Here is a 72,089-nt window from a genome sequence, read left to right on the forward strand (position 1 = left end):
CGCCCCTGAATTTAAAAGAACATTAGTCAAGGAACCAGTTCCGGGCCCAATTTCCAACACCACATCACCTTGTTCAACACCAGCCGCACCAGCAAGTTGCTCATTTATGTCGGAATTCAACATATAATGCTACAAATCACATCAACACCCAGATCAGCAAAAATTTCAGCAGCAGATTCATTTCACACCAAGCCCAAAAAAACAATTTCTACCTCCAAAGAAGAAAACAAAAACATAAAAATCAGATTTTGAAGTACTAAAACACAAACCCAAGATCATAGCAAAGCACCCTCTCACACACACGCACACACACCATCTTTTCGATAATAAGCCTCAACGAAGCACTGAAACAACTTGCTCCAAAATCACTCCAAATAACTTAACATATAGACAAAATTGGATTTTGTAGAGCTACAACACAAAATTCGGGTCAAACCAAGCACCCCATCAACACACCCACCCTCTGTTTGATGAAACACGCCAACAATTTTCTGAAAGTACCTCAGAAAAAAAAGAAAAAAAAAAAGAATTTTGGAGCATTACAACACAATGGGTCATCACAAATTATGTGGGGAAAAGAGGGAAACCTGGCCAAGTGATTTTCTAGGGAATCTGCCTTTGGAATTGAGAGCTTTGAGAGTGGCATGGTAATCATCTGTGCTTCGCGTGGAAGCTTTGCTGCTTCTTTCAGCGCAAACTACATACGGAGTTCTCCGCCGTACGCCGGCGGTGCTATCTTGCGCCGCTTTGTGGCGCTGAGCGTTAGATATTGGCGGGAACGTTTGAAGAGAGCATAGCGATGAAGGAGACATGTTTGGTTGTTCGTTACTTGCGTAGCTATCTGTTTTGAAACTTCCCACATAATATACTACACTGTTGTCTTCTTATCCTATGTTGTTTTATTGCATTTTTGTTTGTTTGTTGCTATTTCAACATACAACTTATGAAAAGACCTAACTCTCTTGTCAAAGTTTATAGCTTGGTAAAACAAAAAAAAAATTAAAATGATAATTATGTGATTCGAACGATGACATCATTATAAGTTAAATTTGAAATTACAGTCTAATTATCTTTTTAAAGGTTCGATTGATTTAAATTTGTATATTTTCTTAAATTCAACTCAACTTAATTCGATTATGAACTAGTTTAATTAAATTGGATTAATCGAATTAAATATAATTAAATTTATTTATTTATTGTAAAAATTTAAATATCTCATAATAGATGTAAATCATTTGATATTTGTTGTAAATACAATGTTATTAATTCATAAAGTAAATAATAGCATTAATTAAATTTTAAAATAAATGTTAATTTTTTATGTTGTTATTCGCTTAAATAATTTAATATAAAATAAAATTTAAAATAAATATGTTATATTGTTATAATACTATCAATTAAAAAATTTATTACTGACCAAGAATGACAAGAAGTATTATCCTAAGTAAGTGATCATTCAAACACTAACTTATTATTATTATTATTATTATATGATTGGATTGGATTTGATCACATGTCAAAAAACACAAAGTCTATTATGCAATCCTATAGTGTCGAGTTTTGATCAGGTTAAATTGAGTCTAATCCGAATACTAAAAAATTTTATCGAACTCATTGGGTCGATTTGGATTAGTTTAAGTTCGTGGATTACACGTACCCACTTACATTCCTATCTCTTCCTATAAATTTTGCCAGGTGTTTTATGATATTATTATTATTAATGTTTTTATCCATTTATGATATTATTAATTAAATATTATTGTATGGCACTGTTATTTTTTTTATACTCTTGCTCACTAATACTAGATGATGTTTTATATATTTAACATAATGGGGGAGATCTTTCGCAAGAACAAAATTATACATTCTAAGATAGAAATTTGGAAAAGAAGTATAGATGTACATCTTCACAACTAGCTCTTGCATGGATTCTTCATCAAGGAGGCGATGTGGCTCGTCTCATCATTAGTGAGATATATGAGTTAGGTTGGAGGAGTTTAGCATGTTGTGAGTTATGTTGTTGGCAGTGTAATTTGATATTACTTTTTATGGTAGTTTTGTTATGTTATTTTACTAGTAACTTAGGTTATAAGCTTTCATATTTTGACTTATTTTAATAAAAATTCAATTATCTTCCTTATAAGGTAAGTCCAAATATTAAACTATAATAAATTAATTATAAAAAGAATAAATGAGAAGGTAATAATAAAAGTGTTATAATTTCCTTGAAGAAAAAATATTTTTATAATTTTTTTTGTTTGATTCAAGTTTTAAAAAGGGAAAGATATGGATGAAAACAAAATCTCTCTCCAATATTGAAAGAATTGGAAAAGGGGAAGAATTTTAATATATATTTAATATAATATTCAAAATATTCTTATTTATATTTCTAAATTTAAAATTATAAGAATACAAGGATAAATTGCTTTCTAAAATATCTCTCATTTTCTTATGAATCAAACAAAAAAAGAGGCACCTCCCCTTTCCTTCCATTCCCTATTTCCAATTGAATAAAATTTTTATCTTTTTCCCTTTTCACTCCCTTCTACTTCCCTTTTTTTGAACCAAATAGATCTAAGGTAGATTAGGTTCAAGTGACCAAGAAATTGCAATATCAATCCTCTTATAAAGTTTTTATCACATATCTCAACAAAAATGTACAACATTTTGGAGAAAATGTGGGTTGAATCAAGTTAACAAGTTAAGAAACCACCAACAAATTATAGTGATCCATTTTCTTTTTTATTAACACACAAATGTCAATGGAGTAGTAAAATTATTGTTATCATATTTGACTCAAACCGACTAATTTGACTAATTGACTTGCATATTAAGTCACCTACTATGTTTGAGCTACCTATTGGTTTGGACATGTTTCGTAACTGGTTCGACTTAGACAAATTAATGAAAATTGGTGACTCAATGGAAGTAGAACCCAATGACTGTACTTTAAAGGTAAGTGTAATCACTAAGCCTTTTAGATACTTAAAAGAGAATTAAACCACGTCAATGACACCAATGTATCTTTTATAAACAACATATAACAAAATATATTTTTATACTATATCAATTATATAAAATATATTAAATAATATATTAGTTTTTGTGATTCAAATAATGATTTATTGATTCAATAACTGACCTAATAACTTGTACATTAATTGAGTTGATACCAATCAAATTCTAATAATGTAACAATTTGATAGGTTACCACACTTAGTAAAATACAACAACTGGACAATGAAAACAATAAAGAATTCAACTGTATTATAGTCATCATGCATCAATATCTAGACATACATGCAACAAATATATGTATAGGGTGCAAAAAACATAAAACTATCCCTACCAATTTTAACTTGAAAACATAAAGTCCCTCATGGAGTTACAATAAAACCTTGTACATATATACAAATATATATCTAGTAAGCATACTAAAAACACAAAAGAACTCTAGCATCGATCAAACGTCTCTATACAACTGCTATATCAAAATAGCACAACAAAAATTAAGCCATTTCCAGAATGGTCATCCATCTAGCATGCCCTACAACCTAATCTTGTTGTGCTCTCACACCAAGTATAATCATTGTAGAACAATAACATGGAAAAATAGGGGTAAACTTGTGAAAGAAAACTACATATACCAAATAAGGAAGTAATAACTTCTTCAACATAAACAACTTTAAGTAATGGATTAGATTTTCAATTGAAAAGCATAACATAACTTCAACATCATCTCACAACATAACAATTGAAAATAAACAAGGCAACTGAATAAACAACTTATATTCAATTGATAAACAACTGAACAACTTCAAACATAGTTGAGCAACATAAACAATTGATGCTCTGTTACACATATCAACTTATAGAGATCTCCTACAATTGTGGTGAGTAGTCTAAGTGACTTGACCCCTATCAAATCACAATGTCTTACCTGTCTTCTATAGGTCAAATGTTGGAAACTTCAAGTATGATAACTTGTTTAACAACTTATTTTGGTTTCTCAAGTTTTACCACTTACATTAGGAAAGTCTAGTATTATTGTTAAGGATAAAACAACTTAGACGTGAGTCTACCACGACCTTAACATGTATAACTAAGCCTATGTGAAATTAGCCCACTAATTACTTTCCAAATATTGTGCACCTTTCTAGCAAGTAGTTAGATATTTTGGCCACTGACCTTGTACCATACTTAATGACCACTTATGACAAGTACGGTTTGGCCCCCACCATACTGTTTCAACTAAAAAACCTAGAGGAGACAACTTAAAACAACTTCCTAATTAGAAGACAACATAATAACTAAAGGGCTTTCAATTATGGCTTCTTTGAGCACCATAACTAATATACACACAATAAGATATTTTTTGAAAACAAATTTTCTCTTCTCTAGTTTTTATGCAACTTCAACTTTAAAACATGCATCATGTGTCTATACAACTTACAACATACAACTTTACTTCATACAACTTCAAACAATATACAACTTTCAACTTAAATCATCATTATACATCATAGATCAACATATAATGAACTAAATTCAATCATCATTATACATCATGCAAACAACCAACTCAACAAGATATGTTGGGAATATTACAATAAGTTTTAGAACTCAAAAGGTTACAAGTTTTGAAGGAAACATGCACTCCAAGCCTTAAGAAGCATGCTCTGAGCGAGCTCGAACAGAAAGCACCCCTAAAAGGAGTGCTTAACTCACTTAAGTGACTGATGTTTCACTCTAAGCCACCAAAATTCGCTTTGAGCACACACAAAATGCTTTGAGTGAGGCAAGTTAAAGGGCACCTATAAAATGGTCACACCAATTTGCTCTAAATGAGTGAGTTCTCGCTCTGAGCCATTGAAATTATCTCAAAGCACCCACACCAAGTGCTTTAAGCGAGCCAAGTCAGAGACTACTCTTGAAATGGTCTCAATTCCTCTCATCCAAAAACCACAAATCATGCATGCAACTCATAATCTACCAACTATAGCAACATATAACTCAAAAATGGAAAGAAAGGCAACATGCACAACAATGTACAACAAGAATCATCAATTCCTTAATTCCACACCAAGAACAAAGAACATTAGGTTTTCACCTTCAATTCCAACTTAAATGCTTATCAAAGCATGAATCAACAAAATAAAATCAACATATACAACATGAAATATCAAACAACGAGCTTCTCTTAACTCGAATCATTTTTGAAACAAGAAAGGGAAGGGAGAATGGAGAAGAACAATGGCTTCCTTGGAGTTTGTTATACGACAACTTTGATCTTGATTTTCAGCTCATAAGTTTTGAATCTCCAATCAAACACCCGAATTCTACTACAGGGAAGGATTTAAAGACTTCTATGGAGTAAGAAGAAGAAACAAACTTTCTTTGACTCTAAAACCTACCTCTCTAACTTTTTTCTAAGTTTTTTTTTAAAATCTAAATTTATGAAGTTCAAGCTTTTAAAAAAACCTTAAATACTTTCTTATAAACTTAATTAACTATAACTTCGATGAAAATAACTCGACAATAACTTAACTCTTATCTCTAAAAAAATTCCTTAACTCTTAAAGTTCTAAAACAAACAATTACAATATAATAACATTTAAAACATAACATCATATATTTAATTAATAAATCATATAAAACATCCGTGTTAGTGTTATAACACTAATGAGAACTACCGATGTTAATTCTACCGATGGTCTTCAAAATTAAAGCAGATTGAGGACAATAATTATTTTGCATTAATATGGGTTGGAATAAATTTTGCTAATTGTAAAATCAGGAACTAATTCGGTCAATTTTTATTTATTTATTTATTAATTATTATTATTATTATTATTATTATTATTATTTCAGAAAATTTTAACTCAAACATATAACGTGAAACCTGGATTGAGAAGCTCACTAGAGAACACTTTTTTTTTCCCAAAGAACGAGTAAGTTCTAAAATAAAGAATTAAAAATGATTTCTTTTTTTTATTAAAAAGGGGTTAACAATACACTTCAATCATGATTTACATTGCATCCCAACGTACTTTTTAATTAAAAATTCTATTTATTATTTTCTTAAACATTGGTAAGTAAGACCTCATAAAAGATTCCTAAGTAAATGGAATTTTATTAGTAAAATATTGAAAAATAATAACTTTTTAGGTGGAGACATGCTCTATAAAAGGATGACGAAAATTTGAAAAATGTTTACAACAAGAGTTAATTTGTGTATGTATGACAATTCTTTTATCTCTGAACAGAATTATCTCAGAATTTATCTGAAATTTATTTGAGATAGAGTAGTAAGATCTTTTGACAGAATTATTTCAAAATTTATTCAGAATGATACAATTATATTATATAATTTAAAATTTAAAATATATATTAAATATTAAGAATCTATAAATGACGTTTTATTCTAATTTTTAGTGATATAAATTATAATATTATATTTATTTAACAATAATAGTTATTATTATTATTATTTTACTAATAATATTTTGATCATAATTTAATTAAGAATAAAAAATTAAACCTTGAATTAATACTTAAATCGATTTAATGATATTTTTAAAAATATCGATAAACATAAACTATTAATTATCATGAAAAAAGTTATTAACAATTTGAGAAATAAAATTGATAGTAGGGTTATAATTTGTGATTGCTTTCAATAAAATCGCAATCCTAGAGTTCGTAATCTTTAATCCTAATCAATCTATTTTTTTACTTTAATTTCCCATTTGCATTATTACTATTGCTGTTTTAACGTACTTTATATGTTACATATACGTAACAATGACAGAGATATAAAGTTTTTACTGTTTGAATAGCAAACTAATAAATAATATTGGGAGAAATTTTTTTTACTTTGTATGCACAAATTAATCATTATATCCGACGACAAATTCTTCATATTTATCTATATCATGATTAAAAAAAAAAAAACTAATAGTGAACTCGTTCTTTCCGTTGCAGGACACATATTTTCGATTGTTTTCATTACTTATGTTACAATCTGCATGTTTTAAAACTTTCCAAGATATTATTTATTTTATTTTTTCTTGTATGTTGTTTTACTATACTTTTATTTTGATATCTCAACATGCAAAAATTATGAGACTCTCCAGTCAAAGTTGATAGTTAGGTAATTTTCTTAAAACGACGATTGTATTTTTTTTCTTCTTAAAATGATGATGGTATGACTCTACATTTTAAGTTTACTTAAAATTTAGTCTATTTATTATCTAAAATCCATAATTAATTGTTTATAATATATTTCTTATCTACAAACTTCTTCTATTTAATTTTAATACTGTATTATTATAAATAAAAAAAAGAAACAATTACCAGCATAAAATATGAATCCAATAACAATATTACAAACTAATATTTGATTAAATATGTATACTCCCTATAAGCATTAACATTTTTTTTAATGTTCTCCACATATTTATGGTTGGATAAGTCAAAAATATATGAACTCAAAAAAGAGAACTATATACTAACTAGAATAGTTCTAAGATAGAAAAGTGTATAAGTAGATTGTAACCAGCTGATTAATATATATATAAAGATAAATATGGTATATTATGGGAATGTTATTTTTTTTTTTATGTGAGGTGAGAATGTCTAATATTTTAATTTTTAAATTAAAATAAATAGTTTAAATTAAAAAATTGTAAATAAAATTATTGTATACCATATCATTACTACCGTTAATACCTTCTATAATAATGACGGGGTGATAAAACCATGCTTGTGAAGGTGATGATGATATAACAATGATTTTAGTAGTTTAATGAGTGTAATGATGGAGGTAATAATAACAATAACAATAATAATAATAATAATAATAATAATAATAATAATAATAATAATACTAATAATAATAATTATTAATAATAATAATAATATTATTATTATAATGGTGAAAATATTTAATTTTATTTGTAGTCTTTTAATTTATATTGTTTATTTTAATTTAAAGGGATGATTAGTAAGAAATTTTTAATTTTTTACGTTTATTATTTATTTAAAATATTAAAAACATATAGTTGGAATTCATCTTCTTTAAAAGTTTCTCTCTCCTTTTTTTTCATGTGTCAGATCTTGTCTAACTTAATAATATTATTACTAGTTATATTTAAGATTTATAATAAATAATTTATATTGTAACAAAAGTTATTTTTATTTATTGATAACTTATTTTAAAAATATTAAAATTTTACTGTAAATAAATATGAAAAATAAAGCTTGAATTAGATATAAAGTTAAAAAAATCTCTAAAATTCTTTCGTCGTCCAAAGAATGTTCTCGTGAAAGAAAAATCTTTAAAGACACTTAAGATAAATGTTTGTATTTAATTACTAGAGTTTGTTTTGTTTTACATTTTAATAACATTTAATAATATTTTTTTATTTATTTTTGAATGAAATAAAATAGTATAATTTTATCCCTCTTACAAGGTAACATGTTTTTTGTTTATTTCTTTTGTTAAAACTTTTTGAAAAGAAAAAAAAAATCATATATCTATTCTAATTTTAACTATATTAAGAATTAAACATCGTTGAAAGTATTAATAATAAAATAAGTTAGAGAAGTTCCTATTTTCCAAGTTTATATATATATATATATATATTAAGTCTATATAAATTTATTTAATTCAATAATTCATGTTTTATATAAATTTTAATGATCCAACTATTAAATTAAAAATTCTTAATGTATGGATCTAGTATGCAAAGTTTTAAAAAATTTAATTATTTGATATTTCATTTCATTATTTCAAATCAATATATAAAATATTTTTATGATTATCCATCAATTAAATTACTGAAATGAAATATTAAATAAATTTTTTTAAATTTTTAAAATTTACAAACTTGATCTATATATTAAAAACTTTTAACTTAACAATCAAATTATAATAAAATTTGCCATATAATAAATTATTGAATGTAATTAATTTAAGTAGACTTATTATAAATAAACTCTTCCTTATATATATATATATATATATATATATATATATATATATTCAAAGTTAAGCACACAAATGCATGTCAATTTCTTATTTTTTTAATATCAACAAAATTTAATCTTGTTGAAAGTTAAAAGTGACTATAGCTCTAAATCAATTCAATTAAAAGAATATGAGTTAGTTCAGATTATCAAATTAATTCAGACTAAATAAATATTTATTATTATTGTCATTATTTTTAATAATTTATTAACATATTTGAGTTATTAGTGTGAGATAAATGGATAAAGTTCAATATTTGAGATTCCTCAATTTCAATTACTTGTCCAAAAATACTTTGAAAAATGCTTTTAATAAATTGGTCTATTTCAACATCAAATGACAAATGATTTAAGTTTGTAATTTTTAATATATTAAGTAATATTTTTAGTTCTTAATATTGACAATAAGATATATAATATTATATTTTATCTATCATAACATATTAAACTATTTTATATATATGTTATCTAATGTAATTATTCATTTATTTAATATTTTAAAGATAAATCTAGTAAAAGTTGATAATTGAATAAAATAAAAATTCATTGTCTATCCAAATCAATTGAAATCGATTAGATAGAATCAAAATATATTCCATTTTTTTTTGTCTATCCTTCTTCGAGAATTGTAATAATTGATATAATGTATGAAAAGAGATAATATTTTAAGATTTGCTCTAGAGAAAATTGCTACATTGAGCTGCCCTGTCTAAAAATCTTATCAAAAAGAAAAGTGAATAGCTAGAGGTGGGCCCAATATCCAAATATATTGAGGATATAATTTAATTCAAAAGTTAGGGTTTTGATCCCCTCATGTTGAATGGAGGAAATCATGATAGATGATGTTATGACTGCTCCAGTGATTCCAAGGTTTTTTTTTTTTTTTTTCCAAGAACAATCATATTCTCCAAAGCCACAATATTCACCCATATTGCTATTCTATATGTATTTGTGCTTGTTGTCAACTTTGAATCTTTAAATTTAACTGATCAAGTTTTGTTGCTGTATATTGATTAACTAATAACATTGGTTATTTTAGACTTTGTTGAAGTATTAAATTGTTAGGATAGGTTAAGCTCAGTTTTTTTTTGGCTTAAAAAGCAACATTTAAGTTAAAGTTAAAAATAGAAACTTAAAAAAAATAAGTAAAAGTTATTTGTTAAATTTTATTTTATAATATATATGTAATATACATAATAGTGAAAAAAAGATGAATACATAATGAAGAGGTTAAATGTCTAAAACATATAAAAATTAAAAAATATATCTCTAGTATAGATATTTTATATTTTACTCTTAAGAGATATGATGTTGAGAAAAATAGATTAATATATAATAAAGAGATATAAATGTCTAAAAAATGTAAAAATTAGAGGAATATCCTCTTTATATATAATATAAATATATATTATAAATTTTAATTGTATGATAAATATTTAATTTGTGTATTGCACAAGTTATGTAACGTAATTAGTAGATTGGAATAGGGCGTTCCCAAATTGGAACGGGTTGTTCCAAACTACTAAATAGGCCTATAAATCCTAGTTGAGAATGAGCCGTTCCAAACATAGTCGTTGTGAGTTAAACTCAACTCTAGAACGGGCCGTTCTGCCACTCCAGACTTCAATAAATAGGCCACATGCATGTAGTTGAGAAGAAAAAAAAGGGAACTTAGAGAGAGATTTTATAGAGAAGTTTTAGAGAGAAGGACTCTGGGTCTATGAGCTCCTTTCTCTCCCAAATTTCTTTATATGATTCTTCTTCTCCTCTAGATCACTAATATCTTTTGTCTTCTCTTGAATTTCATACTAGAAAGTTTGTTTTTGGAGGATTAAAGTCCAGGAGTCAAGCTTTGGAGGATACTTCTTCTTCTTCTTCTCAATTCTGGGCTATTTTGAGCCAATTTTCAGGTGAGGGAAGCTAGAATGTTTGTTGTTTAGGTTGCATGTGAGTTTAGAAACTTAATTGATGCATGAATGTTGAGAATCCATGGTTGGATTGGAGAAATTGTTCATTTTGGGGTTTTGGGGAAAATAGGAATTTTGGTGATTTTGATGCATCAGATGAATGCATACTAATTTTTGAATTTGTTTTTGAACTGTATGGAGCCTATGCATTGTGTTTTTTTTTTTTGTGTTTGCATGTGACTGAATTTGCTGATTTTCAGGTGTATGATTCATATGTATGCTTAATAATGATATGTATGAATGTTTAAATATGATATGACATGTGTATATGTTCATATGAGAATGATATTGATCATGATGGTGGATTGATCATGTATGATGTATGATGCATTATTGCATGTGGTACCTTATGGCATGTGTTTAGCCTAGGACTTGAGGAGATGGAAAATATTTTCGAACTGGAAGAGCTCACATAGAGTCTCTTGAGAGTGGTTCTTGGATAAGCTACTGATATAAATGAGAGTGGTGCTTAGATAGGCCACTGGATTTGGGTGAGAGTGGTGCTCAGGTAGGCCACTGGGTTGGGTGAGTCTCCTCTAAGTCCTTAGCTAGTGTTAGAGCGAAGTATGAGGTCGAGGGTTATTCCCTTAACCAAGTACTAGGGAAGGTGCGTGGATCGTTGTGGATAGTCTGTGGGCGAACTCCACAAGTGACTTGGTAGTGCATGTCAAGGTCGTGGTAAGCCTGTACCCAACTGTGTTATACCTAACGGTAGATCTGGACTTCCAATTGTGTAAGTGACATCATCCGAGTAAACACAAGTGAGGATTATATCCTGTTTAGCTGTGACCGAGCAGGCGCATTGGGCGTGAAAACGATTGGGGTGGTTTCGATAGGATGGGATGTCACTTATACTGCTCTACTGTTAGGGAGATCTCCTAGGTGTATGCGTGACGACGCATTAGATGATTGATATGTATTGATATCTATCATGAGTTGCATGTTATTGCATGATTGTTATGATGATGAAGTGTATGGTGTTTGACTTCATGTTTGATGAAATGGATGATTGATTGATATGGAAGTTCCTTTCGGACTTGATTTGGATGCATGTGTAGTATATATTTTATTCTGTACTTGTATGATTGCTTTTTGAACTCTAGCTTACCCTTCTGTTTCCATGTGGATGGATTGCGATGATCATACTTGTATGGGAGCAGGTCAGGGCTAGCTTGGAGTTGAGGTGACCGCTGCGAGTAGAGGAATTTGGTCCCAGTGTCAAAGTTACCTTCTTAGGTAGCTGTTGGTTGTGCTTGACCGGCACTAGGGTGATGTTATTTTGGAATGACTGTACATATATGATGTTATATTTTGTACATAGAAAATCGGTTATTTTACTTACATATATATGTGTATGTATGTATGAGTTGTCCAATTTTAATATTTCTCTTAGTTTACTAGTAGTAGTGCGATTCCACTAAGTGTAGAGACCATGGAGGGTCGTTACAAATTAAAATATTAGTAAAAAAAATTTAAACAACAAAATATTGAAAGTTTAATTTTAAAACTTTCAAAGATAATTAATTAATAAATTTTCATTTGTATGATGATTTGTAAATAATATATATAATACTAATTAAGAAAGTTTAAATTTAAAATATAAATGACAGAATATTTAAATTATTATATATTTTTCAATAATATTTTTGAAGAAATAAAAACTTATTAAGGTAAAATTCAATAATATTAAATTACATTAAAAATGTTAAAATGTATTTTACATATCAAAACACTGAATAAAATAATAAACATTTCATGCGGATGTATTAATGTATATTATCATTTCTCAAAAAAAAAAAAGTAATTAAAAGAAGTGAAAAAATAAATAAATAAATTGTAAAAGGAAAAATAACTAATAAGAGTTTTTAGAGAACATGAGTTTCAATAAATAAAAAAAAAAATAGAGAGCATGAGTAACCAACAACTGTAAAAAAAAAAAATAAAGAACATAAGAAACACACAACAAAATAAAATAAAATAAAGAAGAATAATAATCTACAACCAAATAAAAGAAAATACACATAAATAGTAACTAGTAGGACTCGAACTACAGTGCTAACAAAGGAAAAAAAAAACTTCACTTAAGTTCGTTCTGTTAGTTTTTCCAAAAACTCCTTTTTTTCATTATTTATTCACTAATTGTAAGCTACTTAGTTTTTAGAAACTTTTAACAAATGTGTTTGGCTCTGCTTTTATTTATAAGTAAAAATTTAAGCTGAAAATAAGTTAGGCCAAACACATTCTTAGTATATGTAATATTATGTATATATGTAGTTGACTTTACCTTGCTTTTGTAATTTTCTGTTTTTTTTTTTACGGATAGTTGCAATTTGTGTTTTTGAAACTTAAAATGTTTTAAAGAAAAGAGAAAAGTGTCACCTTAAGTGATAAAGGAGCTTGATTCAAGTGATTGTGATAGAAAGAGGAGGTTATAGTAGAAATAAGGGAGACCAAGTTCCTCATAAGCAAAGGTATCCCTTTGTTAAAGTTGAAAAAAAAAGTATTTTTGTAATTATTAGTAGAAAAACATAATGAAAAAACAAAAAATTAGCCAAACAGGCCTTTTGTTTCCCAAGATTCAATCTTACCTCTAGTATTACTCACCTAAGCCAAAGCTTAACAATCTTTATCAAGGAATCTCCCAAAAACAAATGAAATTTTTTATTATAAAAATATCTCCATTTTTAGTACATATAAGGATCATAAGGTTAATATAAAAGATAAAGTTTTAATTACATAATAAAAATCAAATTAAATCCATATAATTATTATTATTTTCTCCATGCAAAATTAATGTCTAAAATCAATTTGCAGACAAAGTATTATTCATTTTTTTATTTATTATCTTCTTGCTTAAATAAATTATTAATATTTTATTTTGCATAGACAAATTATAATTTTATTTTATTCATTGACATACATGTGTAAAATTTTCAAAATATAAATTATGTATAAAATGTAACACATGGGATGAACCTTTGTTTTTTTTTATGAAAACAAGTAGCAAAATATGTATTTAATTCACATGGATGAAAAAATTTAACGACATCACATTAACATCTAAAATGTTATGTGAAATTATACCTTTTTAGTTCATTGTTATAATAATTCTAAATAATTGTATTTTTATTGCATTTTTTTACTTAAATAGTTTATTGAATGTCATTAAATTACTTTTACTAGGAATTTCAATTTATTTTCTTATTAACATTATATATATATATATATATATATATATATATATATATATATATATATATATATATATATATATATATATATTCACTTTCTTTCCTAGACTATTAGGGACTTTGCTAACTTCACAATTCTAATCCTTTTTAACTTACAAAAAATTCTTTCGCAACAAGCCTTTAAATATACGACAATCACATACTCTCAATTAACTATAAGCTTTACTTTCTTCCACTATCAATAACTTTTCTAACTTTGCACTTCTAATTTGTATTAACTTGCAGGATATTGTTATACAGCCTGAATGAAGGAACATGACAGTAGATTATTGTACTTAGGATATCATTTTGGGTAGTTATTATTCAGCTTAAAATTTTAAATGTTTGAATGTTTTTTGTGGCTAGATGAAATTCCAATGCTACCTTCACGCTTAACAATTTGATCTTTTAATGAATAAAATGTTACTTTAAACATTTTATTTTGCATGTCACTTCACAACATTAATATTGATGTTAGTATACTTCATCACATTCATTTTAATATCAAATACAATTTATGTCATTAATCATCATTTTCATTTAGCACTCAAGAGTATCTATAATGCAAATTACTTAACTATGTATCTTAATTTACTTTCTTGAATCTCATATTATCATATCAAATTTAAGCAACTCAAACAACTCATTACATTTTACTCTAAAAATTTTAAACAAATCTTAAATTTTGCCTGGATATGATTTACTAGTTTTCCCCTCTCTTTTCTCAGTTTGGTACTGTAAAAACAATTTTTTATTCATTAGCTAACATATCTAATATAACTATACAAGATATGAAACTTTAATTTAAGATATCATGTGGGTCACGTAAACTGACTCCAATGAGTAAAAAAAAAAAAAAAAAAAGACACCTGTAAGTGGATGCTCTAAGTACAATATTGAGATGTTGAATTTCACATATCAATTTAAATAAGAAACATCATAATACACATAAATATCTATTAAAATTTCTGGATGTCCCCGTGGGTTGCACTAGTCTGGTTACATATATACTCACAGGCCTATATTGAACCTAACAAAATTATAAGGTCACCCAATACAACTCTATTTTACTGCTTCAATATCTACTTATTAATGCCAGTAGATCCAAAACTCAAGCATGTATACTAAATATAGACACTAGTCAAATAAAAGGCGACGCCTCACAGATTTTGTAAGCTTAGTAGGACTACTTGACATTTTCCTTTTCATTTTTGAGCCTCCACTGCCTTGGCTATCAATATTCTTGGATGACCCTTCTCCTTGTTTTGCTTGACGATGTTGAACTTTGGTTGATGGGTAGAACTCTGTAATGTTTAGCTGAATACTCCTTGAAATTGGTGACGCTAAGTTTTCATTTTCTTGTAATCTTGACATTGAATTCTTGCTTCTTTTCTGTTCCTGCAAATTTCAAGCACCAAAGTTTCTTGATAATTAATTATATAAATATATGCAAGTTAAAATTATAAAAAGGACATCCCAAAAGTATTTAGAATGTGGCTAATTGAGTCAATAAGAGGCTAATCAATAGATAACCAGCAAAGTGGATGATTAATCCTGAAAGTATTTTACCAAGTACTTTCGTTTTTGGTAATTTCCCTATGATAATCCCCCTAAACCTTTTATGGCCATTATACTTGGATCTCTTCTACCAACTGCCAAAATTATTATACTAAAATCCCTGCATACTTCATTATTACATTACAATTCCTTCCCAATACCTCTTAAGGAAAAATACTGAATTGTATCCCAAATTGATGAGATAGTGTGAGCTTATCTATGTAGTTATGCACACTCCGAATAGGAATCTATTTTTTGAAAGATTCCGACTTCTCAGGCTTAGTTTCAAATTCTTAATAATGACCAAGAGGGTCCAAAAATTAGGATGCTTGGATATATTAAATTGACAAGGCAAAAATACAAGGCATAGGGTAAATGGGAAATAATAAACACCTGTTCCTGCCAAAACCTTTTGACTTCTGCTGGAAAAGCAGCTCCTACAAGGTCCATATTTTCATCTGTGAGCAGAAAACTACAACCATCATCTTCATGAATCACAGGAACATCGCCGTCATCTAGTAGATCCAACGTTTCATCAAGCTCTCTGACATCTTGTTGCACACTGGATTCCTCTGATGGAGCTTTACGGACAGTGCTGCCCCTTGCCTGTTTCCACTTGACCACATAAAACTGATGTCCATATCTTGTCTTCACACGTTCTATGGAATCAAACTCGTATTGCCCAAATAACAAAGTTTCTGCAGTAGTTTTAGTCATATCTCTCAAAAAGATGGTGGACATCATTGGGAACATTGTCCGACGAATGTACGATGGTTCCCAATGCTGATGGAAATTTAAAAAATCAATTAGCATCTCAACATTGGGTTTTCCCCATGTAATGTGAAGGTTATCACTTCCTGCAAAGGGATGTGTATAAATATAGAATAAGTGGCCATACAATAAATAACACACATGAACAACACTAACAGAGTAATCATATTTAAAATATATGATTGAAAAGACTGATCTCGCAGTTCAAATTACCAGAAAAGTAACCATTATCATTGCATAAATACATATCAATGATTTCTTCCTTGGGAAAGTTTGGCTCCTGTGCAATCTTGTGACAAATTTTTGTGTGCCAATTTTCCAGTCTTTTTTGCTCCTTATGTCTCCTATTCTGCCAATCAAATATTAAGTGCTATTGGAAATGTAAATAAAAGTATATTTTGAGCTACAGCATTTAATTCAACTAAATGTAAAATAGCAAATTTAAAATCAAGTGACATGGCTTTTTGAAATACTTCTTAACAGTTAAGACAGTAATCAAACTGATAGTGAGGTCATACCATACCACAGGAGAAGCAATCACATTTAAAACCGTCTGGTTTTTGCTTGCAACCTTCATCATCCTTAGTGACACAATATTCACAGGAAAACTTCACGTGATCTGTTTTGCTGCCTGGATGCCCACAGAATGAGCAATGAGGTTGTTTTCTATTTGGGGAGCTCTCACCCATATCCATATCTTCCTCAACTTTAATGCAGATGGGAATTTGTGAAGTATTCCCTTTGCCTATCTCATGTAATCTGCGTTAATGATAATTGACACATTGTCAAGACCAAAAATATTTATCCAGGTTATCTAAGCCTCACTTTATGACCACTATTTAATTTCTAAACAAAAAGGCCAAAATATAATTAAAATTTAATAAAATGGATAGAAAAAAGGTTTATCACGAGTTCATACCTATTCAATATATCATCTTCACTAAAAGCTTTAACAAAACGAAGTGCATAATCAACCCCAATCCCTCGAACACCATTCATATCATGATCATTTCCAGCCAAAAGAGAGATAGCTATTAAGTGTTTCCTCTTCAATCCAAGCCCAGCTTCAATATCTGACATACTGTAGCATTCAAATGGTTCCTGCATGAAATGAATTTCTCAAACTTACTACAAAAATGAAAGTAACAAGTACGCAGGCTAAGAAAACTAAGAATTAAAGTGATCAGACAATATTAGTATCAAGGTTCATGCTACCACATTTAGTAAAAGCCATCTGGCATATAAACATGTTGACTAAGAAAGCAAACATAAATGCAAGAACTATATTCAAATAGAAAAATCATATTTCATATAATTAATTACCAAGACATTAAATGAAAATATGAAATATAAAGAAAATACAATGAAGATGGTCACTTACTTTGGAATTGGGACAGAAACATTTTATAATGCATTTGGCCCCAAAGAGGAATGCATCACTATCAGCTGTCATGCAAGCATCCACATGACCTTCACTATTTAACTGAGCACAGAGTGCTTCAGCCTCTCCTTTAGCCTTTAGTACAGGCATTCCAAGTAGTTCAACTAGTTCCTATCACCGTAGAATACGTAACTATCAGGAAAAGCCTCCAAAAGAACAGGGCCAGCCCAAAACATTATTAGACCTAAAGCAAATCTTTTGTGAGACTTTTTTTTAAAATTAATAATAATATATTTTGATAAAAAAAATTAAAAAAAAGTAAAAATGCTTTAGAGATGAACCTTTAAAAAAATATATATATTTGTATATCTAGTGGAGATGGACCTTTTAGAATGAGCTTTTAAGAATACAAAAAGTGACTTTTGAAGCATGGACCTTGAAAAAATATATAAGTATTAATGCAAAGTAATTTTTTTTTGAAGGGGCCTAAAGCAAGGGCCTTATTGGCCTCATGTTTGGGCCAAAGCTGCAAAAGAACTAAGAAAACAAATACAAAAAACCTGCATCCATATCTAACAAGTAACTACAGCGTACTTGGTATAAGATATATACAAGTAAACATTAGGAAAGCAAATTTGGACTAGTATAGCTGATGAATGCCAAAATAGTTTCAAGTTTATGGTAATCATCAAGGTAAAGCAAACATCGCACCACACATTCTTGAACACGGCTTGAAAATAAACGGTTCCTCTCAGCTGAAACACCTTCAGGCACCGGCAAGCTAGCCAACTCAATGCCAGAAGACCGGAAATATCTCGCAATCCTGGCCTGTGATTTCAACGGCGATGGAGTCCCATCAACAATGAACACAGGAAACGCTCCAAACTGAAAAAAAACACACCATATCATCGTCATCAAATATCAAGTCCATCCTTTGTGTGACCATTCCATATCCAAGCTAACTTAACATACAATATATAAATAATAAAAGGAACACTAATTCAGATTAACCTCCATCACAATGAATGTCACTCCAATCCAATACCACCAAAAAGTATGTTTAGTCTACATCAAATATAAAAGGAACACCAACTTAGATTACCCCCATCACAATGAATGACACTCTAATCCAATACTACAATCTAAATCATTAAAACTTAATAGGTGTTTTTTTTTATACAGTAGTGGGGACACTAAGGTTTGAACCTGAGACCTCATACAGACTACCTAAATCTCCCACCAATAGGCCAGCCCTGATGGGTTAAACCTTAATTGGTGTTTCTTTCATACAATAACTGGACAATAAGGTTTGCACCTCAGACCTCATACAACTACCTAAATCTTCCACCACTATGCCGGCCCTAAAGGATTAAACCTTAATTAGAGTTTTTTATTTTTTATTTTTATGCAATAACGGGACAATAAGATTTGAACTTAAGACCTCATACAAACTACCTAAATCTCGACACTGGTGGGTTAAAGTTAAACTTTAATTGGTGTTACTCAAGAAAACCATACTCAACACTATGCCAACTCTGCTGGGTTAAACCAATACTACATACTACAATGAATGACACTCCAATTCAATACTAAAATCTGAATCATTAAACCTTAATTGGTGTTCTATTTTATACAATAACACAACAATGAGGTTCAAACACAAGATCTCAAACAAACTAACCAAATCTCCCACCACTAGGCCGAACCTGATCAGTTAAACCAATTAACCTTAATTGGTGTTGCACAAGAGAACCATACTCAACACTAAGCAAAACCAAAAAGGTAATAACACATTTTAACACAATCATGTGATTAAACCAACCAATTAACCTCAAATTTTCCCTTATTCAATCAAAAGGGTCCAACAAAACCCAAAACCTTTCCCCAAAGCCAAAATTCACATTCTAATAAGGTAGAGAACCTTGGAGAAGAGATTGATGGTGCGGAAGAAGGTAAGCCTGAGGTGGGGTTTTCTGACATGTGCCTTGATGGCAGTCTCATGCTGAACAATCCAGAACGAAAGGTCCACAGCAACTCGCTTGTTCTTCAAGAAATCAAAACCTTCGTTGCGCGCATAGGGCTTCAGCAGGTCCCAGAAATTACCACCAACCCCCATCGATTTCAGCCTAATTGCGATAAAGGGTAGGCGAAAACATCGTCAAAATTCAATCTTGCTCTGAAACCCAGTGGACGAGTTGTGTGCTAGGTTTCGTATTTGGAAGAATGCGAAGTGTGTGTTACAGTTTTTTTTTTTTTTTTTTTTTTTTTTTTAGAAAACGAAAGAAAGAAAATATAGCCGTTGGGTTTCTTACCGTTACGGTTCGTTGAAGGTGAAAGTTAAGAAGCCCAATTGGGTTTATTGGGCTCAAGCATTGTGCACTTTTGTGCTGCTGGGGGAAATATTAAATGGTGTATTTAATATAATCTGCTTTTAATTAAGTTATAAATTAATAAAATATGATTTTTAATTAAGGTACGATTTCACTTTTATTTTTTTAATTAAGGTACGATTTCAGTTTTATTTAAAAGTTTTACTTCACTTAAAATAGTTTAACTTCTATGCATTTTGCTATTTTTAGTATAAAAATTGTATATTACTAGTAAATCAAAAAACTTTAATATTATGAATTTTTAACAAATGATGCATTGCATTTAGTTCATATTTTATTATTTTTATGATATTTTATAATAATTTTTAGAAAACTAAATATTTATATATTTTTAAATTATTATACTATTAAGTGATGATTTTTGGACACTCAAGTAAATGAAATACTCTATTAACATTTCTAATTTCACTCTATCACTCTCTTCTTGTCACACTGATACAGTCATAATTAATTATACCAATTACTTATGTAATTGGTTATCTCTTCTTTTATCTTCTAACTCTTAAGGTATAACCGCTTCTTGGTTGTTCATACACGCGCGCACACACACACACAGACACACACAGACACACACACACACAGACACACAAACACAGACACAAATACATACACAGACACACACACACAGACACACACACAGACACACACAGACACACACACAGAGACACACAGACACATACACACAGACACACAGACACAGACACACAGACACGGACACACAGACACAGACACATACAGACACGCACACAGACACAGACACAGACACACACACAGACACAGAGAGACACGGACACACACACACAGACAAAAACACACACAGACACAGACACACACACACACACACATAGACACAGACACACACACACACAGAGAGAGACACACACACAAACACACACACACAGACACACACACACACACATAGAGAGACACAGGCACACAGACACAGACACAGACACACACAGACACAGACACACACAGGCACACAGATAGAGACACACACAGACACACAGACACAGACACAGACATAGACACACAGACACACAGACACAAACACACACAGACACACACACAGACACACACACACAGACACACACACATACACAGACACATAGACACAGACACACAGACACAGACACACAGACATAGACACAGACACACACACAGACACAGACACACAGACACACAGACACAGACACAAACACAGACACAGACACAGACACACACAAACACACACACCCACACACACACCCACACCCACCCACACACACGCATGCACGCGCACACACAAACAAATATATATATATATATATATATATATATACTCTACTTTGTATTTATCACCTTTTGTAAGAAATGAAAATCTCATATTCACGTTGATTAATAACGTATTAAGTTTAATTAATGCCAAGAATCTAAAATTTAAAGATGAAATTAAATATTGCATAATATTTAATGGAGTATAAGAATAATAATTAGGATATTATTAAAATGTTTCCATTTTCCATTTTACTTTATTCTTATATTTTAATTAGGAATATTTTTAATCATGTTATAATTCTTTTTGACTTTAGAAAATATCTTTTCTAGTTTGCATTATGTTTATACCCAAAAAAATCCTATCAATAATGAGACTTAGAACTTTTATATAGTGTTAGGTTGGAAGAGAATCAAAGAATTTTTTAAAAAAAAAAAACTTTTTATTAATTTAATTTTTAGGAGGGGAGAGAAGAGAACCAAAATATCTTCTAATCTAATTTTAAATCTTCTCTAACATTGGGAGCATTTGAGAGAGGAGAAAAGATAGATTTTAAAATATTTTTAACATAATATCCAAAATATTCTTATTTATCTTATTACATTTAAAATTATAAAGATAAATAAGGTAAACTTATAAGCTACCTAGTAGATCCATTAATATCAAGTGTAAGTCTAAAAAATTTGTATGTAATTTTATATCTTTAATAACTTTTGAATAATGCAAATTTAACTAATTTAACTATTGAATTATGTGATATTAAAGATCATGTATATCAAATTTCACATAATTTAAATATTTTAAGATATGTAATCCAAAAATAGATATTTACACATATTTTAAATATCATTTTACTTTAAAATAAAATAATATAATAAAATACTAAATAATTTTGGAATCATTTGAAATTTGATATATATGTTCTTGGGTATTATATCACATAAGATTTAATGTAAATTTTTAAACTTAAATCTGAAGTTAACAATTCTTACTCAAGTTATTTATATATTGGTTAGAATTGAGTATTTTTTTTTTATAGTTTTAAAAATTAGTTAAACGGACCCAAATCTTGTGAAAATTGGTCAAAAATTAATTTGAATTAGTACATAAGAAATATTTTTTTAATTATAAAATTTAATTTAAAATATTTATATCTTAAATAAACAAATTCAAAAGAATAATAAATTTAAATAAATTATTTACGATAATTTTCTTATAAAAATATAATTTAATAATTTACATTAATTTACAATTTTATTATATATTGATTTACAATTAATATTTAATTATAAGGTTAAATTATATTTTTATCCTTTATCTTATTTTTAAGATTCATTTTAGTACTTTATCTTTTAAAATATTCATTTTGATCATTTATTTTCTTGATTTTGGTTTATTTGATTTTTTTAAAACAATTATTGTTGCCAATTTTAAAAAACAATTTTTAATATTTTTCTATTGATTTGAGACTTGAAACTTGTCTTAATAATTTATTTACATGATATTATTAAACACAACTGAAGTTTAAAAAGATCTCATAAACATGCTAAAAATTGTGTTAAAATATATCTAGTAGCATTTAAAAAATAATATGAAATTATATATATATATATATATATATATATATATATATATAATATTTTGATAGTTTTTTTGACTTATTTTTTACAATTTTCATCACATTTATACACTTTTTTTTTGAACTTTTCGATTAAATTCAATAATTTTCATATAAATAAATTTATTGAAACAAGTTCCAAGAATAAAAAAAAATATTAAAAATCATATTTTAAAATGAAAATTTAATATTGTTTCATAAGGAAATCTTTTTTCCAAATTTAGGAGATATATGATTAAAATAAGTCTTAAAAATAAGATAAAGACAATAAGTAAAATTCAGTCTTATAATAATTATATTAATTTTTTAACTAAACTATTAAAAAGAGAAATATAAATAAAAAATTATAAAAGTTTTGATTAGATCCCACCATTAAAATAAAACTTATAAAAATGTATTTGAATTGTTTAAAAATAATGTGACATAATATACAAGATCTATATAAATTAAATAAAAACTTTGTGTAAATTGCTTATAAAAATCACGATCGAAGATATCATCAATTAGTTTTATTATAAGAGCTGTTATAGGTCTATAACAATTTTAATAATCAATTTGTCGGTATATTATCACACATTGCAAGTTTTAATGGGTGCATTAGACCTTAATTTAATTATATAATTATCTGTTTTTTTTAATCAATGTTCAAAAATATAATATACGAGTATATTTCATTAATAATATAATTTAACAAAACTTAATATCTGTTAAAAAAAACTTTTAATTGCCCTGTATAACTAAATTATTGCCCTATGTAACTAATTTTTGTGAGCATTCATGGAATTTCTACCCAAAAGTCATCTTCATTTAGAAGACGTGATTAGCAATATAGATTCATATAATTACATATTATAATATTATAATAAGAACAATTTCATTCTACAGAATAACTGCCAATGGAAAGAAGAAAAAAAATCAAACTGTTGAATTTTTATTTTGTAATCTAAAGTTTTTATTAATTGATAAGAAAGGACTAATCTTCTTCATTACTAAAATCTATTTAAAGATTTAACTTATCTCAACAAAATATACCAAATTATACAATACAAAAAAATTATATACAGTGATATATAAAAAAGTGTTATTATACATACAATAACATATTTGACATATAAAAAGTGTTGTTATAAAAATTGTTACTATAGATACAATAATATAAAAAAGTTTTTGGTTTTTAAGAAATTGGGCAAAATTGGATTCTGCACAACTGCAAAATATGATATTGTGTCGAGTGCGCCTTTAAGGCGTCATGCGTAGTTCTAAAGGAGAGGTCTTTGTCTCACTCACACTAGGCGTATGATTGGTGGCATCAAACTTGAGGAGAGAAACTCGTCTCTGGTTGGAATCTCGTTGGGCTTGGGTTGAATGGCATCGAATGTGAGGAGAAAGATTCGTCTTTGCCTAAGTTCACGTTGGGCACTAAAGCGTGTGGCTTTAGGTGTGACTCAGGCAAAGAGCTCTCTGCCTGATCGAGGCTGGGTGTGGATGTTGCCATGCCAAGCGTGATTGTGGGGCACTCTCTACCTCAACTATGTTGGGTGCACAAGAAGTGTGACATCAGGCGCCTAGTGAGTGACATTAGGTGCTTAGTGAGTGGCATTGAGTGCAAGTTGAATGATTAGAATGATGTTATTTAATGATGTTTTATGGTTCATTAATGGTGAGTAAGTTGTATGATGAAAAGTTGGTTCTAAAGTTGTAAGTTTTTTTACTTATTTAAGTGGATTTATCATGTTGTTTGCTCAAGATGTGAATGTTGTAAAAATATATGTTGTTTACATTGTTTAAGTTGACATGTTGTGAAGTTGAAACCTAAACGTTGCATGTGTTGTATGTTGTTAAAGTTGTTAAGTTGAATGCTGAAAGATGAATAAGTTGTTAAGTTGATAAGTTATATATATGTGGGTTAAATACATATCTTAGCTACGACACATAGAAACTAGAGGGGAGTTAAAGATATTTTCAAACTTAATATCCCATTATATGAATATACGTTGTAATGCTCCAACAGCCTGATTGAACCCTTCAGTAAGTAAGTTGACCTTTGAATGGGTAAGTTATTTTTTAGTTGTCTCATCTAGGTTCTATGTGGTATCTGTGTGTGGGCAAGATCAAGACGCGCATATATAAAGCGACCAACTGAGTAAAGTACGAAGTCAGGGGTTAAAATCCCTAACCTAGTATCGAAAGGTTGCGATATTTAGGGTAGTTGGTGGGCTATTCTCATAGGTGACTTAGTTAAGTTAGCTAATGTCATGATAGATTCATACCCAAACTTTTTTACCTTAACATTGTACCATACTTCCTTGTTTGAGTGGCAAAACCTAAGAAATCAAACTAAGTTGTCTATACCTAGCTCTCTTATGAGGCCTAATGCAGTAATATACCTGACCTGGTTGAGGTAGGCCTAACGTTGTGATTTATTATGGATAAACCACTTAAACTGTTGATCCTAGTTGTAGGAGATCTTCCTAGTTGATATGTGTGAAAACACATCGATTGTATCTATATGTATATAAATTATATTCTTTTATTAAAGTGAATGATAGTCAAATGAGTTTTTGTATTATTCTATGTTGTTTGTGATATATTGATGATAGAAATGTATATGTGCATATACTAAAAGTGGTTAAGTTGAAGGTGTAAAGATTTAGAAGTTGCTACCCGATAAAAGTTGAGTGTGATGATGTTTAGTGACTATGTGTTTGTTAAGTCTCATTTATACATATGTTTAGATAGAAATTATTGAACAATTCCACTCACCCCATGCACCCTTGTAACATAATTGTTCTCTTTTTGATTCATTTTTTGTGCTGATATAGCTAACCCAAAATTTATCTAACAATACCTTGATACACCTCATTTTGTGTGCAGGTATTGAGTTAGAGAATTGAGGATAGAAGACCCATAGGATTAGAAATTTAAGGAGCTAAGGAGCAGGAAAGAGTACCTGTGCCGGGCGCAGACTACCCGTGCCGGGCTTGAGAGGCACAGAGTATTACCTCTGCATTTCAGCATTGCGTCGAGCGCAAAAGCATCTGCGCCGGGCGCAATTCAAAACAGAGAGCACTCAAAAAACTCTCTGGAAGACATTGCGCCGGGCGTAATTGTATCCTCGCCGGGCGTGATTCGAAACAGAGAGTAATTACCTCTCTGGAAGACCTTGCGCCGGGAGCGAAGTATAACGCGTTGGGCGCGTAAACCCTATCCTGCCTCCCCTAGCTCGTATTTGATCAAGTCTTCGAGGATTTTGCCCCTCATTAACACATTGGGCGAGTTCTAGGAGCTGAGGAAGGGATTCCCGGTGCTTGGGACCGTTCGTGTGTGGGTCTTTCCTTCGATTCTTCCATCTCTATTTTTATTTCACCCTCATTGTTTTGAGCGGTTCTACCCATTATTTTGTGAGGTTAGATGTAACCAACGATACTCTTATGTAATCCTTACGTTTTTAATGATATATATACATGTTGTTTCATTTATTGTTGTGTATGTTTCTATTCTTAATGCTTGCTTTGGATTGATTCTCCTTTGCTTGATATAGAGTCCATTGTGTAAAATATCCTTTTGAACTAGCTTTGAAACAAGTACTTAGTGGGAAATGTATATAGGAATGGAGTTTGGCCCATTAGTAGTCTTAAACCCTAACCCGTAATGCGGGTGTAGGTATTGGATACTCAAGGAATTGATATTCATTATCTACACCTAGGCTCTTGCTCCAAGGGATTAGGTTTGAGTAAACTTATGGGTTGACTAAGCAATGAATGTAATAAGAGAAGAAAGATTCATTAATGTGACGTTTGGTGATATCTGACCCCACAATCTTACAAAATCACGATACCATTTCTATCCCTTCCACACACACACAAATAATTTTATAGTTTTAACATTCCATAGGTCATAACCTTTATTTGAATTGCATGACAATCTATGAAAATGGAATTATTCTTTAGTCACGAATAGTCAATAAATGCTTATTTTACCTACTAGTCACTGTGAATACGATATAAATTTACTACTTGTACAGTCGATACACTTGCCGTGTTTGAGTCCGTTGAGAGAATTAAAATGATTTACAATAATAATAAAATTAGTTTCAACGGAAATCTCAAGTGTTATATTGTATCTATAATGAAGTTGCCTAGTTGTATACATTGTTTGAGTGCCTTAAGTTGTTTGATGAGACCTGATATGATGTAATGAATGATGTTCATTTTAAGTTGTTTATGTAGCATGTTATTGTATGAAATTTATTTTGTATCACAAGCTTATTCTGTATTTTACCTTGTGGTTTGGGACTACTATCATCATACTTGATATAAGAGTAAGACATGATTAACATGTTGAGTGATGTTGTTCGATGGTGAGTCACACTGGAGATGACTTTCTTTTGGATGTTGCTACCTTGAGGTAGTTAGGTCTTGTATAAACGCTTGACTGACGACTGGGTTATCATGTATATATTAGTTACTTCTTTTGTAATAAGTATATATGTTCAAGAACAATCGTTTTATTTCTTATATATGACTACTTACATGAGATTTACCTACTTATTGCATGATATACTAGACTCACATTTGACACTAGTGCTTCCACTTAGTTGTCGTTAGATCGTAGTAAACATAGTGATTAGGCAAATTATTACATTATATATCACTATAATTTATACTAACATTTTTTAACAATATATCAATATATATATATATATATATATATATATATATATATATATATATATATCATTAAATAAATGTCCTTATGTAACATCTTCTTAAGTGATAATTGCTTGTAAGTAATGTATTAACCTCAATTAGTAGACATGGAAAAACTCAAATAACTTGATTTTCGAGAAATATAAAAAGAATTGGTTTGTCTTCAATAGCACCTATATGCACATTTTGGCTCTTATTCCAATAAAGAAATTTTTTGACAACATATTAATTTAAGGAAGAATAAGAACTCCTATAACCAAAGGCACTTCCATGTGCTTTGGCAGAGTGGACTCAAAGTTGGCAAGCTCGTACAAAGCACGAGAAGTCGCCATCTTTACATAACGTGTAAAATGCATGCAGTTTTAAAGAGTAATATTTTCCATTCTCAACACATTTGAGAGTCCTATACCATTTCCATTTCACATCTTTCAACATTTTTCTATTTACATTCATATTTTCGTTTTGCTAATTTAAGTTTATGATCAGTTCTTTGTTAGTTATCCTTCTTTTTTCCTTTATTCAAAATAATATATGAAAAATCAAATAAAATTGATTTAACGCGATTTTCGATCGCATTTTGCATGAGGAGTTGGGCGTAATAGTGTTGATTAATCTTTCTTGATTGTCTAATTTAAAAATTGATTAACACTCTATTCGTCTTAATTAATTGACTTTTAAATCTACTTTCTCTCATTAGTAATATTTAATACAATTTATAATTTTAAGAAAACAAATACTGAAGTACTAGCGCGTAGGACTAGGAGCGTTCAATAATTCAATGGATTCAAGTTCCAATTATAAACAACCTCAATTGTTGTCATCCAAATATGTCTTATTTACCTTTTTTTAAGAAAATGTCTATTGTCATTCATTTTAATTTTGTGTGTGTGTAATTTATTTATTATTTATTGGGGCTAATAATTTTAGCATTTTTTATACATATTTAGTAACTATTTATTTCAGAGTTTGATAAAATTGATTTTGACAAAATAATTTTAAATTGTTTAATGTGATTGAGATGGATGTTCAATTTAATATTTGAACTATAGTTCATTTTTCTTTGTGCAAATTGTAATATTGTGAGTTTTAGAAATTTTTGTTGATTTTTATTTAAAATATGTGTTGTTATGTTAATTGTTATTTTACATTAAGAGATCTTGGAATTAAAGGAATTATTTATGAGTTTAGGTAGTTGAGAGTTTCTCTAAATAGAAGTTCAGTTTGATCATAAGGGAAAGTGTATATAAGACTTCTTTTGAATTTTGAGTCTTATAAACTCATTTTTTTTAGGAATTATTGATGCATGCCTCACAGGCATGAGGGGGTGTATTGGGAAAAACCCAAGTCCCGCCAATCCTAGATCATTAAAAAGGGTCACCCACCATTTATCCACGTACCAAGCCCAATAGTGCTGGACGTGAGGGGGTGTATTGGGAAAAACCCAAGTCCCACATCGACTAGAGATTAGGCAATTGAATAATATATAAGTGGAAAGTAACCCTTACCTTACAAGCCGGTTTTGTAGGGTTGAGTTAGGCTTAATCCACTATTCTAACATGGTATCAGAGCCAAGCCGGTTTTATAGGGTTGAGTTAGGCTTAATCCACTATTCTAACATGGTATCAGAGCCATTTAGATCCACTTTAAAAATGGGCCACCCACCATTGATGCATGCCTCACAGGCATGAGGGGGTGTATTGGGAAAAACCCAAGTCCCGCCAATCCTAGATCATTAAAAAGGGTCACCCACCATTTATCCACGTACCAAGCCCAATAGTGCTGGACGTGAGGGGGTGTATTGGGAAAAACCCAAGTCCCACATCGACTAGAGATTAGGCAATTGAATAATATATAAGTGGAAAGTAACCCTTACCTTACAAGCCGGTTTTGTAGGGTTGAGTTAGGCTTAATCCACTATTCTAACATGGTATCAGAGCCAAGCCGGTTTTATAGGGTTGAGTTAGGCTTAATCCACTATTCTAACATGGTATCAGAGCCATTTAGATCCACTTTAAAAATGGGTCACCCACCATTGATGCATGCCTCACAGGCATGAGGGGGTGTATTGGGAAAAACCCAAGTCCCGCCAGTCCTAGATCATTAAAAAAGGTCACCCACCATTTATCCACGTACCAAGCCCAATAGTGCTGGACGTGAGGGGGTGTATTGGGAAAAACCCAAGTCCCACATCGACTAGAGATTAGGCAATTGAATAATATATAAGTGGAAAGTAACTCTTACCTTACAAGCCGGTTTTGTAGGGTTGAGTTAGGCTTAATCCACTATTCTAACAATATAAGGTCAAATTTAATCATTAATCATTTTAAGGTTTCAGTGAAATTATGGATCACTTATTACATCTTCAACACTAGTTTATATGGAAGGATATAAAACATTAAAGAAACTAAATTCGATCTCGAGTCCTAATTAGTTGGAGCAAATGAACTTAATTAAGTGTATCACTCATGTAGAACAAACGAATTTAAATTTTATATATTTTAAATATAATTTCTATACTAAATAATTTTAATTTTAATTTTGATAATAATTATTAAAGCTAATGATTTTAAATTATTTACATTAAGAATACATATTTCAAGCTAAATTCTTATACTATATATACATTTAAATATAACATTTGTCAACTAATAATTTACTTTTAGTATAAGAGACAAAAATATAAATATAATCAATATTTGAGATGATTTATATGAAAAGGAGACGATGAATACAAAAATATGAAAAAGGAGATGAAAAAAAGAGTAAATAGCTCATATAATGAGTGTAACTATCGTTTAATTATAAATTATGATATATGATATATTTGTTAACTTTTATAATAATTATATTAAAATAAATTATCATTTTTAATCGATTGGTATGTCTAAAAACTTGCATTGAAGTTATTTGTAGAATATATGTATCCAAATAAACATATTTAACTTGTATTACTTTCCATCTTTGCGAATTTTCTTTGATAATTTTTGGTTAGAAATGAAACCTATCTCGTGATCTGTTTTACTTTTTGGGATTGAAGGATATTGACACGAACGAGGGCGTGACTGAAACGGAACACCACATGTTGTATAATATATATGGTTTACAACTCATTTGAAATTTGAAGCTTTAGCATTTGGTTATGTCTCAATCACTTCTCCACGACACTTCTTTGTATTCTTTCACTGCCTTTTTTCTTTTTCCTTTTCTGCAACTTGTCACAAAAGTTGAATGCTTAAATATCTTTCTATTCTTTCACTTTGGGAGTTAATATTAATTGCAAGAGTATATATATGTAGGCAAACGAAACAAAATATTCAAACTCTTGGTTTGGATACAATTGCATGTAATCCATTTCTATATGTGAACTATTATTTTATGTTTAGTTATGGAAGTTGATTTAATATGCAAATTCTTAATTTCGAATCATTATTAATTTTTTATAAATAATGCTTGTGTATTCAAACTCTTGGTTTGGATCCCTAGTGGACTACTAAGTGATAAAAAAGAGAGTTAAGATAATATATAAAAATATATAATGTTGGAACTTCGTTATTGTTAGTTAATATATATACATATATATATGTGAGATAAATGATTATGTGTCACATTCTTAGTTAAACATAGCATAATTAACATGTCATTAAGGATGTTATGTAATAATTAGTTAATTTTTTTTTATATAAAAATTAGCCATCAACAAAATTAATGAATATTTCATATCAATAATGTGATTCTAAATTTTTTTAAAGGTATATAGTTAAAAAAATTTAAAAATTAGTTTTTTTTAGTAAGAAAGTAAAACTCTTTTTTATTAAGTCCACTTTAATAGAAATAAAATAGTATCTTCGATTACAACTTCATGTTTAAATCAAATATTGAAGAATTGAATTTTGATTTTTAATCACTTATGGTAACGACCTTTAGTTATATGTTAAGGTTATGTTTTAGATTAGTTGTCCCAATAACTTTTATCTTATCATGTCAAACTCTTAGAAACTTAAAACGAAAATAATAAATCAACTGATTTACTTTGTATTAAGTTTTAACTTTTTAATTAGAAGATTGAAAGTATTAAATTGATTTTATTATAATTATAATTTTTTTTACTAAAATAATCATGTTCAAATCGGATAAGACTATTATGTTCAATAAAAGTTTTCTTCTAAATATTTAAAATAATTGCATAGACAAATTTAAACATGTCCTTATCAAGTATCAAGGATTGAATTCTTTTCTGATATTACATTATGAATTAACTATTTTAAAAAAATTAAGCTTTTTTTTTTAATAAAAAAAGTACATAAATATTTATAATACTTAGTTGTTACTTAAAAGGGAAAAAAAAAAGTAGAACTGGATTTTTGTTTAAATGAAAAAGAAAGGTTGATTACTGTGTGGGCATTTTCTCACCGAGTGAAGATTCTTCATATGGAGATGAAAATGAGGGACCAATATATTTTGTATTTTTTCTTAAAATCCAAATCCAAATGAGTCAACCTGGAAGCACGTTTGGAACGTGTTAATGATGACTAACAGAGGAAGCTTTTCACACAAACGTGTTAGTGAAGTGAAGACTTTGCACAGAATTTTGGCATCCCTATAAATTTATGAATATCAAACACATTAATGACCTAGTTTATTTAATGGCTTTAAAACCAAAATTAGAGAAAAACATAGAAGCTTTAAAATAATACTTTTCTTTTTACGAATAAAAATTTAGTGAGTAGTGAGATCAAGAAACAGTGTAACATTCCAATGTTAGACTTAAAGAATGCTTTAAAAAAAAAAAAAAAAAAACTTACCTTTATCTCATTTTAAAGAGAAAAGTATGAGTTTGAACATGTGACATATCAAATGAGACTCTATTTTGCTTTACACGGTCAATTTCTTGTATTTTTTTTTAACTTAGGATATTCTTGACCAAAAAGTTAGTAATTAATTTCTTGATTAGATATTGATATTCACTTATGGGACTACTTTTTTATTTATTTATAGAAATAAATGTTATTTCACACATTGACTTGTGGATCAAACTCTTAACAATTGGGACAAATTACGTGTAAACTGTGTCCCATATTATATATGTTGCAGTGTGTTTGGATTGACAGTATAGGATTGTAGGAATTCATGTTAAGGATAAAATCACTACAAAAATAACTATTTATTGCTTAAAAATCAGCAAATTCAACTCACTATGTTATCAAACACGCACTTAGTTTTTAATATAAAGCTAAACATGTATTTATAAAAAAATCATAAACTGTTATAAAAATTTAAAAAAGTGTACTTTCAAGGATAGTGTGTGAATTGAAACAGTTATAAAAATTGAAACATAAAATAGGCTAGTTGCAAGGATAGTGTGTGAATGACAAAAGTGTACTTTCAAAGGATAAAAGATTAAAAAAAAAGTATTGAGAATGTCTAATTGAGAGTGTGGAAAGAGTGAAAGTCTTGCTCTCAAGATTGTGTATTATAATTTATAATAAAAGAATGAACAAATAAAAGATAAAAAAAAAAACAAAAGAAACCATAATTGCTCAACTAGGATGATCATTAAGAAGAAACTAAGAAAAAAATATTGCCCTTTTTAATTTGTTATTGGCTCATTGAGTTTGAGATTTATAACAATGGGAAAGGTTTTATACTAAAGGTGATGGGTAAAACAATAGTGTTTAATGTATACAATCAAAAACAAGTATAACTATTAGAGATGATAAAATAAGTTAGGTCAATCAAGTTGACTCAAACTCAACCAATGAAACATAGGTTTTGAGCTTCAAATTTGTACTCAAATAAAATTTAAACTCTTTTAACATGATTCAACTATGACCTAATTTAAGCTTTGTTCTTCAAAACTTGCAAAAACCTAAAAATGTTGAACTTAGTTTCATTTTAGATGTCCAAATTAAATCCAAAATTTGATGGCTCAAACCACATTAGGTTGGGTAACTCATTTTATTATCTCTAATCATTTTATTGTATGACCTTTACTTGACTTCTTCATTTTGTCACCATTACTCTCTCTTTCTCTCATCCTATGATTAATCCTTCTCCCCCCTCCTTCCACTTACAACACTGCCCAAAATGTTTTTTCCTCCCTTTTCCTCCACTCGAAATCACCTCTTCCAATTCTATTGACCCCTCTTCCTCTCTCACTCTCTCACCTACAACTCCCACTCTCATAATTTTTTTTTGGTAGATTAAAGGGAAAAAACCCAACAAAGATCAATTAAAACCACAAGGGGAAGAAATAGAAACTATATAAATCTGTATAAGGAATGTAAAGAAAGGTATAAAAATATTAAAATTTTCACTCTCATAATTTGATACACAAACATATTCTATATATACTAAAAATGTTACATAATTAAAATATAATAGTAATATTTTATTTATTCCATTGGATAGAAATAATATACGACAAAAAACGTAAAAGAAAATTTAAAAAAAAAATAGCTTGTTTTTACTTAACATTATATTTTTTTAATTCGACATTAGTTTAACAATTAAAATAGATAAGTTTATGTTTATTATTGTTTTCGGTATAATTAAAATATAATATATATTACAACTGTACTCTATCCACGTGAATGAGTCCTTTAGTTGTGGCTGATTAGCAAACAAAACGACTTTTTCAATCAAGATTAATTAATTGCAAAACTTATAATCCATTGTTTGACTTCAAAAGTAGAAGAATAAAAAAACATTTTTTTTAAATAATAAAAAAAAAGCCATTTCTCTTTACGAAGCTTAACTTTTATTCATTATCATCCATACCTACTTCCAACATATCCTAACATAAACAATTTGTTTTAAAAATAGGCTTTGTGGAAAGGTTCCATTTATTTTTTGTACTTGTGGAATAAAAAAAAATGATATTCTACAAAACCCACTCCTTTTTAAATATAGTCTATATATAATTATAATTAAACCGTCCAAATGAGTGTCAAGTCATTTTTTTCCCTTAATTTTTGTTCATGTAATATGTTAAGTTAAATGATTCACCCTTTATTTACATGATATTTTGAAGACAAGGAAAGTATAAAAACATTTATAATTAAATTAATTAATATAATATTAGTTTAATAATAATTAAAATTCCGTTATACATAATATTAATTGAAGAAATTTAAGAATTAATTAAAATAACAAGAATTATTTTAACTAATAATTAATGATTTAATTTGATATAAAGTATTTAAGACATGAATCTCACAGTTATAAAAAAATATGATTCAACAAGGAAAAAATAAAATTCATTCAAAAAAAATAAAGACAATTGAGTTATCATAATAAGAATAAAATCTATACATATTATTATTCATGAAAGCCAAACATTTATACACAACATTAATAAAAAAAAATACCTTATTATTCCATTATATTAATGAATAAAATGATCAAAATTTATTAATTGTCTCCCATCTACCCTTACGATGTATATATAATCTTGATATCTCAAAAAATATATATTAAACGCTAACGGTTATAAATTTATATGAAAATATTTTTAAAAATTATTCTTTGACTGAGAGAATTTTTAAAAGTTCTCTTAATTTTTTATTTAATTTAATTAAACATTTATTTATAAATTAAATTTTCATATTTTTAAATAAATTATTAATAGATAAGATTTTTTTTGTAATATAATATAAATTATTTATTTTAAATGTAAAATATAATTTATATATTTAAAAATACATATTTATATCTCACAAAAAAAATACATATTTATATAAATTTTAAATAACATATATTTATATACATATAATTTATATTTATAATTTATTATAAATTTTAGTTATATATAATAAATATATAAAATGCACATACTAAAATACTTGTATAAATAAAATATAAAAATATTATTTAAGAAAACTATTTCATCAATAATATAACAAACTAAAAGATGGATATATAAATTATTAATATAAAAATATTTATAATTTAATTATTAATCTTTATATATTAAACACGAATTATTAATTCACACAAGAATATGTATATATGAAAGTACTTTTTTTTACACCTTATAAGAGTGTTTTTAGAAACTATTTTCTGATGGCAATAGTTTTAGAAATCCTCTTAATTTTTTATATAATTCAATTTTATATTTATTTATGAATTAAAATTTAATATTTAAAATAATTTATTAATAGAAAAAAATAATTTTATGTCACAATATAAAAATATTTATCTTAAATTTAGAAAATAATTTATGCATTTAAAAAATATTTTTTTTTATAAATTTTAAATAATATATGGATATATATATATAAACATAATATTTATTTGTATATTTAATTTATTATTAATTAAAGTTATATATAATAAATATTTAATACAGGTTAAAATGCTTGAACACACAAAATATGAAAATATTTATAAAAAAAATATTTCTCCAATAATAAAAACATAAACTAAAAAATAGACATATAATTTTTTAATATTTATAATTAAATTAATTAATATAATATTATTTTAATAATGATTAAAATTATGTTATACATGTTTAATTAATTAAAATAATAAGAACTCTTTTAACTAATAAATATTAATTTAATTTGTTATAAAAGTATCTAAAACAAGTATCTCACAGTCATAAAAAGTATGATTGAAGAAGAAAAGAATAAATTCATTTTAAAAAAAAAATAAAGACTTGAGTTATTATAATAACAATGAAATTTATACCTATTATTATTCATGATAGTCAAACATTTATACACAAAATTAATAAAAAGATATTAATGAATAAAATAGATAAGTTTATTAATTGTCCATGTATATATAAATTAAATCATAATATCTATAAAAAAAATTGAAATGAAAGAATAAAATCAATTAGTCAATGATAATATTTTATATAAAAATAAATGTACTTAAATTATTTCATCATCATTCCTAATTTGTTGCCTTTGAGTGGGAAACCAAAATGAGCAATAAACAGGAGTTACATTGGTAATGGAGCATTTGTGAATTGTGAAGTTAAAGCAAAACTGAACCCCACCAAAATCATTCCTATGTAGGTCTTACCATAGAATTCTATATATATTATTATTATAATAAAAATGAAGCATCAAGAAAGGGATATATGCATGTAACTCACATGACATATCTGCCCTTTTTCTGCACCTAGTCTTCACCTTGTGACACAATTAAATACCCCCTTACCATGAGAGCGTCCCTTCAAAATTGAAAATATTTTTCTCTGATTAATTCCACCTTTGCGTGGAATCAACATTACATAAACATATACATAGGACAGCTGAGATTGTGTGAACTAACACACTTTCACACACACATAATTTCTCTCTCTTCTTACTTTCTCTCTAAATTTTACATGCACAAAATTTTGTGTCTGTCCCCCTAGACATTTATTGCTTGCTTAGACTAATCAAACAAGTTTCATTTTTTGTAACCAAAATTCTCTCTTCTGGGGTTGGCAAAGTCAACAACATGCATGAGTAGAGGAGAGAGAAGGGGTGATTGATTGTTTGAGTTCCAAAAATATTTTCTTTTTGCTGAATTGAATTCTGGGTTGGTGCTTGGTTTGGAGATTGAGTAGAGGAGAGAGAAGGGGTGTTATGAACAGATGAAGAACGAAGAGCAGAATCGTAGCTTGTTTGGAATTTCACTCTCTGACAGACCCAGATGGCAGCAATTCCTCATTTGCTCATCAGGGTTTTTCTTTGGATATCTTGTCAACGGAATCTGTGAGGTGAATTAAATGTTATGTCATATATGTGCTCTGTTTTCTCTTGAGTTTCTTGAATTCTTTAGTGTTATCTTTGTGGTTTTCAGTTTCTGCTACTGGGTTGCAGAAACATGGGGTGTGTATGAGAAGGAGGATAAAACAAACTTGAGTTTTGATTTTTTGGTTTGTAAGAGTGTGTGTGTTAAAATGGGTTTTGTTTTGTTTGATTTTTGTAAAATTTTCCTTTTGAAATTTTCTTTTCTTTCATAATCAATAACCTAAAGATTAAATTTTAAGGAAAATGGTTTCTCAAAAGTCCAAGATTTGTCTGCCTTTTGTTATTCTTTCTGGATGTCTTGTTGGGGACTTTGGCTTCAATTTTTCTTACTTGCTGTCTTTTTTATTTTGTATCTTAATACTAATTTTTATTCTCATTGACTTGATTTTCAGGAATATGTGTATAACAGGCTCCATTTCAGGTGAATTTCATAACCTTGGTACTACTATTTCATTCATTACTATTTTGCATCTTTGAATGGGGACTAACAGAAAATTTTGGTTTGTTTTTCTTGTTTCAGCTATGGTTGGTACTTCACATTTGTTCAAGGATTTGTGTACCTGTTTCTGATTTACCTCCAAGGCTTCACAAGCAAGCAAATGGTGAATCCATGGAAAACTTACGTGAAGCTTTCTGCTGTGCTTATGGGTTCCCATGGCCTGACAAAGGGGTCTTTGGCTTTTCTCAACTATCCTGCACAAATCATGTTCAAATCCACAAAGGTAATTAAGTGACAAAAGCACATGGAAAAAAGCCAATCATATCATTACTTTACCCATTTTTGAAGGAATCATGTTTGTACATCTTGAATGCATTTTATCTTATTATTCCTAAATTATAAAGGGAATATCAAATTGGCTCATTTATATGCAAGCATCTTTGTTGAATTAAAGGCACTTATAGTTCAATGGCTCCAAATTCTATCTTGGTTTTTTGCCCCCTAAAAGTGTGTGTCCACCATGTTGTAGTTGTAGCTAACTTAACTTACCATTGAACATTTCAATATAACAACAATTTTTTGTGTAATAGGTTCTGCCAGTGATGATAATGGGTGCCTTCATACCTGGGCTTAGAAGGAAGTATCCACTGCATGAATACTTATCTGCAATACTTCTTGTAGTTGGCTTGATCCTGTTCACACTAGCAGATGCACAGACATCACCAAATTTCAGTGTCATTGGTGTTGTTATGATATCTGGAGCATTGGTCATGGATTCTTTTCTGGGAAATCTGCAAGAAGCGATATTTACCATGAACCCTGAAACCACTCAGGTAATTTTCATCTCTTCCTAACCCTCTTTGCGCCTTTTAAGGTCTATAACTTGTTATGTCAAATATGTGGAATTTATCCCTTATCACTATTGAATAACTTTTATAAAAGTTGAAGAGTGTAAATTGGTTTTAACTTTGAGAGAAGTTTAATTTTTTTTCTTTTCTTTTCTTTTCCCATAAAAGTTTTTGAGAAATTTATCCAAACAGTCTTAAACCATTATATATTAGTACCATGTAAATTTCTAGTACTTTCCCATATTTTAGTAGCATGTAAATACTTTTTCAATATATTAGTAGCATGTAAATTTCCAATACTTTTTCATTGTTAACACAGATGGAGATGCTCTTTTGCTCAACTGTAGTGGGTTTGCCTTTCTTAATCCCACCCATGCTTTTCACAGGAGAATTATTCAAAGCATGGACTTCATGTTCACAGGTAAATTTGGAATAAACATAGTCCCTTTTCCACACTCTTATTATATTATGCTTTCTCCTAATCATAATCACCTTTTTCCTTGTCCGTGCAGCATCCGTATGTTTATGGGGTGTTAGTCTTTGAAGCAATGGCCACATTTATAGGCCAAGTTTCTGTCCTCTCCCTCATTGCGCTCTTTGGTGCTGCTACCACAGCCATGGTAAATTGCTGTCACATGATTTTCCTGCTTTTATTACCATGTCAGTGTGGACCATTTTACAGCCCCTACATTTAATAAGTCTCATGAATAAACAAGCACCATCAGCTCTTACTCTTAAATGCTATTAAATGACCAAACTCTTGATTTTTTTATATCAAAAGTTTGAATTTGAATGGAACATTGATTTAGCATTATACTATGTGGGATGATATAAAAGTCAAAACTCAACCACATTGGATTAAATGGTCATGCAGTATAAAATTTTTTACATTGTCAATGACAATTATAAACTTTAACTTAACTAATCAGAAATCGCGGTTGGTATGACTTGGATGACAAGTGCATAGCATAGTTACCAATAGTTCAACACTATTATTGAAGTCAATAATTCATTGGTCGCATAAATATACAAAAATGAATATTAAAAAAATCACGTGCATGCATATATGGGTTCCTAACTTACCTTGATTGAATTTGATCACAGATAACAACAGCAAGAAAGGCAGTGACACTGCTATTGTCATATTTGATATTTACAAAACCATTAACAGAACAGCATGGCAGTGGACTTATACTCATAGCTATGGGGATCACATTGAAGATGCTGCCTGAAAACAAAGTCACCAGCATCAAGAGGGTCTTAAACTCTTCTTCAAGGGGCAATAGTGTAAAATCCACAGTTGATGAAGAGATGGGGACACCCACAAATTCTGTAGGGGAAGATGATGAAAGGAGGCCCTTAGTCTAGCTTAAAATGTTCCAAATGCAATTTTTATTTCTGAAGTCATTATTTTAAAATTCTTAATTTCTTTGCCATTTTCATGTCATGTGAAAGGAAAAAAGAAAATAATTTGATGTCCAGTTAGTATTTTATATTATTTTTTTTAATGGAAGGCCTCATATTTAAATTCATTTACAGTAAAAGGGGTTTTATTGTTTTTATTTTTTTCACTCTTGCGATTCAACTAAAATTTAATGATACTGGACTTATTTTCAACACATTTTTCATTGAGTGAAATTTAACATAATTAACTCTATATGACTAAACATAATAAAAAAAATGTCAATAAACAAAAAATAAGTTTTATTTTTGGTTTGTTTCTTGATTTTTTTTAAGTTAAGTTTTTAGTAATTTAAATCAGTCAAATCATGACGTGTTTTATACGAAAGCCATAGATTATAATATTTGTGTAAGTAAAAGATCACTTTAATCAAGAGCAGTCTCGTATATATGCACAAATTTTAATGTTTAATTTGTGAGATTTATGATGGGATATTATTATCTAAGGTTCGTTCCGTGAAATGTTTCATTATATTTTAGAAAATAACATATTCGAAAATAATATTTCTGAAAAAAAAATTTGTTTATACTCAATATTCAATATCTTATACAATTTAAAGATTTATTTTTAATTGAGATCAAATATTTTAATAAAATATAAAATTTCTTTCTTTTCTTCTCTTATCAATTATTTATTGTTAGTATCAATTATATTAATTTTAGATATAAACCCTACTCAAAATACATTTTGGTAAATGTATTTATATTTTCTTAAAAACTTGACATAGTTGACTTTAATTTGTAATTTTTAATGAATTTAGATTTGTAATGAAAATTAAAATTTGGAACAAAATATTTGTTATGGATTTAACTTTTTATTCAACAGTCTTTGTATCTTCAATTAGTTATTAGAGAAATTTATGGAATAATTTGAGACCCTATTTTTATTGTAAATAATAAAATTCATTTATTTACTAATTGAAAATATTCCTCGTAAAAACAAGAAAAGAATAAAATATCTATCTAATTCAATTTTAATAGTGAATTTCTTCAAGTTTAACATTATAATTATTCTTGAACTGTTTGAAAATTTCAATTAGGTATCTAGAATTAAAAAAGAAAAAAAAATTATAATTAAGTGTTACATCTTTTTTAATTTAGTTTATAATTTTTTTTTTACAATCTGATAAATTTTATAAAATATTTTTTATATCCTTATAAAAAAAAATATTTTTGTAAAAAATTTCACGTCCTTCCAACTACATAAATATAAAGGATGTTTTGAAAAGTTCCGCATTGAAAATAAATTTTTAACTCTAAAAACTAAATTAAAAATTTCCAAAATATTCGCCAATGAATTAAACCTTATAATTAACAAAGCTATTATATCCCAATAACAAGTGTGTTATGCAACTTTTGTTAGTTTGCATGCATAAGAAGAGAAGTATTCTAGACTCTGTTGAGACCAAACGGTGGCCATGTGTTGATGAATCATCATGGAAACGTGTCAATGAGTTACCCTCAAACACCATTAAAGAACTTCACTCATTGGCTACGTGTTGGTGCAATGGCATGCATAGTGACACCAATTACACTTTTCTGAGCTCAAAGAATATATCACTGTCAAAACTGAAAAGTGAAAAAAAAAAAAAAAGAATAGAATAGAATTCATCACTATACACCACAAAGTTCCAAAAATAAAAATTAAAAAATAAGCCTTAGTGTTAATGGGTGATAGCTGTAAGAGAGGTGGCAGCAGTGGTGGCACCACCACCAGGCTCCTCCGGGAAGCGGCGGAGGACGGTGGTGATTCGGAATGGAAGAGTGAGAGGCCAAGAGAGCCTTGGAAAGGGGAATATGTGAAGAGCATAGTGTTTGGAGGGCTTGATGCCATTATCACTTGTTTTGCTCTCATTTCTTCCATCAATGCTAGCACTAGGTCATCTGGTATGTATATGTCATTCCCTTTTTAATTTTAGGATTGATTTGGATAAATTTTCCCTAAATATCTTTAAGTAGAAAGGAAAAATCAGATAAAATTAGCCTATTTATAATTTAAAAGTAAATTTATAGAGAAACTAATGTAAGAAAATGAGAAATTCTGAAAATAAGCTTATATACAAATTGGTTTTAATTTATAAAGAAAGTTATTTTTATTTTATGTCGTAGAAGTGATTTTAGATAATGTGTTTTAGGTCTTATTTGGTTAAAATTAGTTTTAGATACTACATTTAAAAAAAAATGGTGATTTTAGTTTTATTTAAGAATTGATCAAGTAAATGCGTTTGTATTAAGATATAATTTTATGGTATGAGAATTGAAACATACATTGGAAGTGTGAGATTCTGGTGTGGAGTTTATAAAACATTATTGCTAATTTTTGTGGTTTGGTTCTTCCAAAGTTTCTATCAATTGGTACAAGTGGAATCTTTTGATCCAATCCTAATATATAGGACTAGAATCTCACATTGAAAGAATGGGATTCTATTGTGGGGGGTATATAAGGCTTTAGATTCTCCAATTAATAGTTTGTGGCTAAGGTTCTTATGTATGTATGTCCAAATACTGATACTGATTCTCATGTCATTGATGCAAAGGTAGAATAGCTTTGTGTATCGAAGTGTAAATGATATTAGAAGTGATGTGGTACACATTGAATGTAGTGGATGTGCTGGTTCTTGGGTTCTCAAACCTAGTGGCAGATGCAATATCAATGGGGTTTGGGGACTTTGTGTCTGCTAGCTCTGAGCAGGATGTGATCATTGAGGAAAGGAGAGTGACAGAATGGGATGTCATGAACCAAAGGGACAAGGAGCAAACAGAGTTGGTTAAATACTATCAAGCTCTTGGGATGGACTACAATGATGCAACCATGGTATGTATGAAAAAAAAAAAAAAAAAGTGCTTACCATTTGGAATATAATGATATTAGAGTTCAATAGGTTTGTACTTCCGGCTAAAAGAAAAAAATATTTTGTCTACAAACCAAAAATCATCTTTGGTATGATTATTAAGTTAGTTATTATAAAGTCAACATACATGGTAATTTGGAATAAAAGATTTTTACATTGTTGGTGTATATGCTATTTATTCGTATAATTATCAAGAATAATTTGCGATGAAAGATTTTTACATTTTGTATATACTATTTGTTCATATAATTATCGAGAAAAACCATGGTTGACCCAAGGATAAGTGAGACTAAGAAACAAAATTAGAGAGAAATTACTTTGCTTTTAAATTAGAGAACTATATGTTAGATCTTTTACAGAAACAAAAATAGAGAGAAATTATTTTGCTTTAAATGAGAGAACTATATGTTAGATCTTTTTATTAACTTCTTTTGTCGCTTTTTTGTTTATATAAAAAAAAAAACTATTGTTCTTGAGATTAAAGCTTGAGTTTTAAGGTTTGTTATAGGAAAGAAAATTAAAATAAGTTCCTAGATAAACTAAGACTAGTCTATTTTTAGTTTATCTATGAGTAAAAAAAAGATTTTGAAGAAGTTAATAAAAATGATTTTCTACAAATTAACTTATGCATAAATTAATTTTAGTTTATAGAGAATTATTTTATTTTTCTTTCTTATTTTTTCTCCTAAAAATATTTTTGAAGAATTTTATCCAAATGTATCCTTAGTAGCCTTACATTGGCAAGCCTTGGGAGAAATTTGTAGCAAAAGTTCACTAGGGTCAACACTATTTTATTTGAACATTCATTTATTTGGCCTTTCATAGCCAAATTGCTTCCAAGTTCTTAGCTTAATTAAGTGAATTTCGTTACATGGTGCAAGGTTGTGAACATATTCACAAAGTACAATGACATCCTGGTGGACCAGAGAATGGTAGCAGACAAGGGAATGCTGCCATCAGACCAAGAGGTGAAGCCATGGAAGAATGGCCTGGTCACCTTTGCATCCTTCATGCTCTTTGGCTCAACTCCCTTGCTCTCTTTCATCATCCTCATACCCTTCACTGACAGTGAAACTGTCAAGTTTATCAGTGCTTGCCTTGTTTCTGCACTTGCTCTTGCTCTCCTTGGGATGGCTAAGGCAAGGATAGCTAGCCAAAACATCATGTTCTCTGTGGCTCTCACACTCTGCAGTGGTGCCATAGCTGGACTTGCTGCTTATTTAGTAGGGTGGTTGCTTAAGCATGTGGCAGGACTAGAGGGTTGATAAGCCAGACTTGAATTTAAAGACTGTTTCCATATAAATTTATGAAATATAAGTTTAGAAGAACTTGTTTACATACTGAAATAAAGTGTTTTTTTCTGATAGAGAAATTCTCAAAAAGTTTTTCTAATCTTGGACTAATCTTATATCCAAACATGTCCTTAGTAAATCTCTGAAGAGTTTGTGTAAATGTAGTAGGTCAAACTGGCCCTAGTCCAAAGCCAAAGTTCTGCTATGTCTATTATTTGTTTTTTGGGTAGCTTATAGATGCAGTTGAACTTGGCATTTGTTCATAGTTGTTGCTAATTAAGATCCTACTCATGGTTAGGCAATGTTTTAGTTGAATTTATGTATTTGTCCATATGATTCTATTTCTATTCTACCCAATATTAATCTTTACCAAATTGGATATAATAATATAAAATCTTCATTCTTGGGAATAAGATGAGATAATGTCTTATTCGATTCCCTTTTCAAGATATATAATTTTATTAACACAACCCATGTTTTTTTACTTATTAATTATTTTATAAATTATGTATTTTATTAAAAAAAATCAACTCATTGTATTTTCAATTAGGCTACGTTTTCGAATATTTTAAAACTTTTAAACTCTTACATTAATTATTTTAAAAATATTTTTCATATATTAAATTAAGTTTTATCCCTTTTAAAAGCAACTTAATCTTTTATTATATTTTCTCTGTTCATTTAAAATTTAAAATTTTTTATTAATTATAAATATTTTCTTAGTTTTAAAAATTTTAGACGACTTAAATATATATATATATATATATATATATATATATATATATATATATATGTCAAATATTTTTTATTAACTTACTTTTTAAACTCAACTGAAATTTAAAAATATACTCGATTGTTGGGTACAATGTTTATTTCATGCTGTCACAAGATGCCTTCCATTACTAATTTAATGGCAAACAACCCACCCGTGAGATGCAATGAAGTAGACAAGACACCAGACAAAACCAGAGTTGTTCAGGACTGTCTTGAATCAAGAAGACAACAATAATGTCACCTCACGATAAAAACGTACAAACTTCTATACTTTGTAACATTCCTCTTTCTTTTTTCGGTAGTAATTTATTTTACTTTATTGATTGTCCCTGTATAGTCTCCTGCATGAATTATTATATTTAAATATTCTTAAAATTAGTTGGGTAAAAATAAATAAAAACTGAAAATTAATGAGACAAGCATTTTTTTTATTAGGATTGAAAAAGATGAAAAACATAACTTTCAAATATTAATTAATTAGGTGAAAATAATTAGATAAAAAGAGAAATTAATTTTTAAAAAAAAATTCAAATTATTGACAAACTTAATGTCACTGACTTTCACAAAGAATCTAAACTACTGAAAAAAGAATCTTAAATATAGAAACAAAGGTATCACTAGTTTTTTTTATCAGGGTTTTTATTAATCAGGAAAGTATCATAATTTGGTATGACTAGAATGAGTTAATGTTAATCATAAGATATTTCGTGAAAATAAAACCTCATTTGTAATTTTTAAGAACCAAATAGGATGTAACAAAAACATTATAGGTTAAGATCAGGGAACAAAAAGAGGGCTAAACAATTAACAATGTGACATGGTTAACAAGTCACCTCTTCTTCATTCAGTGATAACTGTAGAGCATGTTCTGCCTCTTTCAAGAATAACCTTGTCAGCTGCTTTTGGCCACGCCGATACACTATAGCAGACCACTTGTTTCTACTCATCAACTTTGCTTCCTCAGAGTCATTTGTCTTTGTGCTGAAATTTTGGAGAAAAGAACAAGATCTATTAGAAAAACAACAATATGAAGAAGAAAATTATATCAAAGGAGTGTTTAGATAAACAGTAGAATAAATGCTTATTATACAAGTATTTATGTATAAATTGCTTATAATCAAGAAGGAATTATGGTTAAACTGTTTTCATATAAGTTGTAAGTTACTTCTTAAGTTATTCTGAATAACTTACTGAAATAAACTGAAAGCAATTTATGGGTATGTTGTTATTTTCGTTAAGTTCTCTTAAACACTTACACAAGTGGGGAATGAATTCTCTCAATTGGGATTTTTACTCAGATCCCTCTCTGGTGAAAATTCCCACCACGAGAGCCCGGTGTCCCTTTTTTATTATTTTAATTCTCTCTCATGTCATTGAATGGAAATGTCACATGTAAGGACCCAAAATAAATTCTTCCAAACATACCCTAAGTGATAACTCCAAGATTTATTTGGTTCGAGACATGATTTTAGACACCCTGAAAATGCAGGGCTCATTATTTCAACCATTTCAATACATAGAGTTTGTTCACATACATGCTTTCAAGAAATTTTTTACCAAAAATAAAGAGTTTTTTTCAATTAAAAAATAAGTTTATATTTAAACAGACTCTTAAAATGAAAAGGTGGTGATACAATGTTAGGATCATAAAAAGTGACCCATGCATAGTGAGGATATCATATTTGTAATAATTAAGTTGCAAGAGTAAAAATAAGGGAGAAAATAAATTCTAGATAAATAACTAATTCATACTCAAAAATACCATACTTGTATCTAAACAAAAAAGTTAAAAATATATAATTTCAATGGAAGAATACATGCATCCATTCTTGTAGTTATTTGATTCAGGAAGCAAGATTTAGATATGTCCACACAATTCGTAAATCAAGTTACACATGGAGCCTTGAAACAAAGAAAAGGCTTTTCAGCAATTTCATAAGATAACTACTAAAAAAATGAAACACCAATTAAGCCACTGACAGCATCCAGAGAATCTCACAAGAGCATATTCAATACCTTTTTATAACAATAAAGTAGAGCTTTCATGTAACCTCTTACTAATTAAATATTTTAGGTAATTGTTATGGTATCCATAACGTTACGGTAACCAAGGTGACTTATCAAATTTTGTCAGTTCACTTGGTTGATAGTTTATATTTTAGTTTTAGTATGATCTTTGGAAATTCGAAAAATACAATTATGAAGAAATAAATGATCGCCGACAATTCAGGTAAAACAAGGTATATGAATACTATAATATAATCAAATATACTAGTTTCTAGTTTCTACCTTATAGTGCTCATGCATTGTTTGCTATCTTCCTGGCTATCAATAATTAGGGCTTTCTTGAGCAAATCAATGTCACCTTCCTCTGTTCCAGAACTCTCTTCGAGATCCATCATCCTTGAATGCAGTGAAATCAGTAAGGCATTGCACGTAAGATATATCAATGTTGATGTTCTAGCATGTCCTTATTAAAGGAAACATTGAATATATGAGATTCAAACATTATTTGCAGAAATCAAGTTGCAATCATAAGCATGCAGATTAGGAGTATGGTAAAAAATATTTCAGTTTATAATTAACATAATCCTATCAGCAGTTATGGTTACGTAAATCATGGCACTCACTTCACACGAAGAAGATCAACAAGAACTTGTAAAGCTCCAGAATCACCGCAGACCTCCCATATTGCTGATTGGACATCTGTATCTGATAGTTGTCTCTCCCTTTCAGGTCCAGCAAGCTTTATAGAAAGCATGAACATAAACAATTCAAATTAAAAAAATGTTTACTACTTATCTTCTGGGTTCTAAACTTCTTGCTAAATGTAATACATAAATTGACCTCATTATCTCAGCTAACAATCAAAGGAAAAAGGTCGGAATGACATGTAATTGACCTTTAATTCACTAGTACCAATCGTGGTTGTATAATTAAATGGATTCCAAAATAAATGAAATTTATTAATGCATTAATGACGTTATGTTCAAAATTATGAAACATGCTTGGCCTTGAAAATGAATTGCATTACAATGGATTGGTTCAGTAATTGAATATTGTCACCATAGCACTGTTATAACGACACATGTTCAGCATTGACCTGTAGTGTCAGTTGTTTTCTTTTATTTTTTATTACTGTTTTCCAAGTTATAAGCAATTTAACTAATCGAAGGGGTAGCAAATGTGGTAAATCTTGATAGAAAACTTATACCAAAGAAAAAGGAAATACAGCTTCTGGGACAAAGGCATGAGCTAATATAAAAGTCTTAACATTCCAATGAAAAGTAAAATGATGCATAGAAACTGAACCTCTTCCAGCATTGAGGAAACCTTGAAAAGCTCATCTTCTTGCATGGCTATAGTCCTCAAAGTGGTCAAAAATTTCTCAGGAAATACCAGCTTGTTTACATAAGATGGCATCTTGCGCTGACCACTCCAACTATAGTTGCAAACTTGGTCAACTTTGCCTTTGTTATTTTCTCCACTGTTTTGAGTGCCACGTGGAAAAAATCCATTATCCAGCAAAGTTTTGGGTAAAAGACATCTCATTTCAGCCTTCTGTAAACATAAAACAAAGAAAGTGTAATTACAGAAAAGGGGAAATTTTATAATAATAGGTAGTATAAAATTGGCCAAATACATCATACTCTACTTATTACAAAAAGGCAGAAAGATGAAGAAAAATTATTAGCACACCTGAACTTCAAGAAGCTGGCTTTTGGACTCTGAAAAGGAAATAGCATCAATTGCTTCAGCTGGATAGTGGACCTAGAGGACTCAACAACAATGATAAATTAGTAAGCCATGTCTATAATTGTAACAATCATGATCATGTGAATCACACAGCTCATGATACAGAATATAAATTAAAAGGTAGCAGCCATAAACAAAATTAAGTAGGTATATCGATGTATGAAATGCTATTAGTTACAAAACTAATTGAGTAACTATTGCAAGGAATTGATAAACAACAGGTAGATATTACTAAATATTTTCAAGCTGCGACGAAGCAATAAATAAAGAGGAGCCATAATTATAAAGATGAACACAACACAGCAAAGCTTCTTGAGAGTAGAAACTGAATTATGCTAACAAGAACAATTAAGAGACGGGGAGTAACATGTTAAGGAATAAAGAGGAATTTTACTACGGGTGCAAAAGGTCAAAGAATAAGCCATTACCATGAGATAATCGTCTGTGTTATCATCAATGACAAAACCATACAGATACAGAAGTTCCTGCACCAAGTGGAAAAATGTAAACCATTAGTACTTGAAATAAGCTTCAAAATAACTTATACTCCAACCTTTAAATGGACGATACTCCACTTCGTCTCTTGCATTTACTAAAATATATATATATATATATATATATATATATATATATGTGCATGCACATATTCATAACGGCACAACTGAACTCAAATAAGTTAAAGGGCCAAATCAATAGTGCAACACCTTGTTGCAGCTTATTGAAAAGACAACTATGTATCTAGTTCAATTAAACCTTTTAGAGACAAGTTGAATAAACTGCCAACAAGACATTGCACCAGCTTTGGCCACGTGAAAATATCACATTAAAAACCTTCTTTCACCCTTGCAGGCCTCTCTGCTTGCAGATTAAAAGTTTGATGCTTAAATATAATGGTAAAAAGAGAACAGAAAAGTAAAGTAGAACATAAAAAATAATATAGGAATATGGTTTCACTTTTTTGAACTATGGAACAATATAAAGTACCTCATTTCCCTTGTTTCCGTAACTAATGGAAATTTCTTGATCAATCTGCAAGGGACTTTGAGCAGCTTCACAATCAAGAAAACAATAGAATTAAAGGGGAATAGTTTCATGACATATCACATAAAGAGTCTACTTAAATGGAGAGCGGAATAAAACAAATAATTAAATAAGAAATTTGAAAGTAACTGCTACAACTGCAGAGGCACATACGAGGAGAACACTTGGTGTGTGTTTCGAAATATGGTGGACCACATTGAAAAATCATGGTAGCTTTAAAGCTACTCTCTAGTGTGATGAAAAATCATGGTGGGATACCATGGTTTTTGGGTTCTCAAAGTGAATCCAAACATTCTATTATTTGGATGTTAGCAAAGACACTGAAGAGTCACAAAAAAAGAATGTTACCAGAAATAAGATACATGGAGAAAGGAACTCCTGTTGTTAAACCAGTTCCATCAATTTCCCATGTTGCTATCGGCTTCAGATCTGATTGGTCATATAATAAGTAATCGCATAAGGCATTTGATGTATCTAGCATATATGACATGGAGATTACTCACCCTGGCATAAAGCCAGGAAAACATGTTCACGCATACAAATAGTTTGTTTATTTTTTCATTTATCAAAACAATAATAGATATTTGCGTAGCAAACTTTCCATCATGATCCGTTACTTTATATATCATACCCCTATCACTATGAAAAGAAAAAGGAACACCAATTATTTAGAAACCATTTGTCTAAATGATTATATTACATGCAAAGGAAAATATCCTTTTAACATCCAAGAAAGGCTAGATAAACAGTAATAGTGTGTTTAGATGCAAAATTTTAAAAATTCAAGAAATTTGAATTACTTTAATTTCATGTTTCATCATTCTTTAAATATTTTATTTGGACAAATCAATTCAAATTTTTTAAATTTTAAATTTGTAGTTTGGATAAGGCAATTTAATTTCCACCATAGATAAAACTAAATTCTTAAGATTAAATTTTATCAAACTAAATATTGGCCAATTTTTAATAATATTCAATAATTTTTATTAAATTTTAGATAATATTTAATAATTTAAAAAAATAATTTTGAATAGTCAATAATTAAAAAAATTATTGATATTTTTTTATATCCACTTTGAAAGAGAGGAGAGGGTGGTAGAAGAAAAAAGAGAGAGAAGAATTTTAAATTCTTACTTTTCTGAGATAATTTGAAATTCCACATCTTATATAGGGTAATTCATTTATTTGAAGAATTTCAAATTTCTTGAGATGAAATGTTTTGTTTGGATGATGAATTTACAAAGAATTTGAAATCCAAGCATTCGTAAAATCCCTTAAAATAGTAGAATTTCAAATTCTCCCAAAATAGGAGAATTTGAAATTTCTCATATTTATTTTTCTTATTTCACCTATATATTTTATCTTATCTCTTCATTCTTTTAATTATTAGATATTCAAAAATATTTTTAAAATTATTAACTATTATCTTATATTAATTTTTAAAATTATTAAATATTATCTAATATTAATTTTTAAAATTACTAAATATTTAAAAATGGATTAATATTTATTTTTATAAAATTTAATTTAAAAATCTCAACATATAAATATATTTTTAAAATCAATTTTACTATGATGGAATCAAATTATGATATTCAACCTAACAATTTAAAATTTAATAAATCTGAATTGACTAATCCAAACAAAATATTTTAAGAATGATAGAAATTGAAATCAAAGTAATTCAAATACCAAGAATTTAAAATTCCTTGAATTTATAAAATTTTTCATCCAAACACACTATTAAGGAATTTCACAAATGCTTAAATTTAAAATGCTCTGTAAATTCTCCATCCAAATAAAATATTTTACACCAAAGCATTTGAAATTCTTCAAAAAATTGAATTACTCCATTAAAATCTCTCATCCAAAGAAGGCTTTGTATTATAGCTGGAATATATTAGAGGTTATATACATCCTGTAATGAAATTTGCAGAAATTTATCAATATGTATTACATCCTCCCGCACAACAGTCCTTTGGGCATGAAGAGTAGATAAAGCCTATGGCCATTATCATCACTTCATAATTTGCACCAAAATTTATCACAATTGAGGCAGCAAGGATTGATATCGAAGCTGTTTCATCGTAGAGGCTTTGATATCATGTCAAGAAATTAATTGATCAAAATATCAGGGATTCAAGCAACAATTTACCATGGTTGCAAAAATCAATGCCAGGGACAAGACCCTCTACCCACATAGTGTCTTCTATCATTGTGTTACATGCCGCTTCCTTGGTCAGATTGTCAGATTTTTTAACCTGGCTTCCTGTAATAAACTTTCCTATTAAAATACCATTTTTAAATCTCAAATTCAGAGAAATACTAAATGCTGACCTTCTGATTGGACACAAAACAGAAGAGAGAATTGTTAAAAGGAAATTAGTGAAGAGAGAAAAAAAAAAAAAAAAAAGACGGACTCACTGTTTTCATCAGCTTCTGGAATGCAACTGACATGAGCATCTTGAAATTCTGGAAATACATAAGAACGAGGCATTGGAATGTTCAAAGCACGACTCCAAAATACTGAATTTGCCCTAGCAAGAAGGCAAGTCTACTATCAACCTCCAAGGATTTAGTTAAAGTGGCAAAAATTCACTAGAAGTACATTACATACCAAAGGAAATCTTCAAAGCTCACCTCACTGAAAAGTCAGACAGAAGAGAAGCAATGTAAATGTATGTTTAACATTTAGCTAGCGAGTAACAAATGGCTGTTTGATAACAAATCTAGAAAATTTCAATTCATCCTTTCGAAGATAGTTGAGCAGGTATATATTGATAGCATTTTTTAATGCAGAATTAGTAAATAGTAATATTTACTGCTAATAATAGATATGGGGTAAATAGAAAGGGCAGTGTACAGGTGTAAATGGCATTGTATAGAAAGCCTTATAAATCAATCAAATCCTATATTCTTGTACTTTAAAGTGGCACAGTATGATCAAAAGCGAAGACAATATCTTGAAACCTACATATTTTTTTGGCAACCTGAAAAGGACTATATCCTAGCACATCAATGAATAGATGACTTACATCTGAATGAAATATCTGGAATATAACTTACTATGAAAAGCAGTTGCACACTTAACACATTATAGAACATCCACATTTAAATCTTAGGAGGCGTTTGGTAGAAGTAAAACTTTTTCATGCCCGGAAATCATGATTCCTGAGAATCATAATTCCTAGAAATGATTAAAATGTGTTTGGTTGGTCATAAATGTTTCTGGGAATATTTATATATGTTACTTAGGAATCAATTATTTTTACTACATTAAATAGGAAAATAAAGGTAACATGACATTTTACTGGAGCTAAACTTTCCATTTAACTCATGAATTGTAGATTCCCACCTACTCCCATGGGAACAATTTCATGAAAAACATAGGTAAAAACCATTCCCAGGAAACAATGTTTAAATCAATAACCCAAATGTAGGAAACTAACTTTCCCGACTTCAGATTCCTAGGAAAGTAAAAAAGAATCCTTGTACCAAACACCTCCTTCATGCCATAATGGTTTTCATATAAGGTGAAATAGCAAAGTAATGAACTAGTAACTGCTAAATTATATTTTCACAAGTGTATGAGACTTGATCCCAAAACCAAAATAACATCATTGGCATATATCCTACATTAATTAGCTCAAAATACAAGACATCAAAATTTCCAGAGGAATCAAACTATGTCAATTATGAATTAACTACTTCAAAACAAAAAAATAATCAATAAAATACAATTTTACCCAACACATACATCTCTGAATTTCCATCAAGAGTCAAAAGATTCTTCACTATATCCTTCACTTTAGTTTCATACAAAGAAAGCAGGCTTTTCTTCTGCAAGATAAGACAAAGACAGTTATCAAATATACTGTTAAATAAGGTGACCAGAAGTTAATGCCAGAGTTGACTTTTGACACGTGGTTCTATCTCAAACACTATAAAACAAACTAAGCATGTTCACCAGGAAGGTCAAATCAGCCAAAAATAAAATCTCAAATTCTCGATATCCATTAAGAGATAACATTAGAAAAGTAGGTTTGACTTTTAGGTGATTTTCATATTGTGTAGAGTGCATGCTCCTCCAATGGCATTTGAGTATTTACCAAAAAAACAACACTGTAGACAACTAATTCAACTTGATGATTACTACTCAAAAAACATAGACGAGAACGTCAAAATTGAGCTGTCACACGAACAGATGAACAACATTTTGAAATTATGGGAAACGAGAAATGTTGGCAACACACTCTCTGTCACACTCTTTTAAACACATGCTCTCTCATTGGTTGAAATTTATTGGAAAACCCAAAAATTTGGTGGGTCTCACATCCTATTTAATGATTCTCTCGTGATTTTGTAATTTTCAATAAATTTTAACCAATAAAAATGAGTATTAAGAAGAATGTGTTACAGAGTGTGTTGTTAACACTTAACACTCCTCTTATGCGAAACACATACACATAAGCCAAGATAGAGATAACTAGTCTTGTTTTTTCATCATGTTGTCTTAAAATTGGCAAGAAAAGCACACTTGCAATTGAACTGGTTAATGGTATCAAAAAATGACTTAAATGAGTCACATGATAAATTACCTGCAATTCAGTTGCACGATATAATGTTGTTCCTCTTAGCTCTTGAAGTTCATCATCAGTAAACCAAAGTGGATTCCCAAAAGTGGTTGGAAGCATATCAAAGTACCTGATTTAGTTTTAACCACTCCACAAGTGAAACTCAACACAATCTGAAATCTGAATCCCAAAGTAAAACACAATTATCCATACATACGGCTTCCATAGAGAATTCTTACGCAACCGCTCCACAGTCAGTAACAGCATCATTAGTAACCTGTCGTCAACATTTCCTTCTTCAAACATTGCCCTACATGCTGGTCCTAGAAGAGGATCTTGCAACACTCTCATTGGAGTAATTGCTAAATCTAGGGGAACAACCAACAAAACCCCTGCTTTTCAAAGAAAACAAAATCACTTTCTCTCTTTTCAGTGGTCAAGGCACATAACTATAAACAGTCAGATATCACTTAGCATTAAAAAAAAAAACTTTCTGCTCCTGAAGATGGCCAATTTTTTAGATTCAAAGGCAATACCGGCATTTTCAATTTTCAATTTTACAGGACTACAACAAAAGATCATTAACAAAAATTTCCAAACAATAACAATGCCAATTATACACTAACAAGTAACAACAGTAACAAGCAATAAAACCAAATCCTTCTCTCAACTCAATCCATGTTGATATTACCATCAGAAACATCTTTATCAGAAAAGATGCCAAACCCTCGTTTGGAATCACACCACTTGATTTTGCAACCTCGTAGCTCAACCCCATTTGCCTGATTTCAAGACCAAAACAAAATTCAAAACTTAGAAAAAAGACACCATGGAATATTCACCGTAAAAACTTAAAATTGTTGCCCTTTGACCATGAATTCTTAGGAATGTTAACGAACCTGTAGCCACTGCATGAAAGTTTCGAGCTTTGCTTCTTCCGGGCTGGCCATAGCTACTACCTCAATTTTTGGTTTGCGCCTACTTTGATAGCAGAGGGAAAAGGTTTAGAAGGGTTTTTTTTTATGGTAATAAAAGGTTTACAGGGTTTAATTAAGTACAAAATAATTTATAGTACTTCTATACTAATATACTAGTAATAAATACAATATCAATTTTTTGTGTTACAACTTTTTATTTTAATTTTATTATAACTTTATCAAGGATACAAAATTAATTTTAAATTTTATAGCTAAATAATTATATAAGAATATTTGGTGAATCATTTTTAAAAAAATTAAGGATGTAAATGAACCTAGTAATTTAAATAGAGTTGTCTCTCAATTTTTGTGAGAGAATAAAAATTGTCACTATATCATCAATTAATCTATGGCAATATTTTTTTTTGTTTTTTTTTACACATTATTTTTTGGTTTAATTTCTCTGCACGGTTGTTAGTAAAGAAAAAAAAAAGTTATGTTATCAATTAATTAAAAAATATTATTAAAATGACTTTCATAAATAATTATTTGTGATTAAATGATAATGTAAAAGTCTTACATTGCATATTGCGTAGATTATATACTGAATTTTCAGTTTTTGTTAGGGGTGTGGATAAAATCGAGACCCGAACCGAACTTGAAAAATTTGATAAAAAAATATTATTTTTAGGTGAATTCGGGCGAGTTTTACGGGTAAATCGGGTTAAAATTTTGATTTATACGGGTTATATTAGGCGGATTCGGTTTTAAATTTTTAAACCCGCTAAAAACCGAACCCAATCGAAAATGAGATAAATTTATATTTTTATTACTTTTGTATAATTAAACAACAATGCTCCAAATTTAAAAATCTTTATTTCAAGTATAATATAGTTATCAATTTGTAATTTTCTTTTTCTTTTTCTCAAACCTAGATAATCAATTTCACAACACACTAGTCTATTTTTAGATTTTTCTTTTTGTTTCTTTCTTTATCTTTCTTTTTCATCTTCCTATCTCTATTTTGAGTACAACTTGTGCGACAGTGGTTTCTTATAGATTTTGTAATCTAACTTTAGATTTCTTTTGCATGTAACAACTATGAATTTTGTTATCTTTTGTCTTTGCTTCTTTAGTTTGTAAATGTTTCATCTATGAATCTACTTACATCATCTATTGTTACCTTCATTCTATTTTTGTACACTGTTTTAAAAATATTTTCTTACCGTTTTAAGCTTCACCTTCGTTAAAATAACTTGGTCCACAAAAAATCTCAAACTCGATTGTACCCACCGCCCAAATCCGAATCTGTTGCAACCCGAACCGCCTCAAATCGAAAGCTCAGTCAGTCGGATATGGGTCACATTTTTTCAAAGTCGATTTATAATGGGTTGAACATTTTTCATCCGAACCCGCCCGTTGCCCACCCTAATTTTTGTCCAAAACCAACTTCTAGAAATTGAAAATCTTATTATTTAATTATAGATAAAATAATTTATTTGGTTCTTATACTTGTATTACATTTTTGTTTTGATGTATATTTAGAAATTACATATTTTGGTCTCTAAATATGTGTTTTTAATTACATTTTAGTTTATTTCATTGAGTCTCATGCAATGTCGTAAAATAATTCATGCCATGGCTATGAAAAGTACTATCCTTCATTTGATCAAAGTGGTCTTTAAACTTAAAATAAATAAATAAATAATAATAATAATAATAACTTTTTTTCTAGAATGTGTTTCATCAAGTGTTTTAAGGTAGACAAAACTAGGTGCATTCATCCCTCTTGGAGTGCTTCATTCCTTCGGTGTTGGTAATCTCATTTTGTGTCCAAGGTGGTGGTAGATGAAGACAAGTATCTCGTTTTAAGTATTTTGTTTTTAGGTAAAATAGTCAATATTTAAAAATGTTCTTTTTTTAACCACGATAGTCACTTGTTGAAGATATTAACAAAATGACATGGTCATTGGTTATCGTACATAAGAAAAGATAAAATATAACTACTAAATATGATATAGATGAGCGGTCATTGGAAGAGATAATTAAGATACTTAAAAATTTGGGGATGTAAAAAATGTGTTTATAATGTTTACCGTAAACATAAATTAGACTTAAAGAAATAGTTGTTAAAGTGTGGATTGGTAAATGAACAATGGAATTTGCGATGATTATTACAAACATTTGTATTACAAAAGTTAGTGCAAATGTTGTGCTTGCAACAAACATGGGAGTTATTTTGATTGTGAAATATTTGAAGATGATGGTTAAGAAGTTAGTTGTTGCGGTTAATTACATATCGAAAGAGTTAATGGGCAAGTTCATCAACTTAGCGAAAGTCTTATGAAATGTAGTTATTGGCAAGGTTATGTGTGAGTTGGAAGAACAATTCATAGGTCAATATTATATTTTTTTCCAAGTAAGTCAATTTTTGGAGACAAAAATTTTTGTCGTTAGAGAAAATTGCAACATTGTGCATTTTTTTATTAATATTGTTGATTTTATTAATTTAAATATTATTGTGATTAGTTGATTAGTTGTTATGAAACTTTGAGGATTTATGAATCTTAATAAGTTTTGTTGTTTATGAGTTAATTTAAGTATATGTCAAGGTTGACCGGTTAAAAGAAGATATATAAGGTTTTTCTTAAAACGTGGACTTCATAAGTTTATTTCTTTGGAAAATTTATAGAGAAGTTAGAAAGAAAAGCTTTGGAACTCGAAGAGAATCATCTTCTTTTTCGCCTTTACAAAATCCCTCCACCCTTCTCTTGAGAGTAAAATTGTTGTTGTTGGAGATTCAACCCTCCTAGAGTTGAGAATTAGAGAACTTAGAGCAAGTGTACAAAGTTAATCAAGAGGCTTTATTTTCTTCCTTCCCTTGATTCTAGTGGATTTAGAGATAAGGGGAGCTTTCTAAGTTGTTGGATTGTTATTGTTGTTTCTATCCCTAGAATCATCATTTTATAATTAAAATGTTGAATTGAGATAGGATTGAAAGTTAAGTTTGTTGAGTTTTGGGGTTGTTTTGTTCTTATGAGAAGGAACTTAATGTTCGAAGAGATTGTTGGCTATGTGTTGAAATTTGTTGCATATATGAGTTGTGTATGATATGTAGTTGTGAATTCTGGTGTTACATGTTGATAAGTGCTAGAATTTAATGAATTTTATCTTTTATTAGGCACTATTTTTATTAATTATATATATTTTCATTATATATTTGCCCCTTGTGTTGATAATTTAAGTATGAGCATCAAGATAAGAGAAGGAAGAATGATAATATCAATTTTCTCTCTAGTTTGCCGAAAAAATTTCTAAGTTTCATTACTCAAGCCTTGAGCCACTGCTGCAATTGTGGGTTTATGAAGCTTAAACAAATTCTTGGCGCCATGGCTCCATATCAAGACTGTAATGGTGAAGCAACAGAAGCTCAACAGATTCTGGGTGCCATATCACCTAGCCAAAGCTTGAGTTGTGGAAGTTTGAAGTTGATTGGGAAATAGGGCATTTCACCATTGCAACAATGAATCAACGCTCAAGTTGTGGAGCTTGCTTCAATCTAAAATATTCTCCAATGTTGCAATCCACCGTAGCAATGGGAGAAAATTCAGATTTTCCTTTATTTTGAAGATCATATAAATACCTTTTGGGAACAATAGAAACAAGAGGAGAACATGGGAGGAGAGGTGAGAAAGAGAGAGAAAATATGACATAAAGGAGATTTGAAGAACAAGATTGCTTGGAAACAAGGATCATTAATTATTTTTCTCCTCTTCTAATCTATGGGTTGTATATTGGCATTCTCTTTGACTATGCATAACTAAACTCTCCTAGTTGGGATTGAGTTTATTTGTCAATCTTGATGTAAACTCTTTCAAGTTTATATATGTAAAATTCAGTTATTTAAGGTGGTGCTTGATTTTATGCTTAATGCTTCTTTTGTATGAGTTTGATTTCAAATATAGTTGGAAAACATATTTGTGATATGAATTGAATCTAAGCGCTTGATGATTATTTGATGTTTAGGAATAGCTTCAAATTCATCAATCAACAAATCCATGAACTTAATGTAAGAACATTAAATTAATACATTGAGGGATCATGTGTTGATTTAAGGTTCTTAGTGTTTCAAGTTTGAGGAATCAATTTGAATGAATATTTGTGGATTGGAACCATAAATGTGTGAATAAATTCTTATAAGAAAGAGTAATGTCAAGTTTTATAAAATGAATATCAATCCCAACATCTTTGAAATATGAATTTCTTCTCAATCCTACTATTTATGTTAGTTGTAACTCATTTTAAGTATAAGGAATCACAATACTTAATCCTTGTATCAAATTCGTTTTACAAGTTGATAATAGCCTATTCACATTTTAATTGTCTACAAATCTTTGAAGAAGATATTTGATCTATACTACTTTTGACTCAGTACACTTGTTGAATCAGAATATTAAGACATGTTAGGGAATTTTTTAGTTTTAGTTGGATTAAGCCAAAATGTGAATCTGCCAAGTATAGAATTCACCACACCCTGGGTGTAACTTCAAGGCATTGGGTGTGATAAAGGCTAGGGGCTTTATACCTCATTAAGGCAGTGCGCAAGATTGGTAGTGTCAAACATGAGTTAGAGGAGAGTTCTCTAACTTAGTCTTGTCGAGCTTGAGGGGTGTCAGAGGCGTACGCCCTTAGAGCTATCTAATTTAGTAACTTTAAGCCCTAGTTGAGTGGCGTTAGACGTGATCAAAGTAGTAGTTCTCTATTTGGACAACGTCAGGAGCCAATATTGTGTTGTCAATCATGAGTCAAGCAAAGACTTTTTGCCTGAATGAGGTCAAACGTGAGTTTGGCCATGTTAGGCATGATTAACACATGGACTCTCTACCTCATTTATGTCGAACGTTGGTAGTTTAGCATCAAGCATGGGCAAGTTAGAGGTTCCCTACCTTAATAACACCAGGCATTGGGAGAGTGGCATCGGGCATGAGTTGTTGAACGAAAAATGATTGATAATTTGGCTAAGTTTTGAACATGTATGTGATAAGTTGAAATTACTCAAATGTTGCATGTTGTTGTATGATTCTAGTTCATTAAACATTGATCTAGGATGATGGTTGTTGACATTTAAGTTGTTTAAAGTTGCAAGTTGAGAAGAGTTGAAAATGTAGTAATGTTGCATGATGTGTAGTGTTGAAATTAGTGGTATTAAGTATGTTTAAGGCATGGTGTTGAGTTGTGTTGATTGTCCTAAAACCAGAGGAGAGTAGTTGTTTTGAAAAAAATATGAATATTCCTTATGGAAGACCATCCTTGAAACTTCATGTGGGACCCATCACTAGGTCTATGGCTAGGAGATTGGAAGATGATATGGGAGCTAACACCCCTAGAGACATGTTTCTTATAACTAAAGAATATTGATCATTCTCATAAGTCTTGTTAGCATAGAATTTATTTTTATTCCTATTTTTTCCTTGTCTTTAATTTTCCCATTTTTTACCCTTGCATTTTGGGTATCTTAGACATAGGATTTATTTTACTTGTATTTCTTATTTTACCCTTGTATTTTGGGGTATCTTAGTCATATGATTTATTTTCACTTGTATTTCCCATTTTACCTTTGTATTATGGGGTGCCTTAGATTATAGGATTTTATTTTTGGACTAGGGTATTTTATTAAGGTGAGAAAATAGGCCTAGATGTAATTTTTGGTGGCATTGGATTTGTTTTTGGACTTGGCAAGGCTTAGGCCCAAGTGGAGGACACCTAAGTTGCATAGTCTTATCATGCACCTAGATGTAGCTTAACCAAACTCAAAGATTCCATCCTTGACCACCAAGTAGCATCTAGGGTTAATTTAGGTTTCATTTGAAGTGCATTTGGCTTGCATTTTTCAGCCAAGCACTCTCAAATGCAACTCTAAATGCTTCCTCCCTTCTATAAATACCCTAGGCTATGCAACTTGTAATCACTTTGAAATTTATGATATTGAGAGTGCCTTTGAGCCTTAATATCCTTCCTTAGTCACCTTGGTCAATCCGGCCACCTCTTTTCCTCATTTTTACCGTGAGTGTTCTCACCTTTAGGAGTGACCTTCATCCATCAATGAAGTGAGCCAAAAAAACCCTAGAGTATCATTCTATCATTTCATCAAACACCTAGCCTCCATAAATACCATTCGATCATCTCCATCACCAAGGCTAGAAACCTTGAGTTCCATGATCTAAAGAGTTCGATTTTTCCCTCTTTGATGCAAGTGCGAATATGGTGTTGTAGTGCTCTACAAGACTAGTTGTTTAAAAACCCTTAATAAAAAGTTGACTTTTGAAGTATAGTGTTAAGTCTTCTCTAGTCCTTAGTTGATATAGTATGAGTCAATCAAGCTATACTAATTATAAGCAACTAAATGTAGATCTATATGGGAGTAAGGTCGAGTCATACATGTATGAAGTAATCAAACAGAGTAAGGTACAAGGTCGAGAGTCAAAATCCCTAGTTAAGTACTGAAAGGGGCGTAGTATTTAGAAGATAATCGATGAACTAATTTCATAATAGGTCAAAGTTGTGGTAGGTTCACACATAAACTATCCTAGCCTTGACAAGAATATTGAACTTTCCAAGTTTAAGTGGCGAAATTCAAGAAACTATGTTATGTTGTAAATATTCATCCAAATTTGTTGTTCATCTAGAAATCCCAAAAGGATCGCATTATTAAGTTGGTCTGGTAGGGTCAAGTCACTTAAATTGTTCACCTTTATTGTAAGAGATATCTTAATTAAAATACGTGACAACGCATTATGTTGTTGTGTTGATGAATGGTAAAGTTTAAATCTATTAATATGTGGAAATATTGTTTAAGTTGTTGAGTTAGTTAAGTCAAACACATGAATGTGTTGTATGTTGTAAATTACATGTTGATGTTGGTAGTATAATTGTATTTTACCTATATACTTGTTATGTTGTTTTCTATAAGTTCACCATTGCATGTTTTCTTATGGCTGAACTGTGATAATTACACTTGTTATGAGAGCATGACAATATTAGGCAGGAGGTTGAGCCAATTTTAGGAGGCATACTAGAGAATGATGATGTTGTTTGAGCTACTCTGATATAATTATTTTTTTTTGTAGTTGTTACTTGATCGACAACTATGATTTTATGCTTTTAGTTTGAATTTTGTTGTAGTTATATATATATATATATATATATATATATATGTGTGTGTGTGTGTGTGTGTGTGTGTGTGTATAATATTTTTGCATGTATATATAGAAATTGCTTGCATTGTAATCTTAGTTAGTTTTTATGTTTTATATTGTCTTGGTTATTGAGTTGTAAAGTATAAGAATTTATCAAATCGTTACATTTAGATGTGTTTTTTAACAGTTTTTCTATTGAAGACTATTTTTTTTTTCAACTAGTAGGAAAAAAGGTATTTCATGTGTATACTGTATTAAAAAGAAATAATTATTTCTATGAGCAATTATTGTAGCTTTAAATAGAATAATAAAAAAAATGAAAAAATGATACATGTAAAAATGAAAATCAAAAGTAATTATCATAAAAGGTAGGGATGACAATGTGATTTGACCCTATGAGTCAATCTGCCAACCCACTTGGTGGATTGGGTTAGACAAATAAACCCACCAACTTGCCCAACCCATCTTGCCCAACTTGTCAACTTAGTGGATTCAACTTGTCAACTTGGCGAGTTATCTTGTCAACACTTTTTTTCATTTTATTTTTTTTAAAGATAAATTTGGAATAGATTTATATTTGATCAATGTTTTTATTTTATAATTTACCTACTTTCAAGATACTTATGCTCATTATATATGAAATAGAAGTATATTGTTTTAGTCACATGTTTTTTTTACTAGTATATTTTCATATATAATATTTTTTTTTTTAATGTGTGTGTGAACCAACCCACATTTTTAACTGACTAACTTGCTAAAGTGGACAAACCCATCGACTCATTACTAAGTGAGATGAGTTACATTTTTAACCCAATTTCTTTGGTAGGTCAATCTATCCCACACTATTTTAGGTGAGTTAACTTATTTTGTCATTTTTAATAAGAAGTATTCCTAGGTAAAAAATTGTCTTTCTTTTTTACTAGGAGGACAAAAACACTCCATAAAAAAGAAAATAAATAAATATAAAATGATCCATTAAAAAAATGAAACTAAAATCAGTTATTAATGATATAGATAAAAAAAGCTTTGGAAAGAGCTTTTGACTTGTATTTAAATAGTTGACATGGTGGTAAATAATTTGTCTTATTTTTTATTAGTAGGATAAAGATACTCTATAAAAAAAATAAAATAAAGAAAAGAGTGATCCATTTGGAAACCAAAATTAATTATTAAATTAGATTTTTTTTAATAATAAGTATAAATAAATAAAAAAGAAAAAGAGATATTAAGAAGATGATTTTAAGAAGTTGTAAAAAAATAAAGAAAGAATACAATGGTCCATTTTAAAATTAAAATCAAAATCGGTTATTAAATTGAGTATCTATACTAATAGGATTTCTTCATTTCATATTCACTTTTATATTTTTCATTTAGCCTTTAATAACTACACATTTATACTAATCTATACTAATATATAAAGGGATACTCTTTTTAATAACTACCTTGGTCTCCACAATTTTTATTAAATTTAAGAACTTAAAACTAATAGATTAATGATAACACTAATTAGATTAATATACTTTTATTATTTAATTTTTATTTTTATTTTATTTTATATAAATTATTTTATTTTTTATTTATTTTTTAATAACTATTTTTTTATGAGTAATTTTTTATTTTTTTTAATACAATGTAGTTACGGAGTGTTTTTTTTTTTTTCTAGTAACCTTTAATAGCCATAAAAACTATCAAATTTTTTCTGTTTTTATTATTTATTTACTTTTTTTTTAACGGAGGCATATATTGCTTTTTTCTTCTACTGCATATAAGGTAATTTGTCCAAATCTATTCGTCTCAGTTCCACTGATTTCCATCTCCACCCAATAAAGAAAAAGAAAAAAAAAAAAGAAAAAAGAAAAAAAGCGTGATTGATCACGGTAACCATTCAACCCAACCGATGTGAACCCTTTTCTCTCTTTGTGCTGAGGAAACCAAACCATAATTCAGAATCGTGGTGAATTTTGTAGCAGAGAGACAGAGTGGCGGGTTAAATAAACAACACTGCCACTGCCACGGTTCCAAATCTCATTCATTGCCAACAATGCAAGTAAGCCACGTACTTTCAGATTGACGCAACATCATCATCATCATCATCATTCTCTTCTGTTATGTACACTCTAAAAGTTTCCCATAATTCTGCTCTCAGATCTGACTCACTCGCTGACCACGACAAAAGGTGATTATTTGATCTGATTCAATTCCGTCTTTTTTTGCTTTGCCCAGAAGCTGGTTGTTGGAATTTCCAAGGATGTAGGGCTCTGTGATTCATGGGTGGTTCTCATGTTTTGATTTTGATGGCTTTTGTTTCGTGGGATTATGACTTTGAAATTGATTTTATTGTTGTTGTTGTTGTTGTACTTTGTGATGTGATTGCCCGTGGGTGTTTGTTTGGGTTTGAATTTGTTAGTCATTACTCATTAACTTTAAAATTTGTTGAGGAATTGAAATGGAGATGGATTTGCTCCTGTTGCGGTGCGTGCCAATTGTGTGAGTTTTTATTTTTTCTTGATTTTGATGTGAGGAAGCTTAAAATTTATTGAAGGATTGAATGTGATTGTACTTTAGTCCACGCCAAATTTATGAGCTTTTATGTGGGGGCGTTGGATTTTGGCATTTATAATGCGGGGGCCTTCTTTTTGGTAGCTAACTACCCTAATTTCTGTGTGTTTTAGTATATGAAAGCCCCGGTTTAATTTTTCAAAATTGATAACAATTAAGAGTTTCTGGTTGGATACTAGTTGTACTGCTGTAATTTTATGATTGCAGTTAATCATTAGAATGTTAGGAGATGTGACCATATAGTCCATGCTGTATACACAAAAGTTAAGGACACCTACTTTGCAAGTTGCAACAGACAAAAGCCTTTGTTATGTTTCTGAACATAATTTAGCAGTTGAAGGTTAAGTACAGTGAATTGTGATATGATATAAATGGAGATTTCATTCCCATCTTGTGTTAATGTGTGCCAGGATTCGTGGGGTGAGCGGGTTACTCTTGGACAATGTCATGCATAGGTGCTAATGATCTATAAGCAAGAAGTTATTTAGCTTTCGAAGAAAATATAAAGCAATTTAGACTGAACTCTCTGAAAAGTGAAAACAATGTAGATGAAGAATTTTAGCAATGATTGTTCATTGTCATGTACGATAGAGCTTAGAGTGTTAAATGCTTGTGGTGGACTGTGGTGTGAAACTGAAATCCCCAAGTATTTTTTGAAGATGATAAGGCCATGCTTTTTTTCGTTTTTATTTGCTTAATAATGATCTCTTTGGGAGCCTTGATCGTATGGTCGGAGTTGTCATCAGGTGACGTGAAGGTCACACACAGGTTTGATTTGTGGCAAGACCTTTATTCCTGATGAAAAAGGACCCATGCAGTGGGCCTGACCCTTCCTTAAAATCCAGTAATAGTGGGAGCTTTATAGCACTAATCTGCGCTTTAGTAATGTCCTTTTCAATTTCATAGAAAAAGGGAAAAATTAATTCTGTTTAGCTACCCCTTTCATTGTCCCCAAGATGTTATTGTGCTTTCCTTTTATTCTTTCACATTCATTTTGATTAACTATTCTCATTTGTTCTGCAGAAGCACACCGATAGGTCCTATAATATAATAGCACTGACATAATGAAGAATATAATTTCACCTGTGCAAAGTGCTATGCCATCTCCCACTTTTCTTTGGAGGTTCAAGGTCTGTATATCTTACACAATTTGCATAAGTTCAGTGCTAGGTACCACTCTCTTCAGGGGGGTTTATTTTTATTATTTGTAGATAAACTAGAAGGCTTTGAGCTGGCTATCTTTTTAAATGCTTCTTGGGTTTAAAAGAAAGCCGAACAAAATGGTATATTGGTACTGTTCAGACTTCACAGAAGCACTCAAGAAAAATAAAAGAAGAAAGAAGTGGGAAAAGAAACCAAACACACCCCTTTATGACAGCTGTAATAATGACACTGATAGAAAGTTTCTTTGTAGTTATTTGGTCTTTGTTCATATTAAACCTGCTTGGATCTCTCAAAGTTCAGCCATATATGTTCTCTCATCCTCACTTTGCAATTTATTTATTATGCCTGTGCTCATAGATATATGCACACCTTTCATTATAATTTCTGATTGTGGAAAATTTGCTGCAGTATGTTTTGTCTGTAATTTTGTATCTTATTGCAATATGTGTTATTCTAATGTTCCTTTGTAATGTTAGGTGAGTTCAATTTCAATAATATATAAATAAATTCTCTTGCACAGACCGGAATTTTATGTTTGTGCAAGTGTCTGTCAATTTAATTGTATTCCTTTCATAATTGGATATCATTCTTTAATTTCTTTGATTTTTGCTCATACTGTATATGAACCTTTTCTATATATATATATATATATATATATATATTTCATTTATTTTTTTCTTTTCCAGGTGACACTCTTTCTGATTTGGGGTGTTACTTGCTGTAAGGTAAGAACCTGTCTTTTCACTTTTATAATATTTATAAATTTACATGGATGAAAAAGAAGATCTCTTGAGAAGACCTCTTGTAATTTCCTTGTGTATTCCACACCTAATATTTGCCTTTTCATGATCTTAAATCAGATTGGTTGGGATTCTGTCATGAGAATGGATGCAAATTTACGAGACCTGTTTTTATATGAGGCATTTTTGTATTACAACCCTCTCCTTCTTGTGGTGAGTTGGGGGTTAATTCTCCTCTACGTGTTGTACATTATGCACAATTTTTATGGAATTTTACTTGATGGTTTTTGTTGTTACTTTGCTGTTACAGACTATGATGGTTTGGCTCTGGGGAGTAAATTTGTGGGTATTTCTGCAATCAACTGTAAGCTATGCTAAGGTTTTTGATCTTGATCAAAACCACCTTACTAACAAAGAGATATGGAAGGTAGCCAGGTTCTTTGCCTTCTTTTTGGAGAAAACATTATTCAATGCAAAGTGGAAAGTTGTTTGATGTTTTTCTTGATTCTTGATTTTGAAAATCAATATTTCAATCATGGATTTGTCTGTATCTGGTTCTTTGAAAAAATATTGCTATATTTCATTTTACTGGTTATAGCAGCCTTGTCACAATAAAGAGATAGTCCAACCTCCAATCTATGTTTCTGCATCAACTTTAATTTTTTACAGTAAAGGATCTGGAAGTTGTGTCAATAGCATGGATTTGTGCTGCTGCTGCTATACAGACCCACTATGCATGGTTATATATTAACTTAAACTCTTATGCTATTTTCAGTGTAGCACTTGGATGACAATCATTGTCCCTACTAGCATGACTGCTTATCTCTATCTCTATTCTCATGGGGAAGTATCATTGGCTGCATCTCAACCAGTTTAGTATCTGCTCTATTCTTTCCTTCTAGCTTTCTCTATCCTCTCCACCAGTTGAATGTGACTGCTTTGAATATGATATTTCTTAAATGTATGTGTAATTGTCATTTTTTTTTTTGTTTTGGCACAAAGGGGCTTTTTAGTTATTCTTAGAATTTGGATTTTGGTCTAACACAATCCCAAAAGCTAGTTCCAGAGGTGAGGGTTTCCCCCACTTGGATACATTATGCTGGTCATATTATTAGTCCATGTAGGATCTTTAACACTCTACTCACGTCAAAAACTTCACATCTCGAGCATGAAATTTGTGAACTAAACATATACGAGTGATTTAATAACCACTTGATAACAAGTGGCATGATACGCCTAAACACATATGTTAAGTTAAGGTTTGATTCTATCTTAGAATATTGGTTTAACCCTACTTAATCCCTAAAGCTAGCTCAAGAGGTGGGGATTTGTCTTAGAATTTGGGCTCAGGCCAAACTCATCCCCAAAATCTTGCTCAAAAGTTGGGTTGCCCTCCACTTATATATTGCTATTTAGGCTATATCACTAGCCAACGTGAGATCTCTAATAGTTATGATTTCATGTGGTAGCTGATGTCTTAAATTATTATTATTATTTTTTTAAAATGGCCATAAGCAAGTCTTCCTATATTCCAGGAAATGGATTGCTTTCTGTTCCTGTGACCCTTTCTATGAGAATCATTTTGTCTACCATTTATTTTGATCATCTGACATATGTATGATATTGCAGGTGCTTCTCTACATTCTTGTTGCAGTAATCTTGATCTTTCCCTTTGATATTTTCTATTTGTCCTCTCGGTACTTCTTTTTGAGGACACTATTTCGGATAGCTTTTCCTTTACAGGTAAGATTCTTGACTGTCATGGCTGACATGTAATTTTGAGTGTTGATCTGCATTTGGGTTCCTTTTACAAAGCACCTGAAACATCCAATAGTTGTGTTTTTAGTTTTTTGATGTGAATTTACAAATCTGAGGGCTACTAGTTTGATTCAATTGTTTTGATATTTTAGGTTGTTATTTTTACTAGTTTCTATAGGTTTGTTAGTTGGTTTTTCTCACGGATGACATTTATATAGCTTATAATTTTGTCTTACAAATAATGGTTCTTTTCTTTGTACAGCCAATATCATTTCCCGACTTTTTCGTGGCTGATATTTTAACCTCCATGGCAAAGGTATAGTAATATCATAATAGCCCATTTCTTGGTGCATTCTTCTATTTACGTGATAAATGTCAATTTCTAAGTGCTTACTGATTTGATAATTTATTTGAAAAAGAAACAAAAAAAAATTGTGCTGTGATCTTTCCTGATGTTTTTTTATGTTAATAATCAATTCCTTTTTCTAGTTGTTGCTTCTAATTGTGCATGGCATACAGGTATTTTCAGATTTGGAACGTTCAGTTTGCAGAATGGTAAACAGACAGGTATGGTTTACCAAATTGTCTTTTTCTTTATATTGTTTGTAACTTGTTGATCTCTATTTTGGTTCATCTGTATTTTGGAGTTAATCTGTCTTCTGAGTTGAAATAATAACCTTTCTGTAATATTGTGACAAAATTTTAAATTTACAGAATGAGCATATGAAAGTTCTATATTCCTGTATATGACTCATTAGACCACTTTGAAATTTGAAGCATTCAACTAAAAGCTTCACACCCCTATTTTGCATGTGCACTTTTCTTTTATCATTGATGTTCCTTAATGGTTATAATCTTCTCATTTGCACTTAGATCTTTTTGATACAATTGGTGCCAACCTAGGTTGTATGCGGTAGATTCATCAAAACTAAGGATCTTTTATATTCCCTTCTCATCTTTTTGTTTTAAAATCTGTTTCTTAAAGCCATTCCACTTTACTCCCAAATTCATTTCTCATCCAAAATATATTAAATTTTTTAAAGCTATTTCCATAACAAGTGTTTTAAAAGCCAAAAAGCACAAACAACTGAGATGTGTACTCACTCTCTACTGTTTTCTTCAAGTGCTATGTTCAAGTGATCAGGGGACAAACTTTTAGAAAACAGAAATGTCCCTCAAATTTTAGAGAACAAAAAATTGTTTCTGAAAGCAATAAACAAACATGGCCCAGTTTTCCCCTTCTCTGTCATCTTTTGCCTGTGCAAATTTATGCGTTTCCTTCCATATTTTGATACAAGGACTTGAATACAATATTTTTTATTTTTAAAAATATGCAGGTTGCCACAATTGCTTGGCTTGAAGCTGATTCAGTTTGCGGTGGTCACTCAGTTGCAATACCAATAGTCCTTGTTCTTCCTTATATATGGCGTTTATTGCAATGTCTTCGCCAGTACAGAGATACCAAAGAAAAAAATTGTCTCTTCAATGGTAATTGCTCTTGGTAACTTTATCCATTGCTTTCTTGAAAGTGTAACATGTCCCGGTTGGGTGGTTGTCCTGAAAGTGCAAATGCTTGTCATCTTCTAAGGCACAAAAATTGATCATCTCGTTGCTTATTTAAAATAATAGCTATGAACTATGATAATTGTGTTTGCTTGATATCCCAGTATTCTAACTCCATTTGCATTTGTTTTCCAGCTTTAAAATATTCAACAGCAGTTCCAGTAATTTTTCTTTCAGCTCTTAAATACCATGTCCTCCATGAGAAATGGACATCTCTTTATAGGCCATTGTGGCTTCTCTCAAGTGTCATTAATTCCCTCTATTCATTTTACTGGGATATAACCCGGGATTGGGATTTAAGGTACCACATCTATAATCTTTCCTTTTCAGATTGTTAATAACATACCTTGCAGTTTGCATAGGTACAAGTATTACATCTACAAAAGTTTAATTTTTAAATCTTATGATAATTTTTTTTTTTGAAGAATGTTTGAATCAAGGTTTAACGGAAGGGGCTAGTCCCTCATAATGTTGTAAACTATGGTTCTAATCTTTGCTAGGAAAGGTGCCCATATTTAGGGTCATACCGGTGAGAACCAAAAGAAAATGCACCTTTTGGTATAGACTACAGATATTCTTTATCGAAAACAATCCTATTTAAGTTGGGTGATACTGTTATGAGAAATAAAAAATAAAATGCACCGGTGTCTAGATGCTAGTTTAATGCTGTACTATACTTTCTATGACACAATGATTTTGCTTCATATCAAAATTTTTATCTTTTTTCCTTTGTCTTACAGTGGCTTTTCTCGCATATTCAAGTTCAACAAATCAAATTCAATCTCCAACCTGTTATATGGTAGACAATGGGTAAGAAGCTGAAGCATGTTATTACAAAGATGCAACACATGTTCATTCGACCTTACAGATCTGATTTCTGATCTGCAGATATACTATTGGGTGATCGGAAGCAACTTCATTTTGCGCTGCTCATGGACATACAAATTATCAGCCCATCTCCGCCATAACTACCTGACAGTGTTTACCATCACTCTTTTGGAGATGTTCCGCCGCTTCCAGTGGGTATTTTTCAGAGTCGAAAACGAGTGGAACAAGATCACGCGGTCTGGTGTTCAACTCACAGAAATTCCAAGAGAGGAGGACAAATTGCTAGGTTCCAACATTCATGATGTATAGAGAATCTCAAGCCAACCAAATTTTGCCAATATCTTCATATCAGCAACAGGTCTAATTCAATTTTTAAGCTAATATTAGTTCTAATCCCAAAAGCATTTTTCTTCATGTGTTCCTGGCCAACCAACATGAGGGAGTTTTCATGCACATGCATGGATGTTTGAGACTGAGATGTAGTTGATTCCATTGCTGAGCGGCCTCAGCTCGACCGTTCCATTGTATGTTGTGTAGCTTCATGCAAATATGCTTTCTTCTGGAATGTGACGAGATTCTGTTCGAGTCTCACAAGTTCAATGAAAATGAGGAAGCAAGCATGCCATTGCATGCACATGTTCACTTGTACATTAGGAGCTGCAAGAAG

General features: G+C 29.7%; 6 protein-coding genes across 13 annotated transcripts in view; 3 read left to right on the forward strand and 3 right to left on the reverse strand.

Moving 5' to 3' along the window:
- PFC1 (Ribosomal RNA adenine dimethylase family protein) overlaps positions 1–872 on the reverse strand; it is a 5,684-nt gene extending 4,812 nt beyond the window's left edge. Inside the window, exons 1-2 of the mRNA XM_020363760.3 lie at positions 588–872; positions 1–129 (exon numbers count right to left, since the gene is read on the reverse strand). The exon at positions 1–129 is cut by the window's left edge and continues 21 nt beyond it. Coding sequence (XP_020219349.1) covers positions 1–129; positions 588–812 — 354 coding nt within the window. The 5' untranslated portion in view covers positions 813–872. The remainder of the gene's footprint in view (positions 130–587) is intronic.
- A 14,240-nt stretch (positions 873–15,112) lies between these two features.
- Positions 15,113–20,196, reverse strand: LOC109802498 (5'-3' exonuclease family protein). Of its 2 annotated transcripts, none has more exons than XM_029272191.2 (8): positions 19,858–20,196; positions 18,648–18,821; positions 17,937–18,107; positions 17,475–17,656; positions 17,074–17,314; positions 16,769–16,925; positions 16,178–16,641; positions 15,113–15,625 (listed from the first exon to the last, which is right to left on the reverse strand). In XM_029272191.2, the coding sequence occupies exons 1-8, from the start codon at positions 20,050–20,052 to the stop codon at positions 15,365–15,367; spliced, it is 1,845 nt and encodes a 614-aa protein (XP_029128024.1). In that variant the 5' UTR covers positions 20,053–20,196; the 3' UTR covers positions 15,113–15,364. The 2 variants fall into 2 exon arrangements, with proteins under 2 accessions (XP_029128024.1, XP_020219482.1); XM_020363893.3 differs by having other exon boundaries at positions 16,769–16,904; positions 19,858–20,194.
- Positions 20,197–37,076: 16,880 nt separating this feature from the next.
- Positions 37,077–40,479, forward strand: LOC109802124 (UDP-galactose/UDP-glucose transporter 2). The gene is made up of 7 exons (XM_020363342.3): positions 37,077–37,626; positions 38,053–38,081; positions 38,181–38,382; positions 38,690–38,932; positions 39,267–39,368; positions 39,460–39,567; positions 40,052–40,479. The coding sequence occupies exons 1-7, from the start codon at positions 37,501–37,503 to the stop codon at positions 40,313–40,315; spliced, it is 1,074 nt and encodes a 357-aa protein (XP_020218931.1). The 5' UTR covers positions 37,077–37,500; the 3' UTR covers positions 40,316–40,479.
- Positions 40,480–41,920: 1,441 nt separating this feature from the next.
- On the forward strand, positions 41,921–44,326 carry LOC109802258 (uncharacterized). Its single transcript, XM_020363549.3, is given in 4 exon segments — positions 41,921–42,295; positions 43,012–43,223; positions 44,142–44,280; positions 44,283–44,326. Coding segments are annotated over 4 exon segments (615 nt in total). The 5' UTR covers positions 41,921–42,075.
- Positions 44,013–55,739, reverse strand: LOC109802257 (SET domain-containing protein). Of its 5 annotated transcripts, XR_014433357.1 has the most exons (18): positions 55,597–55,739; positions 55,389–55,479; positions 54,915–55,089; positions 54,722–54,827; positions 53,881–53,963; positions 52,741–52,767; positions 52,548–52,660; positions 52,279–52,392; positions 50,472–50,552; positions 50,067–50,131; positions 49,511–49,567; positions 49,026–49,097; positions 48,639–48,887; positions 47,957–48,072; positions 47,616–47,729; positions 46,160–46,307; positions 45,479–45,667; positions 44,013–44,548 (listed from the first exon to the last, which is right to left on the reverse strand). XR_014433357.1 is itself a non-coding variant. In XM_020363544.3 (17 exons), exons 1-17 carry the CDS (start codon positions 55,645–55,647, stop codon positions 44,477–44,479), a joined length of 1,734 nt encoding a protein of 577 aa, XP_020219133.1. In that variant the 5' UTR covers positions 55,648–55,739; the 3' UTR covers positions 44,013–44,476. The 5 variants fall into 5 exon arrangements, 4 of the variants coding, with proteins under 4 accessions (XP_020219133.1, XP_082929077.1, XP_020219134.1 ...); XM_020363544.3 differs by lacking the exon at positions 45,479–45,667; XM_020363545.3 differs by lacking the exon at positions 44,013–44,548 and having other exon boundaries at positions 45,389–45,667.
- An 8,862-nt stretch (positions 55,740–64,601) lies between these two features.
- Positions 64,602–72,089, forward strand: part of LOC109802194 (uncharacterized) — a 7,637-nt gene continuing 149 nt past the window's right edge. The window contains exons 1-14 of one of the 3 annotated variants that reach the window (XM_020363440.3): positions 64,602–64,857; positions 64,935–64,986; positions 66,393–66,499; positions 67,220–67,258; positions 67,394–67,486; positions 67,584–67,700; positions 68,049–68,144; positions 68,903–69,016; positions 69,294–69,347; positions 69,551–69,598; positions 70,369–70,519; positions 70,730–70,895; positions 71,335–71,404; positions 71,483–72,089. The exon at positions 71,483–72,089 is cut by the window's right edge and continues 149 nt beyond it. In XM_020363440.3, coding sequence (XP_020219029.1) covers positions 66,434–66,499; positions 67,220–67,258; positions 67,394–67,486; positions 67,584–67,700; positions 68,049–68,144; positions 68,903–69,016; positions 69,294–69,347; positions 69,551–69,598; positions 70,369–70,519; positions 70,730–70,895; positions 71,335–71,404; positions 71,483–71,731 — 1,263 coding nt within the window. In that variant the 5' untranslated portion in view covers positions 64,602–64,857; positions 64,935–64,986; positions 66,393–66,433 and the 3' untranslated portion in view covers positions 71,732–72,089. Of the gene's footprint in view, positions 64,987–66,392; positions 66,500–67,219; positions 67,259–67,393; positions 67,487–67,583; positions 67,701–68,048; positions 68,145–68,902; positions 69,017–69,293; positions 69,348–69,550; positions 69,599–70,368; positions 70,520–70,729; positions 70,896–71,334; positions 71,405–71,482 lie in introns of all 3 variants that reach the window. The other 2 variants (XM_020363441.3, XM_083072952.1) reach the window with 2 other exon arrangements.

This window comes from Cajanus cajan, chromosome 4, assembly GCF_000230855.2.
Source record: "Cajanus cajan strain Asha chromosome 4, NIPB_CcT2T_4, whole genome shotgun sequence".
Taxonomy (NCBI): Eukaryota; Viridiplantae; Streptophyta; class Magnoliopsida; order Fabales; family Fabaceae; genus Cajanus; species Cajanus cajan.

Bases quoted from the DNA above. Each gene is read 5' to 3' on its own strand.
- LOC109802498 (XM_029272191.2), bottom strand. From the start codon at position 20,052: ATGGGGGTTGGTGGTAATTTCTGGGACCTGCTGAAGCCCTATGCGCGC. The intron at 18,822-19,857 runs GTTCTCTACCTT...GTTTTTTTTCAG, and splicing joins CCATCAATCTCTTCTCCAAG to TTTGGAGCGTTTCCTGTGTT. The intron at 16,926-17,073 runs GTATGACCTCAC...CATTTCCAATAG, and splicing joins ATTGCTTCTCCTGTGGTATG to CACTTAATATTTGATTGGCA.
- LOC109802124 (XM_020363342.3), top strand. From the start codon at position 37,501: ATGAAGAACGAAGAGCAGAATCGTAGCTTGTTTGGAATTTCACTCTCT. The intron at 37,627-38,052 runs GTGAATTAAATG...CTTGATTTTCAG, and splicing joins TTGTCAACGGAATCTGTGAG to GAATATGTGTATAACAGGCT. The intron at 39,369-39,459 runs GTAAATTTGGAA...TTGTCCGTGCAG, and splicing joins CATGGACTTCATGTTCACAG to CATCCGTATGTTTATGGGGT.
- LOC109802257 (XM_020363544.3), bottom strand. From the start codon at position 55,647: ATGGCCAGCCCGGAAGAAGCAAAGCTCGAAACTTTCATGCAGTGGCTA. The intron at 52,393-52,547 runs GTGAGTCCGTCT...AGTTTATTACAG, and splicing joins TCCAGAAGCTGATGAAAACA to GAAGCCAGGTTAAAAAATCT. The intron at 48,888-49,025 runs GTGTGCTAATAA...TTATGTTTACAG, and splicing joins GCCAGCTTCTTGAAGTTCAG to AAGGCTGAAATGAGATGTCT.